This window comes from Drosophila ananassae, chromosome 3R, assembly GCF_017639315.1.
Source record: "Drosophila ananassae strain 14024-0371.13 chromosome 3R, ASM1763931v2, whole genome shotgun sequence".
Taxonomy (NCBI): domain Eukaryota; kingdom Metazoa; phylum Arthropoda; class Insecta; order Diptera; family Drosophilidae; genus Drosophila; species Drosophila ananassae.
Genome location: NC_057930.1, coordinates 27,292,786 through 27,362,209, shown reverse-complemented (window position 1 = coordinate 27,362,209; position 69,424 = coordinate 27,292,786). Strand labels below are relative to the sequence as shown.

Here is a 69,424-nt window from a genome sequence, read left to right as displayed (position 1 = left end):
CATTTAAAATATGTGAACAGCCGAGATGGCTAAGCCGAGCTACAAGATACTGTACACAGTGTACCTACCACAGGAATGTTGTGACACTCTAATTTGGGTGGGGCAGGGTTCAGGCTCATCGGGGGATCGCTCCATAACAACAGTCTCAAAGAGACTGAAATCGGAGTATTGCCGGCAATCTTCGGCCATAAATCCCATTTCCATAATATATAAAACTCTTTTATAGTTGCTTTCGCTTCATATACCCCGCGGGCGGATTATCTGACAAGGTACTTGGGTTTATGGTGTGATAAGAAACCGATTAAGAACAGACTTGAAAATAAACAGTCACTGGAGCGATATCTACTGCCGTTCATTAGGAAATTTACGGCGCTTTATGGCGCGATCATAAATTTAACGATCTAATTTCGTTAATAAGCGTCTATAAATATAAACTAAGGAACGGAGGGAACCATCTATGTATAATTATTGTTATGGCCTTTTGAGAGCACAATCAAACGGCATTTATCACTCACTCGCACTGGCCCCATCAATCGCCATCAGCCAGAAACACCTCCGAGCCCGCCGCACCACGGCCATAACTATTCATGGCGAATATCGTTTTGGAGACCGAGTGCCTGCGTACGAGCAAATTGAATGAAACTCAATGAATTCATTTAAATGCACGCGAGGCGGCAACTATGATAATGAATTGCAATCGCCGTTTAAACCGCAAAATAATAACCCGTTTTTTAGCTTACTTTTTTCATAGAGTAGAGCCGCGGCATTACAAATTATGGCCTGAGATAATCGATTTTGCGGCGGGGGGAGGCGGCGGACGGGTTATAAAACAGTCAAACTCAATAATCATAAAATGCCGCAACAAATTAACCCATAAATTCATATAGAAGCAATCAAATTAATGTTCCAGCTGATAACTGTCACTTGCAATATCATCATCGTCGTTAACAGCCTCCGCAGATGTGACACAAGCTCGGTTGAACAATTTAATACAAACGGGTTGGGCTTGTCCCAAAGTGGTTTTGTATAAGATAAATAAATGGCAGCCTAAAAAGTAAAGATTATAATAAATAACAAGAAAGTTTTAAGACTATATTATACCCGTTACTCATTCTTGCACTCCAGATTCGAAATAAAATATGTTGTTGCATACTTATGAGTGCTTCTGAAGCAATCCCTATAGGAAGCTGCATAAAAAGCCTATAACTTCTCTTAAAATCTACCAATTTGGATGAATCCATAGATTGGATAGATTGGAGTACGAGTACCGGGTATAATTATGATTGTTTAATTAGCAATGAATTGTGAAAAATATGGTACAAGTGGCACCTTGGTCACATTGGCCACACCTCGTGATAAAGGAATTACTCCGAAGTTTGATTTTGTGAAATTGGTTTTAAAGCCAGGGCGGGAAAGACCCGCTCTAATGCCGCCTGCGGCCAAAGCACATGCTTGACCATTTCCGCGGCCTTCTAAGCAGCAAGTAATCCAGCAAACATTAAATGGGCTTCCAATGGAATCAATCACTAAGTTGGTTGCTCCACAACAAGGGGCGTATGAGTGATTGCCACCAAATCGAATATAAATATTAATCAGGGGCCGACCAGAGCCGCCCATAGCCCCACATAATGACTCACAAATGAGATCATTGGGCATATGGGGCTTTCGGGGCTCACAAAGCATTTGACACTAAATGCCCACAAATTGCTTTTGAAGCCCAGCCAGAAAGTTAAAAGAAGCCACAAAGCCGCACACAGGAACCCATATAGAGGTCTTTCCAAAGGTAGGTGGCCAAAAGATAGGAACACTGGCCAAGACCTGCACAGAGGAGGAAACGAAAAGAAACCCAAACTGAAATGTAATATTGATAAGCTCCGCAGCGGTCAAATCGGCGCCATTTTTGGGGCTGGGGCGGGCGCGACAGTTCCAATCAAATCAGACTACTGGACGAGGGAAAAACAAATAAACAATCAATCTCAATCACATCAATTATGCGTTGATACAGCTCGGGACCCATCGAGGCACTTATCATCGGGTATTCCGTTGATTTTAGGTGGGCTCTTAAGGGGACACTTTTTCGGCTGGGTTTTTTATTATTCTATCGCGATGTTAATCATTTTAATTGGCGCCACTTGAACGGGTTTCTGTCGGTGTGTGCGAGTGTCTGATTGGTGTCCATTCATTTTGGGGCAGTCGTTTGAAAGCGTTTCAAATTACTTTTCGTGGCAAGCCAGCATCGAGAGTGAAAGTGGCGGCCAGAGCACTTTCAACTGATTGCGATAAAGAAATAATGGTCAGTCGTGGCCCCAAAAAAGCCGAAAAACACTGAAATTGATCATAAATTATCAGAAAACATCCATCCATCGGTTTATGGACGTGCGGCCATTCGTACTCAGAAGCTTACGGTTAGATGTCCCATTTATTTGAAATATTTTTAAAATGCCAATTGAACCAACAAACCGAAGCAGAGAAATTAAACCTACACACAGCTCTTTCTTTGTTTACTGTGTTTCGAGGTCTATCCAAAAGCTGGCGGAAAAAGTTCATTTAAATAGAAACTGACATGTGTCAAAGTGACACTTTTTGATTGCTATTCGGTTACAAATTCTGGCTCTGCGCCGTCTTGGCTGTCCTCCGACGGGCGTTGACACTTTCCGAGCCCTCCGGGCAAATGGCAAGGTTGAAGTCTTCGGAACAGAGTGCAGAGGAAGATGTACGAAATAAATTAAAGACTCTGTCAGAGTTTTTACTTTTCAGTGACACGGATGTCATGTCAGACGCCAGCTTGGAATAGCACTCGTTGTGACTAGCGCTGGGGAAAGCTGCTGACAGAACCGTTCCATCAGAAGTACCAAAATACTCAATTGTTTTGCAATATGGCTGGTGGGGTTACCTCTTCTTTGGAGATACAGGAAGTGCAGCAAGCTGAGGAACAATGCGCTGCACATCTCACGCCTTTTGCAACTCTCCCACACCCGCCGGGTGCGTTATCACGTGTCAAGCATCTCGAGGGGAACAAAGGCCTTCCACACTCTCCGGGTGGGTAGCATCTCCATGGGAAGGGGCTGCCCATTCAAATTAGCCGGCGAGTGTTGCGAGCAAGACTAACCTACTGCAATTCATTTATTCAGCTGTCACTGCTGTCTTTTCGGCTTGTCGCGCTGTCATTTCGGCGTATTTTTGCAAATACACCGACAGAAAAAGGTACAACAAAATGCACCGCCTTTTTCTGTGTCTTTGGCTTATCGTGGCGAAAAAATCTAACTAGGGAGCTGCCCGCCGCCACTCCCTTCCGCAGTCATGTGCTGTTGGTTGCATTGCTCGCGTTATTTGGCTCTATTTGCATATTTTCGCATTTTATTATGCAGACAGGCGGCGGGCTGGGAGACCAGGGAAGAGGCGTCAGCACGTCATTCAGGCGGTGCCTCAGCTCTCCTCCCCATCCCATCCATCGCCCTCCTCCTCCGCCCCGGCGAATCCCATTTTTCGGTTTGGTTGTGTTTTTTGCGGAATAGACAGGCCAAGTGCATTTTTTATTCGCGAATTGTATCTGTTGGTCAGGAGCGGCATGGGGCAGAAGCGAGTGTGGCGGGGAACTAAACTAACAGCTGTGCAACACAAAACTGTCAGTTCGCCAGAGCCGACACGAAGTGCTAAAATAGTGGAGATCCCGCTCTCCATCGCCCTCGCCGTCAGAGCTGACTGGCAGCGGAAGTGCAACAACAATTTGTTTTCCTTTTCCCAGTTTTCAGTTTTCAGTTTGTCGCTTTCGAACCGCTGTCTGTTGGAGAGGCACAGTGAATAGTGGTAAGGTTCGAAATTAGCCTGTTTTGTACAAAAATATTATAATATTACCTTTAAAACAAAAACAAATACTAAGATTTCTCTGATTTAAGGAGAATTTATGGCAATTACCTGACAAGGAAGGCCTGAAAAATGAAATATGTTTCAGAAAACACACGAATACCCAAAGGGTGGCGGGAAGGGATGCTGACAACACTTGTCAACGCAAGTGTAGAGCGGCATAATTATAAATAACACGTAATTAACGCGATGCCAAATGCGAGTGACACCTCCGCGAGCGAGCTGTGGGCCGGGCTGGTCGGCCTATATCCTCTCCGACCGCCGCTCATCGGCAGTTTCGCATTTTGACAGGCGAGCCAAGGCAGCCAGTTGACAGCCGACAGTGCCGGCCAGACACCGCTGCAAGCGGAGTGCAGCGGGCCAAAATAATAATAAAGTGTCGTAGTTGGATTCATTATGCGATCGGAGGCAGTGCATCGGGGCAGGAGATGCTTGGGGGGTAGAGGGGCGATTTCATTAACGCTGACAACTTGAAATGCTAATTATTGTCAAATTAATTTAGTCGGCTGTCAGCTTAAAGATTCTTCTTAATAAAAATAAAATCGCGAAAAGATGAGCGACAAACACGGCCTCCGCTCTGGCAGAGAGCGGGAATTAATGAATGCCGCATGTGGGCACAGGCATTCAATTCACTTGACAGCAATGACAGACACCTTTGCCTGGCTTTATGCTAATTTGCCAAGAAAACAGCTGCCGGAGCACTCGCACACAGCCTTAGACGAGAGCTCTGCTAAATGGGGGAATAAAGTATCAAAATTATTGTTCTCGACGAACAACAAAGATTTGTGGTGAAATAATCGGATGGCTGTGGATGTGGGTATTTTATAAAATATATTTAAATGCGGTGAACCCCTTGCGATCCAGTTTGAGGTGCTAAACTGTATGCATTCTATTAACATTTTTTATTACTCGAATGGGATGACAGCTAGCCTGGTTCTGAGAAACAAAACAGATTATTTTTGGAATAATACTCGAGTATTAAAACAGAGATGAAATGCTTGATTTGTGATTCATATTATTCATATTTTAAATAGCAGGTCTAGTGTCAAAAGTCAGAGATAGCAGAGGAAGGAAGTCAGTGCCCAAAAATGCGCAAAACAAATATTAATATTTGAGGTAATAACACTGAGCCTTAATTTATTTACGCCGCTACTTATTTATTTACTTACGCATACGTATTAATGTGCTTTGTACACCTTATATGGACACCGACTGGGTCGGGGAGGAAGCACAGCCCGTCATGAAGCAACGCCCACGTTGACGCATTCCATCACAGCGCTGGACAGAGGCTGGCAGGTGACAGGCGCACGTTGCGTATGATTGATAAACACGTTGTCCAAATTATGGACACGGCGGAGGAATGGCGAGAATCGAAAAACAAACAGCCCGGCGATGGGGCAGCTGCGCTAATCTAAGAGCAACCTTGAGGGGCTTTTTTGTGTTTTTTGTCATCAGTGAGTGATGAGCGGAATAATGGAATATGCCAATTGCCGTAGACACCAATGACAAGAAAGCCAACACGAGCTAGAAAACAAATATGAAGTCCCCCATTCTTTGGCAATTAATTTTCCCAGAGGTCCATGGGTTAATTGCATTGCGTATACGCACCGTTGCCCATAGACATTGATGGAGTACACTTACAGATCTCTTAGGGTTGATCAAAAATAATGTACTCTTTCAGTTTAATTATAATTAGGACATTGCCATAATTATTTTGTAATTCCTTTGCCCACTGAATCATCCATCCGGGAGACAGCTCATAAAAGGCACCCTAATAAACCTGATCCGACAGGGGAAAATATTCGCCAGGCAAATAGAAAAGCCAGCAACTCCGTAATTTGCACAGCAACACCAAGAAACAACAAAGACAAGTCAACAAAAAGCGGTGGTGGAAAAAAGTGAGGAATGCGGCGACCGAAAAACAAATGTTTGCATACACAGCTCTGGAAAAAACGTAAAAATACAAAAAATCAGCAACTATAGAAACTGCAAAAACAGGCAAAAAAAAAACTAAAAACAGAAACAACAGCAACCGGGCCAGCTAAGCTATAACAACTGCCAACTGACAACTAAATAGACACGTAATGTTGACAAAAGTCTGACATGAAATCTAACAGGGAAACAAGACACGACCCCAGCCAAGTTATCCGAAAGTCCCCAAGCCCCGCTGAACGGAGGCGGGCGCAGGGTAGACCCGTGGGGCTCAGGGGGTTAAGGCTTCAAATGAAAGAAAGAGTGACACATGAAAATGGCATTAATGTGTCACTCAAAGTGCACACAGAGCACAGAGCACAGTGCACAGCAAATGCTGCAACAGCAACAAGCAACTGTGACAATTGCAATGATATGGCTGACAGTTGGGGACTCATGCAACGTCTAAAATTGCAACATTGTCTAACGCCAAGTGCACTTCAACTGCCTCTGTATATCCCTGTGTGTGTGTGTGTGTGTGTGTTGTGTCAAATTAAGTGGCAACTCTATGCCAGGCATTGCCACATGCCATGCAGTCGAGTGCCAGGGATGGCCTCGTCGGGTCTCGTCTCAGTTTTATTTGTTGTTTGTTCACCGCCACCGCCACCGCCACCGCCACCACCGCCATTGCTTTGTCCTCCTCTCGGTTTCGCTCTCTTGGCCCGGGTTTGACAGTCAAATGACGCTGTCACTTGTCAATATGACAAGTGTCAGTTCTGCAGTAGTTGACAGTTAATGTGACAGCGTTTTGTGTTTCTCTTATTGCCGTGCCGGCTGAAAATAAACCAACAGGCATATTGAATTGCGTTGCGGTCGGTCTTTGGGTCTTTCGGAGGGTGAACAGAGTAGTATTCCCTGCACCGAGTGGTGCAAGTTACCCATGAGGTTACCCTCTGACGTTCACCCAATTCTAATATCCCTCCGAATGAATCATTTAATCAATCCCGTGTGCTCAGCTCTTAATATTTTTACAGCCATTTATGCAAATTCTTCATTTTCATTTATACTTGCTCCTCCTCCTGGCCAGGCAAGCGCAAATTTATTATCGCCCCGAGAAAAAATAAAGAAACCGAATACGTATACGAGTGTACAAAAAGGTGTTAACAGGCGGAATGATATAATATACATGCATAATATGTATAACGACCGAGGACGAGGACCCGCACCCTGAAGTCTGGCCCGGCCCGGACGGGAAGGAAATGCGGAGCCAAAATAAGAAGGAGATGAAAATACAAAGTCTGCATAAAGTTTTATACCATTTTTATCGCTTATTTTATAATTCCCAACAAAACTGCAAAGGCGTCTTAAAAAACTGAGTCAGTGGACTGGAGCTGGGTGGGACTCTGCTTTATTTTTTTGGCAAAGGGGGGATTGGGCCAGGGTCTGTGTGAAGACGTTGCCGCTGGCTTATGCAAAACGTCGTCGACGACGGCGGCGGCACACAATTTCCGCTTTTTATGCTTATCCTGTAATTCATATTTATAGCAGCTATTTCTGTATCGTAATGTGTGCGAGTGTGGGGAGGGGAAAGGAATTTCCTGAGCCGCAGAATCTTTGAAAATTGCATTTTACAAAATATTGCCGGCAGAGTGCGATACGAAAAAGGAAGGGATGCGGTGAGATAGATTTTAAAATCCATTATAGATAAACTTTTATTGCGCTCACTCGAAAATAAATCAAATGCCAGAAAGAAACTTTTAACTCCTGGGTTTTATGAAGAGCGGCTCGAGTACTCTCCATCTTTAAGTTTTTTTCCGTCTTACAAGCAAATCAAATATTTATTGATTCGGCAGCTTCAAAGCCACGAAACAGCGTCAAGCTATCAAAAGTTTCAATTTGAGAGTCAGTTAACCAAACAATGGATCTTTTTTTGGATTGGTGGTCGCTACACAACAAGAAAATGTTAGTTTCCTCTACCAGATTGAATTATTATTCGATAAAATGGGTAAAAAGTTAAGTTTTTGAAATCCAAACTCGACTTTTGTTGCATTTATTTAAACTTTTTGAGCAACCTCCCAGTTTTGATGTGGACTGCTGTCTCTGTTTCGAAAAACACGAAACAACAACAGAGGTTTTCGAACATTTTGTTTGTCATATTAACATAAAGTATGATTTTTGGAGGGCCCTTCGAGTGCCCGTGGAGTGTAATGAGCTCTCACCCTTCATCCACAAAGTTTCGCGTGCCGCTTTTATTTGTTTATAATTTACTTTGCTCTTATTTGCCTTTCTTGCCAGATCTTTTATTGTTTCAAGTCCACACACGGTGATGGCCAAAGTATGCCGATGTGTCATACACGTCTCAAAAAGTCGAGTGCTCATGAGAGGGCGAGGGAAGTAGCTGGGCTGTATAAAATACGCGCTTTGACACATTTAGCTTTTCATGTTAATGGTACACACTTGAGGAACTTACTTGTGTGAAATGCTGGGCAAACACTCGTATAACTTGATGATGGATGGTTGTTAAAGCCGCGATCTTGGCGGATCATTTGACAGCAGTGATAATTGGTGGCTTATAGAAGATCCACACAGGAGTTAGATGCGCGCTGTTAATGTGCCTTTGAAGGAATGCTTTAAAACTATTTGCGAAAATGATTAAGAGCTCTAGTAATGACTTGCTCTTTGGGCGTTCTAGTTTGACATAAATCACTACTACTACCCGACCTGACTCGACACTCCTCTAAAACCCAATTAGCATAAAAAGTAAATGCATGAAAACGATAATAAAATTAAATCAAACCATGACAGCCGAGTGTGTTTAGTCTCGAGTGTCTAATTAAATTATACGCATTTAACAAGCGGCTGTGACTCGATTGTGCAAAGGCATAACTAAATGCACTTCAGAGAGGTTTCATTTTCAGCTTGTCCAGCCATGACTACACTCGTTGTTTGCTCGCCTTGTTAGTGCCAATGCCTTCTGTACACATTTTTCACAAGGTGTAACATTTTAATTAACACAATATTCATAATTCAAACATAATATGCTCCATCCTCGTCTTAGATTTTCCATTCGGCTTCAGGTGCTAATTGGGTGTTAAAAACGCAAATATATTTTAGCGTTTTCATTAAAAACTGTTTAAGACCACACAGTAAACAGTATGCTTTGCTGCACAATGGCAGTTGCTTTGTATAATTACCCCTTGACTTGACCTCAATTACAACTCGAACCAGACACAGCGCTATAGTCCGCACAAGTTGACGTTCCGATATAAATACTCGCTTTATGGAGCTATTGGCCAATCGTAAATTAACAAACCCCATATGGCCGTTCTGTCTCTGGGCATAAACCAAATCACACACAAAACACAGAATGTGCGACACGAATATGCGTAATACCCAAAATCAATACGGAAACTTTATCAACATGATAATAAATTATGACTAATTGTGCTAAAAACGAGACAAAGTGAGGGATTGGGAGGGTGAGGCCGAAGCCCCTCCGCCCCCAACCCCACTGTTTGCGCCAATAATTAATAAAGTGTTGATGGGGAGTGGGTGTGCTGCGCCCGGGTATACTCGCACAATCGCCAAGCAAATAAATAGAGATTATTTAGACAATTGGTTGGGAACCCCTGGCTGTTCTATTTGGAAAAAAAATAACATACTTTACTGCCGGCAGTCGAGTCGAAAATACCCGCACTGTAGGGCATCCAAAGTGCTCTTAAGTACCGATAAGAAATTTTGCCATTTTTACAATAGTATCATAATAATTTATGGCGGCCCATTGAGTGTTATAAAAGCTTCAATATTTTGTAGTTTATGACTTGCGCCAGTTGGGTATGAGCGTAATTACGCACCCATACATACACCCGTACCCGTACACCCCGTCCGCCCAGCTCACATTAAGTATACGTCATTATTCTCGTAGAGTGTGTGCGAGTGTTGTGCGATGAGTTATGGACGTCCAGCTCCCGCCTCAGTTTCGGGTTTTCCCTTTTCGCCGTCTTTTCCAGCCATTTGGCTCGGTGTGGCTTCTTCTCCTTCCTTGAAGCCATGCCATAATTTATGGCATGCGGCGAAATGGATTTTATTGCAAAAAACCGTGTTCCGTGTTTATGGCTCAAACTGTGAGTGGGCCATATTCATTTCGTTTATGTACACAAGCCCATGGGCTTAACTACGACTGCACTTCAGGCAGTGTCGGCATTCGCCGCTCCTCCTTTGTACTACTCAATCGCTAATTTTCACTCCCCGGACCCTAAATGCTGATATATACGATCGATTGTATAAGCGACTCTATATTTGGATTGCCCCAAGTTGGATTGCCCCAGTTCCCGCAGTATTTGGTCCTTAATTGATAAGCAATAAGCATAAAGCCATTAACATTATGAAGCAGCGTCGTAGTTGGAGAATTTTTGTTACCCTTCGATGACTGATATAATTCGATCACCCCTTGCCCCTTACCCCACACCCCTGACATGCCCATTGCCATAGCACTTGTTTATTGCGCCGTATATCACAAGCGGCTAATAATTTCATTAGCCTAATTGCTCATCTAGAAATGGTCGTAAAATCCGATGAACGCTGATTAAATACTATTAGCATGAGTTCTGGTTACGATTATAGAAATTGGAAACGGAGTGTTAGCCAAGAGGGGGGCCATACTCTGCAGTCCGATAGCACTATCCGATTTTCGTGGATCTTGGCAGGGTTTTTAATTGGGCCAATAGCACTTGAGACTTTCCATAATTACTCCCCTCTTGGGGGTGAATATGAAACCACCCCCCAGAGCGCAGTTCAGCCTCGCCAGTATCCCCCTAGGCTTTTTGGCAAACACTTTAATGACCTCGTGGGTTGCGGATATTTATGGCTGCGGGGTGCGCTATTTATGTCGCTTAAAGACCCTTTTGGCAGGACATGGAACTGGGAACTGCGAACTGGGCAAGAGTATTTCATGATCGCACCAGTTTGTTGCGAAAGATTGGGATCTGGACACACACACAATGCTGGGGCGGGGCGAAGTGTTCACCGAACAAAGTAGAGTAGAAGACAATGAGGCCGAGATCTTATCGGCGAGCCAAACGCACGATATCGAAGACAAACGCTGTGAACCCAAATACTTATTGTCCCTTCTCTTTTCCTTTCTTCCGCCCCACAGCTGGACAACAAAAGCAGCCCGTTGGCGCTATTGGCCCAAACATGCAGCGCCATCGGGGCGGACACCACAAACCCCAAGCTGCTGGCGGCGAACATCGAAAAGTCGACGAAGCAGCTCCAGCACCAGGCCAACAAGGCGGCCGGAGGATTCGGCCTCGGCCAGTTATCCTCAGATGGTGGCGGCGCACGCGATAAATCCTCACCGGTTAGCAGTCATTCATCCAGCGTCAGCACCGGCTCCGTGGAGCAGCAGCAGCCCCTGCCCCCCGCCCACAGCAGCAAGCCGATTCCGACTACCTTCAAGCCCTACGAGCCCAACAACAACATCAGCACAGCTGTCGACTGCGGCGCCACAAATCTCACCAGCAGCAGCAGCAGCAACAGCAACAGCAGCACCAACATCAACAACAACAGCAGTGGACAAAGGGTCAAAACCCCCAAAACGGCGACAAATGGAGGCCAGCGTTGCGACTCGAACCAGAGTGCCAGCTCGCAGCGCGAATCGCCTGCAGCTGCCGGCTCTCTAAGACGCACCCCAACCTCCGGAGGGTCCACAACCGCCGCCCAACAGCTCAACGGCAGCCCCGGCCTGCCCTCCTCCGCCCCCGGCCGCAGTAATTCCAAAGAGTCCGCCTCGATGCACAGCCCCAGTGCAGCGGCAGCTGCTGCAGCTGCAGTGGCCGCAGCCAGCTCAAATCGCCTCCAGGAGGCGGCTCTGGCCGCTGCCAAGGAGGCCAGCTACGTAAAGGCTCTGCATGCGGCGAGTCAGCAAGGATCCGCCTCGGCGGCGGTGGCAGCTGCATCCTATTATCCGCCAGGTGAGTGTAAGAACCAACCAAATACCACTATAGGAGAAGAAGGGAAGAAGCTTTTCAGAGAGGGAAGCTGCCAAGGCTTATGCTTGAATAGGTTCCATAGATGTTGTTTCACATTCGTGCAAGAGCCTTACTGGGAAGAGAAAGGGCAGAATAATAATCCATATTTGTGGACTTGTTGTTTAGTAGACTCCTCTTTTATGTTTTCGACCAAGAATTCCTTATTTTTCTAAAAAAAAGTGTTGGTTCAAAATTTTCACAGGGCGTATACGTAATATTACTCATACGTATTAGGAAGAATGAATTATTATATTTAAAATTTTTATAACAAATAATCAAATAAATTTTTCATTCATTTCAGGCTATGGCAGTCCTTATTCCATGGACTTGATGGCCGCCAGCTCGTTGATGTCGCCCCATCACCCCATGTTCAAGGCCTCGGCCATGAATCCCTACTTGAACTACGCCCGGATGAAGGGCCTCACGGAACAGTCTATGATGGCAGCCACGCCGAACGTGTGCCGAGATCCCTACTGCACCGGATGCCCGGCCAGTCCCCACTACATCAACAAGGCGGCCGGCCAGCCCTGCCCGGCTGGATGCCCCCAGTGTGAAGTGGCCGCCGGTGGCGTTGGGCCAGGAGGGAGCGGGAAGTCAGGTGGATCCCAGGGCGGCTCTGGAGCGTCCAGTGCGGCAGCGGCGGCGGCTGCAGCGGCCTCCTCCTACCACGCCCAGCTGGCCGCCCTTGCCGCCGCCTCCCAGATGCCCTACGTCTGCTCCTGGATCGGCAGCGACGCCGCCTACTGCGGCAAGCGGTTCGGCACCTCTGACGACCTGTTCCAGCACCTGCGCACTCACACGGCCTCCGTGCCGGATGCGGTGCTGAGCGCGGCGGCCGCCGGCGGTATTCCGCCCAACCACCCGTTGTTCCAGCGCACGTACCCCACCCCACCGCTGAGCCCCCTGTCGGCCGCCCGCTACCACCCGTACGGCAAGCCGTCGATGCTGCCGCCGTCCCTGGCGCCCCCGGGGATGCCCGGCCTGCCGCCGCACCCGGCTCTGGCCCAGTACTTTGCGCCGTACTCGTTATACGGGCCCCGGATGGGCTCGTCGCACCCGTAGTTCGATGAGCCGAGGCGATCGGCGTTCAGTCAAACCAATCATTTCTCTTGAGGAGTCCCCCTGGCCGCGGCCCGCGGTGGCAATGACTCACTCGTGAAACGAAAAGCTAGTGATCTAATGTACTGTAGTTACATACAAATGTGTTTACAATTAGTCTAAGAGTTTAGCGTCTAGCTATTAAATGTCGAACAGTCTGTAGTCGATGTGGTACAGTGCAGCACATCAATATATATCAACATCGCTCGTCCCCGTGTGTGTATGTTTTATTATGCGGTTGCTACTAAATGCATATGGTAATTTTAACAAGATTATTTATTATATTCAAGTGAAGCGATTAAGAATTAACGAAATGAAAAGATTGTCCAAAAACTTAAAGTTGTAAAATTCTTGTAAAGTATATATAATAACTGCTTATTATTAAATCTATACATATACCTAAATGTGTAATTATGAACAGCATTTTAATGTTCACTTAAGTCACTACAAAAGAATCAATAAATCAAAGGAAATTAAATACCAAACAAGGTGTTATTTTTGTCACACTAACAGGGGTATTTAAATTGAAAGTTACAGAACCTAACTTTAAGTTGAGAATAGAAGGAATAAGGACTCTAAGGACTTCAAATAAGTGCTTAGTTTGTTGGCCTTTTATTGTGCAACCTAAACTGCCATAAATAGTTGCCTACCAAACAAGACCAGATGTCGAAAAACCATATCTAAAAAGCTTTAAGTCATGGCCAAAGGCAAACAGGGCCGGCGAAAAATCTATGTGTACGTATCCATTGGCTCACAAATCATAACATTTCGGTTACGTTTGCCGCTAAATTATACCGGGCGAGCTACTGGCACAGCTACTGCACACACATACCCACGGAATGGCAGTAAATCAAATTTTATATTTCCCCAAAAAGAAGTTGCACGAGCAGAGGTGGGCTGTGGGCGGTGGGTAGTGGGTGGCAAGGAGCGGCTGGCGGTGGGCAAAGTGGGGCAACTTGAGGGGCAGACACACACAGTTGACTGGCAATAGTTCCTCTGCTCACTGCCCACATATGGCGTCGATAAATTAAAATTTTCGTTTTTGCCATAGATGGTGGCAGGAGGGAGGCACCAGGAGAGTTATGCCCTTGCATTTTGACAGCTAGCCGCCCCACCTGACAATTTATTGTATTATACGACTCGAGGCCAGAGGGACAGGACGAACACTGGGGGAGCCGAACACACTCTGACCTGGCCTGGTCTATGGTTCAGACTCCGACTTTCTGGTCACCATCTCTGGCCCTCCATGGGAGTCATAAAAAATATGCCATAAACCTCCTACACTCACACACATATTGGCGTTGGCATCAATAATTCTTTCATAAATGTCCATTTCGCCACATATAGCCGAGAATCGTTCTGGGCCAAAAAGGAGCAGCGACGTGGGCAGCAGGGCGGGACAGGGGGAACTGAAAATGGAAATTGGCAAGGATATGGGCATGGGCATGGGAATGGGAAAGGGTATATGGAGCTTATATATAAGTGATGTTCACGTTCAGTGCTTTTGACAAGCCGAGGATGAAGATCTCGTTGGCCCCACTCGCTTTGTGCAATACCTTTTCCAATTTTTGTTTTATTTTGTTTCATACCACATCGCAGGTGAAAGCCACCGCCATTGCGCAGGCCATTATAGTTCCCTCTAGCCGCGACCATTTATCATTGGAGGCAGTGACCCCCACGTATCCCCCACCACCGGGGGGAGCCGCAAACCCAACCACCCACCTACCGAACCCATTCCACCAAGCTGGACTTGTCACCCACCCTAGATGGAGAGAAAAGCAGGGAGGGGGCGGATAAAATTTATTGGTTGGGGATTTCATGAAAATATTTCTTCTACCGCTTGCAAATTTATTTTTCCTGCAAAATAATGGAGATGAAAAATCGCCAAAAGATACAAAAATATTACAATGCGAGCCAGCAATAAAAGCATAAAAACCGAAAACGAAAACGCAGAGTAGCCTCCAATAAAATATGACTGTCTCTTTGGGTAGTTTGGGGGTCAGCATGTAAATTGTTAAGGTAGCCAATTGGAAAAGAAAGCCCCGCTCAAGAGATATATGTTCTTTTCGATACACGAGTGTTCGGGGAACTCCCGTAGCGGTCGGGTGATATCCTGCTGCTAAGTCACCGCCACCATCTTGGTGGCCATTAAAATCGCCGACTGCTGTTGTAGCCCGTTTGTGATAAGTGTTGACTGCATATTTAAAATGCAGACATGCAGGCACTATGCGAAAGCAGGTAAAATCGTAATTCATTGAAATTTACGATTGCAGCAGCAACACCAGCAGCAGTAAAGCAAATCAAGAAAAGAAAATGCTAAGCACTTGCACGAAAAGTGAGGAAGGCGAGCTACAAACACAGTTTTTCAAGTCGCACTTGCCAAGTCCTTAGCAGTATGAATATAAAATCAGGGTAAGAGAAGTGGTAGTACATCAATAAGCAATAAGATATACTAGCTTTTCATATAATATTTCATGTAATTCCTACTGTAGTCATCGCAGTAGAGCAACTCCTTCAAAGAGTATGAACAAAAGACACCCAAACCCAAAGTGGAGGCCACAACAATAATTTTCAAAACCGAATGACAGCCGACAAAACCATATATCATTGTGCATGGAGGCAACGCCACCGTCTTGTCTGACTTTGCCACCCACGAGCTGAACTTTTGTCACTTCAGAGGCGTCGCTGGCTGTCTTAACCAATGTCTGTCGTCACCGCTCCCTTCCAGCTCAGAAATTTTAATTTCTTCTCGAAAAAAGGAGAGAAAAGAGTTGCAAGTTTAATAAATTACCATGCAAGTGCTGCCTGAAATTGTCGCATGTGTTGACGCATTGCAAGCAAATTGTGCGCACTAAGTGTACTTCTCCCTCCTTCGACGGAGACCCCACAAGGAACTCCGGGTATCAGCCGTCTGATGACATTTCCATAATTAGTCGAGCGTGTCTCAGTTTTTAGTGATTCGTGTCCCAGCTCATGTGGCATGTTTGGACGCTTGTCTTGATTTGATTTGATGCCCCAAGTGAGCTGCACTTTGGAATTGGAGTTTTGAACCCAGTGTGGAAGTGATGGGTGGGTCGCCGACGAAGGCCTTTCATATTTATTTATTATGCACACAATTTTGCAGACATCGTTGTGCATGTCCCTGTCAACATCGCCTCCTTCAGCCGTCTCCCATGTGCGAATTGACGCCGCATTTATGGTGTTGAAATATTAATGCCGAGACTTGGTCATGTCATTTTGATTTATGAGTCTCTTGAACACTATCAGACACACTCTCGTATAGGTCGTACAGAGGGAGATGCCGGTCTTGGAGTGAGAGTTTTCAACATTGAGATGTTGAAAGTACGAGTCGTAATGCTTTGCATCCGAAAAAGAACCCTCTGACAGACAGCTGAGTGACATACGAGGCATAGGTTTGTTAATCCGATTTCGGTCCATCTTTGCATATATGAAAATAGAGATTTTAATTGGTTTTAGGATAATTTTGAAAAAAAGTAACTATGATAGATCTGATATAAACATCCATCATAGACATCCAGCCCTTAGTCTGTTTGGCAGATCCTTTAAAACTTATCCTCCTTCCCAGTTATTAGGCTTATCAAGCTTAGCAGCGATTTCTTTGTAGCCAATTTGCTGCGAATAAACAGTAAGTACCACCGTTAACCAAACAAGCCAAGTAACACCAAATCAGAACCTGAAATCGATGTTGGCTCCCTGGCTGATGGCTGACAACCGCTATACGAGGAGAACAAGGCGAAAACAGCTTACCAGAAGAACCAGAAGCTCAAATGCAGATACAACACAAGCAGAAGCTGCAGCTACTTGTTTGCTAAGCCAAAGGAGAGACCGGAGCTGAGGTCGCAGTGGCAAAGTCAATGGCAACTGCATTTTATCTTTCATTCTTCTGGTCTCCAGACACTCCGGCGAACAAGTCGAAAATGCGTGGACATTAAATATGCATGAGAGGAACATTACATATAATAAAAAATTCAGCAAACAGTTTTGTATGCCATGCGCTTGCAAATGCATTTATCGATGATGATAGTAATGATGATGCCCCTTTCGAAGGTGTTGAAGTTGCAGCCACGATGCTCACGCAATGTCTGGGTTTGGGATCCCAAATGGGCCTTGGACTTGTGCGCGGGGACCGCCACGAACCGATGCATTTGACAGGCCCTCGGTCGGGACTACACTGAGAAAAAGTATGACTTGACATACCGCTATGCCCTTAAGAATCCACGCAAATTAAATTTAAATTTAATTTAATTTTAAATTTAATTTAAATTTAAAATAAAAGCCTATAACCCATTTTTCCACAGTGTGTCACGAAATACTTTAGAACCGGAGGAGGTCTGGATGTCGATGGCGGTGGCGGTCAACATCGCTGGCCATTTTAAATATGAGCACAATGCTGTTGTGCAATCTTGTCGGGAATTTTCTCTGGCAGCTTGACACTCCACGTACTTTGTCGCTGATTCAACTCCATCCACGCCACACCACTACCCAGTACAGTGAGACCCAGACTCCTGTCAACGGTTGCTGTCGTGTTGCATGTTAATTTCTGTCCGAGTTTACCGCGAATATGTATGCCACGATTTTATGGCCTCCGCTCAGCACGCGCGATTGTCGAAAGAAATTGGATTTTAAATAATATTTCCCGATCGTGCAGTATTGAAATTGTCATTCAATCAAGTTTAATGATTTTCTAATTACATATTTGTTGTTCGGAAATAAGAATATAGGCTACGTAACAGCAGATACTGGAGGCAGTTAGGACTAGGTCAAATCCAGCCCAAGGCCATTAGCCAGGCTGTTAGTTTTTGCATGCACTATAATTACTGATAAATAGTTACAAACTTGGTCGCACTTGCCAACCATCGTATGTCATCCCGCTACATGGAAACGTATATACGAGACATGTTATACGACAGACTCTCAACCTTTTAATAATGTGTCGCCACATATTCATATGTAGATAATTTCCTCACTGTCCGATACTCGGTTGCTGCGGGCTATAAATTATGGGCTATGGCAACCTGACTGCTGTTGATTTTTATCAACGTCATCAGCTTAATTGCCTCAGTCTCAGTGCAGCAAACGTCCAGCCGAGTTCCGAGCCGAGTTCACTTGACTTGGCCGTGTTGCACTTGCAAATTTATCTTTAAAATACAGCTCGGCTCGACTCGGCTCGGCTGGGCACGGCACGCTGGTGATTGAGCGAAAGAGTGAGAGTGTGTTGTAGCAGCAATTATTAATGAAATATGGCTGTCAGTAATTATTTGTTATAAATTTGCATAGAAATTGCAATTTGTGCACTTCACCCCACGTATCTCGACCTGAGAGCGCCGTTAACGATTCACAATTCTCTCGCCCAAGTTGGCGGCGTTATTAATGACAATGTAAGTCCATGATAAATATCGTTGACACAGTCATTGTGAGCCATATACTTATGCACTTGTTTATATGGCCTGACATCGCGTCTAACTAAGTACTAGTTGAATGTTAATTCCCCCATTCCGCCCAATGCGCCAGTCATAAATGTCATGGCAATGGCATGGGATTGCCTGCTTAAACAAATGGCTCTCAGCTGCACTGGATGTTGATGTTGGCTACTTAAAAACTGGCTAAAACAGTTTTGTTAATGAAGTCATTACCATAAACTAAGCTCAACAATGTTTAACGACCCTCGACTTTCTCTGGCCGAGTTTCAAAATTGTAACATCCAATAAAATGACAACTGGAAATTGCTATTTCGATGTAAAAAATGATACAGGCTAAGGGTTTTTAACTTTGTATCCTTTCTTAACATTTATTTTATCCATATTTTACATCATCAAAAGATAAACAGCAAAGTAATAATGTTTCGAGCTTAACCTAAACAACAGTTGAACAAAACGTAATTAAAATCGTCGTTATGTTGTTACACAAGTGCACATGAAAACCTATTCTCGTTTATGGGAAAACAAGCAGATGCGTTTAAATATTACGCTTTTAATTACGATAATCATGGACAAAAATCTATCGCAACAATTTACATTAAACGTGGACAATTTGTAAACAATTTGCGGTGGCTGTGCTTTTTCAGCAGCTTGGGAATAGAGTTGCTCACTAAATTATACATTTAATTAGTTTCATGGTTATTTTGGATTTTTGCCTGCCAGAGAACTTTATGGATAAATATGCAAGGGGCTCCCTCGGGGTGGAATAACATAAATGTCTTGTTTGGACTATTTTCATAATTGAAATTTTGTTTAATCGAGCCAGAGCTCCTAATATATATGATTAGCATTTGGAAATACATACTGTGAGGAGCAAATATATGCACAATATGTATCAACATAGTTCCTGAACATACTTCAAAGTCGATGCTGCCTGCAACTTGTAATTTTGGCAACTGACATTGGCTAAGATTTTGGCTCACACGCACAATGCAACTGCAATCTCTTGACCATTTAGCCCTGGGTTGGCTAATCGTCTGAAGTAATTCCACAACAAAAACTTCAACTCAACATGCATAATTTACGTTACAAATGATAACTCGAAGAAATGTGAAGCCATGCATAAATTTACCCAGCTTACAAGTGCCACAGACTGCAACTGGAACTGCGTACACAAACACGGACAGGTAGACATCAAGCAGACAGGCTCCTGGCCTGGCCAAGACAGAGGATTGCTGGCGAAACTGCTTTTGATTTATTACAGAAAACGGACCGAAGGTGCAGGAGCAGCCTTTCCTCCGGCCAACTCATCAGCAGCTGCAGTCAGCTTTGTCTCTGCCTCATAATTTATAAACAAATGCGAATGGTCCGAGTCCGGGGAGGTGGCAATGAGGAGGATGGTGTTGCTTGGAGGGAAGTAGCATCCGTCTTTGTAGGGAGAGGATTCGGGGTCCAGGGAGGTGCTTGGTTATAAATGTACGTAGTTATGCGCCTGATGGCGAGCTGACCGAATTGATGAGATCATAACGTTCCTTATGATGCCATATATAATATCATACAAATCTAATTCAAATCTTTAAAAAATCAATAATTGTTAATTATAAATATATTTCCATATAAGTGGATTCAACCAACTAAAATAAGTGGATATTTAATAGTAGGTTTACTCTTCTCTGAACCACTTTTTTGAATATAACTCTTATTTCCCCTAAAAGAATGGAGCTGATATTGTATTCTTACTAATTGATTCAAAATTTATTATCTAAAATTTTAATATTTTTAAATTAAGTATGTAACTGAAACGAGATAAATTTTTATTGAATCAACATCACTTCGAAGTAAAAAATTACTGTCGCAAATTTGACTAAACTTTCCCAGTTTCGATTACAATATTCCGGTTTATTCAATTTTATTTTTTGTAAATATTTAATGAATATCCCTGCCGAAAAAATCCATTTGAAAATACAAAATATTTCAACAGCTTTGCAGTGGGCCTTCAAAAGCACCATAGCCCACCCAGCCATACATTAAGCGTCAATTATTCAAATAGAATTTCTGAAATGTGTAGACTGTCGTGACGTTTTGGAGCTCTCGCCAATTTAATTACAGTTCCATCAACTGCACACTCTCAAGCCAAAAGCAAAAAATATTTACAAATGCAGACAGGCAATTGACTTTTTGTGTCGTTTTGGGGCTGTCACTGAGCTGGGAGAGTTAGTGAGTTTTGGCCATATGTGTGGAGCACATTAAAATATGAATAATTCAGGGCGAGCAGCTCAAGAGAGCATAGGTGGCCTTTTTCGGAATTTATGGATAGCAGAAAAGTTATCACATTGAAAGAGATACAAATGTGTATATGTGTTTGTGTAACTAGATTTCAGTATTTAACAAATCAATATACAATAAAATAATAATAAATATAAATACACTCGAGCAAATGTCCCACTTTTTAATTTACGTAACCCGCAGTTCATTACGTCGCTTAGTAATTTGTGTACAATCTGGGTTCGTGATTCTATAAGTACCGCTCATTAAGTCCATTTATCAATTCAGTTAAGGGCATGTTAAGCCCACTGCTTACCCATAATAATTATCTCTATAAGCCTAATGACTAATAACCATATTTGAGCAAGACAAAAACAGAACTTGACGCCCCAATGTGAATACAATTTGCACGCAAAAACGGCCAGCGTTACATTCGAATGTATGTAATCCACTGTAGGCGTTGCCTGACCACTACACTACTTATCTACATGATAATTTAGTGTCGTTTTAAAAGGCCTTTAGCCAATTGATCAGAGGCTGAAATCTGGTTAAACGGTGGGCACTTTTTCGCCGCGATGCTGTTCCTTGTCGGCTGCTCGCAAAACAAACAATAAAATTAAATAATTACAAGTCGTGAGTGAATTTCACGCGAATCCAAATGCTGATGCACACACACTGATAATGCAAAAAAGGAGGAAAGGAAAACACAACCCCAGTCCAAATCCCACAGGCCTCCAGCGAGTGGCAAGAGTTGGCTGAATATTCGAAAAATGCGCTACGGATGCCTCTTGACCAGGGGACACAACAAAAAGGCCGTTTTATATCGATGACAATGTCCCCAAATAAGTGCCAACAACTGAGCCAGATTCAACCACTGGCCAGCGGAAGGGGGCCAACTGCATCGCCACGCAGACAAAATCAAACCACGCACGAATTCAGGCTCTCAATGGCAGTCGCCAGTTCTGCAAGTCCAGCCAGTCCAGCATATAAGGCGATCCAGTGAGTATGCCACTAAATTCCAGGAACATGTTTAAACGATGTCGGGCATTCGACAAAAAGAGTAATGTACACTGGCATCCGGACCATGGGTGACAATCTTTTTAGCATAACATCAAAGTAAATAGTCGTGTGCGATGACGCTTCCAAAATCGGCAAAGATGATTTCGATAAACTGTCCTACTTCACAACATCAAAAGAATTCGTTTATACTCATGGGATAAAAATCCATGCTTGTAGTTTTAGCTACAGTTAAAAGGTTTTTTTTATGGTTTTTGATTATATTTATGAGTATTTCATTATTGTCAAAAATAAAGTCTCCGCTGGGGGCCTTATTGAAACACCAATAAACTTTTCTTAATTTACTAAAGTCTAAAAAAAAATCTAAAAAATATTTTGTTCCAATGTTTTGATGCAGTTTGATAGGGAATCGATCTCCAAATCGTTTAAGGTATTCCGCTTAAGAGTCGGATGGTTATTGGCAAAGATATAGCCATCGCTGGGGGCCATATTGTGCCTCCCATACGTTTTTCATCATTTCAATGGGGATGCTCCACAAAATTTGACAAAAAATCTAAAAAATATTTCGTTCCAATGTTTTGATGCAGTTTGAAAGGGAATCGATCTACAAATCGTTTAAGGTATTCCGCTTATGAATCGGATGGTTATTGGCAAAGATATAGCCATCGCTGGGGGCCATATTGTGCCTCCCATACGTTTTTCATCATTTCAATGGGGATGCTCCACAAAATTTGACAAAAAATCTAAACAATATTTCGTTCCAATGTTTTGATGCAGTTTGAAAGGGAATCGATCTACAAATCGTTTAAGGTATTCCGCTTATGAATCGGATGGTTATTAGCAAAGATATAGCCATCGCTGGGGGCCATATTGTGCCTCCCATACGTTTTTCATCATTTCAATGGGGATGCTCCACAAAATTTGACAAAAAATCTAAAAAATATTTTGTTCCAATGTTTTGATGCAGTTTGAAAGGGAATCGATCTACAAATCGTTTAAGGTATTCCGCTCAAGAATCGGATGGTTATTGGCAAAGATATAGCCATCGCTGGGGGCCATATTGTGCCTCCCATACGTTTTTCATCATTTCGAAGGGGGTGCTTCACAGAATTTGACAAAAAATCTAAAAAATATTTTGTTCCAATGTTTTGATGCAGTTTGAAAGGGAATCAATCTACAAATCGTTTAAGGTATTCCGCTTATGAATCGGATGGTTATTAGCAAAGATATAGCCATCGCTGGGGGCCATATTGTGCCTCCCATACGTTTTTCATCATTTCAATGGGGATGCTCCACAAAATTTGAAAAAAAAACTAAAAAATATTTTGTTCCAATGTTTTGATGCAGTTTGAAAGGGAATCGATCTACAAATCGTTTAAGGTATTCCGCTCAAGAATCAGATGTTTATTGGCAAAGATATAGCCATCGCTGGGGGCCATATTGTGCCTCCCATACGTTTTTCATCATTTCAATGGGGATGCTCCACAAAATTTGACAAAAAATCTAAAAAATATTTTGTTCCAATGTTTTGATGCAGTTTGATAGGGAATCGATCTACAAATCGTTTAAGGTATTCTGCTTATGAATCGGATGGTTATTAGCAAAGATATAGCCATCGCTGGGGGCCATATTGTACCTCCCATACGTTTTTCATCATTTCGAAGGGGATTTGAATGTTTTAATGCAGTTTGAAGTTTGATGATATTGATATGATATGATACAATTTGATATGTTCGTAAAAATTATAACTTTTTTGTAGTTATTGTTACTGTTTTAAATATAACTGATAGAAATCTTATAAGTAGGCGACTATAAAGTTAAAATAAATAAACCACAATCGAATATGGCTAAAAAACAAAAAAGACAAGTAGGCTGTGATAACGTTGACTGGTTGGGTGGTAGAATAGAATCCACAAATCCCCATTCTAGTTTTAGCAGCAACAGTAAACGGTCAATATTTAAAAGTGAAAATTATTTATTAGAAACAAATAAGTAAAAATTTAATAAATGCGGAAAAAATAATATGAAAAATAACTCAAGCTAAATTATACAAATAAAATAATTCAAGATTGGAAAGGCATATAATAGCTACGACCATGGAATTGTTTTTTTTATTCTTCCTGAAACGGAAGGCTTTTGCTGACAAAACGAAGCCGAGCTTCCGAGTTCTGATGGGTATCTTCAGTTCAATGGTAAGAGTGAAAAAATAAATAAAGCTGTTTAGTCCTTTTTCCTTATATCTGGTAATTTTTCAGATCAGAAATGTACATAAGTGAATTGATTATATTTCTAATGTACTTTAGTATTTAAATGAAAATAGTAATATTTTTATTATGTTGATGAACAAATAATTATAACATTTGGTAAAAAAAAAAATAATACAAGATTGGAAAGGCATATAATAGGATGGCTACGACCACAGGATATTTTTTTGTCACACCGGTACCGCTCACATTCTTCCACAAACTGGACGCTTTTGCTGAAAAAACGAAGCCGAGCTTCCGAGTTCTGATGGGTATCTTCAGTTTATTGGTAAGAGTAAAAAATAGTTTTTTATTCCTTGTATATATCTTCTATTTTTTCAGATCAACAATTTATACGAGCTGCTAATTTCAATGATATTATTTATATTATATTGATTTTATATGTTCCACACATATGATAACAAATATTGCGAATACTTTGGTGTCCTTACGTCTTCCAGAAGCATGACAGACATCCCTTGTTCGAATACAAGGTATGCAATATTGTTGATAGTCTATTAAAAGGCAGTTTCAATATTACCCTGCATTTTTTCAGAACCAAAATTCATATATCGATGTCCTTACGTCTTGTAGTAGTAAGACAGACATCCCTTTAGTCCGTTTAATCTGATTAAAATGAGTATAGGAAACTTCTGCCAAGCGCCATTGGATATAAATATAGAATTGCAGCAAGGGCTTTTGCATTTGCAGAAGTTGAATCCCGTTTTTCAATCCAGTTCAAGTTGATTTATTTTCAAACATCTAGGCTGAAATATGGATATGGATAAATATAAATGATCTCAGAAGGATAAAACGTTTTCGTTCTTCATTTTTAAGAATTGCAAAAGTTTTGACACAATTATTTTCCAACAAAAATAAAGATTTTAATGTTTAACCAATACAATCTTAATCTTGATTATCTGTTTATTTGTTCATCATGGCACCTTTTAAGACAATATTTTAAGTTTAAAGTTACCACACGGACTCGCTTTATGGTTGCATGATGCAAATAAGGCATTGGAGCCAAAACAAGGGCCATATGATATGCGGGGTTGTAATTAAGCTTAAGTAGATGAATGGTTGCGGGTGCGTGCGAGTGGAACTCCCAGAGCAGAGGAGACCCAGTGGAACTAGCCAACGCGCCCAGTTTTCAGGTGTGTTTATTTGGAGCTCGAGTATAAAAGGACACTCTGCATGGCTGGCGCAGCTTAGTCAGTCCTGGACAATGGCCGAGATACGAGAGGATGACGAGAAGCCGGGCATCAGTGTTCTGCCCGGGCCGGAGCTTTTGACCCTGCCGGGATTCGATACCCGGGCCAGTATTGCCTCTGCCGCCCTGAGCGATGTGCCCAGCGATGTGATCATCAAGTCCAGGATTCGATACGGAAGCACTCTGTCGGCCTGTAAGGGTCTTCTTCTGGAGTACGCGAAAAGCACCACCATCCATGGCATCCGCTACATCTTTGAGGTCCACAGACCCATCTACGAAAAGTCGGTAAGGCTCTGCGCCAATACTTCTCTATACTAACTGGCATAACTTTCAGGCTCTATTGGTTGTTCTTCACCTGTATTTCGGTATACTTTGCCGTTTCTCTCATTTGGGACACCTACTTGAAGTGGCAAGAGTCTCCGGTTATTCTTGGCTTTGATGAGACTCTGGTGCCTGTGCACAAAATACCATTTCCAACCATTACCATCTGTCCAGAAATTAAAATGGAACGTAATCTGTTCGACTATACGAATGTTTCCCGAAAGTTTTGGGAGGAATACAAGACAAACGGCAATATCAGCAACCTCAGTGATGAAGAGTTGAGTACCTCACCTTTTTCTTTTTCCAACTTTTCAATACCAAAGCTTTTTATTCTAATAGCTTGGCCTATATGGCAGCCGCAATGCACATCTGCGATTCGGAGGTCGTTCAGCGATTTAGTCCTTTGCTCTCAGAACTAAACCCTCCGAACGTGGACGTAACCCAGACCTTGATCGATCTAAGTATATCGAAAAATGTCACTGGACCGTTCTGCAAATGGAACGGACGATTCTATTTCTGCGACAAGATATTCGACTTTGTGGCTACGGATGAGGGGATTTGTTACCAGTTTAACGGAATGCACCCCAGGGATATTTATCGGGACGAGAAGTACATCAGCTACATTGACCCAGATATAGTGGACTTCAATAACTACTTCGACAAGGAGCTGCCGGCCTGGAACGACATTTCTGGATCGTGGTCACTGGACACCGGCTATCTGGATCAGGGCCAAAATGCGTATCCCCAGCGGACGGTGTTCTCATCGGTGAAGAATGGGTTCTTTGCCTTCCTGCAGGGCTTGCAGCATAATTTCGACTACGATTGCCGCAGTTTTAAGCAGGGCTACAAGGTGTGTACCATTAGGGAAATAGGGTGTGAATTCAGTGCCCACCTAATGTGTAATTGTCCAGGTCTTTCTCAACTCCCCGGAGAGCGTCCCCCTCACGTCGGGTAATTATATTCTGGTGCCCCATGGCGACGAGGTCCTGGTCAGTGTACTACCCGCTTATGTCGTGTCAACGGAAAATTTGCACGAAATTACTCCTGATAAGTAAGTTGTGTGATATCAAGTGGCACTAATTACCAACAAAACTCTTTCCCAGGCGTCAATGCCTATTCGATGATGAGCGCCAATTGCGATTCTTCCGATCCTACTCCCAAAGCAATTGCCAAACCGAATGCCTGGCTAATTTCACGGTCTCCAAGTGCGGGTGCGCCAAGTTCTGGATGCCAAGTGAGTGGGCCGGGCCTCTTGAATCGAATTTGTCACTTTTTATTGTTCCCAGAACCCGAGGGTACTCCCGTCTGTGGCCTGAATGACATCACCTGCTACACGGCTGCCCAGGACGAGCTGTACGCCCTCCTCCAGAACCAAACCATGGCCAAGAGCGTTGACGACAACGTAGAAATCATGTGCAACTGCCTGCCAGCCTGCACATCGCTCGAGTACAACTTTGAGATATCGCGAGCCAAGTACGATGTGGCAAAGACAATTAGAGCGTTCCGAGAGGAGTATGAGCATACGGAGTAAGTAGCTATTCAAGTTCAAATAAAATAAGCCTCAGTGTTAATCCTTTAATATATTTCAGTGCCATTGGGTCTAGGCTTTCGGTTTACTTCAAGGAACATCAGTTTACTGCCATTAAACGCACTATTCTGTTCGGGGTGTCGACCTTGATTTCCAATTGCGGTGGTATCTGCGGCCTCTTCATGGGAATCTCTTGTCTCAGCTTCCTGGAGCTGATCTACTTCTTTTGCATGCGAATCTGCGGAAGCTGCCGCGATCGCCGGAAGCACAAGATACACCAGATGAGTCCCGAAGATGAGCAGGAAGAAAAACTGGAATAAGCCTTCAAAAATTTAACTGATCTCAAAGATCTGGAATAATCTTTGCAAATACTAATTGTTGTGAAACTCAAATATATAAAAAGCATCAATAATTCTTTTAAGACACTCTATTCTTGAGATACTTCACAAAGCAGGCTCCCCCTCAGGTGGCAACAGAGTTGTCTTACTTAAAGATATTTCACACTCTCAATGGCACATTCCGAAAGTATAAAAAGGCCAACAAATAAATACAATTTATTTTAGAGCTTACGTCAGGCAACAAGTCACTGGCCAGTATCGCTGGCACTTTAATTGATTACAAATTAAAAATGCATTCGATTAGCACTCACTTGAAGCAATTGATTTGCTCTAATTAAATGATAGAAACGCTTAGCAAAACGCTGTGGCTAATTAAATGGCGCACTCGAAGGCACACACATAAATACTGTTAGGCATTCAACCTGTTCTTGGCTGGTTATTCTACTTTGGGCCATATTTTACAAATTCACGCACAAAAGACAGCGTCGAGGGAGCCAAGAAAAATATACTCAAAACTTAATCTGTTCGCACCAAATGTCAGATCTAATGGCTTTTGTCACTGGCAACAAATCATAAAAAATATTTAAAATTCAGCATTTTTAGCATTATTAATAAGGCACGACAATAAAAAATATGTTCGCCCATTCGCTTTGATCTTTCGCTAGGTCGTGTGGCTGTCATAAAAAATGAAGGGGAGACGATGAGGATTTATGGCAGACAAATATTTTGCCTTCGAAAAGTCACTCTGGCATCTGCATTATGCGTATGGGTTAAGTCGCAGACTCTCATTTTTGTCACTATTGGGTGACTTTTTAGAATTATGAAAGTCCTATTTCCTGATACTTTATGATGATTGTAAAAAGAGTCCACACAATATTAATTTTTAGAGCACATATACGTTTATAGGCGGTTGACAAATTGTTGGCACAGCTGCTTGTGTTTTAAATAAGCAGTCGGATTTTAGTTAATGACCTCAAACCAATTCGCTTAAGTTGTTTATGGCTTATGGTCTGCGATGAAAATAAATTCCACTCGGAGGTGGCCAAGGAAATATAGCCATCAGTGTCTATAGAAATATTATGTTCGCATAAATCAAATGCAATCGCGCATAATAAATTGTGATACTTTACTTAGCATCCGAACAACTGTCGGCCTGGAATATTTCACAAGACACAAAACTGTTTCTTATAAATAAATTCATTATGAATAATAACAAATGTTCTCTTTCTCAGATCGCAGTATAAACAACTTTGTTTTGTAATTTAAAAAATTATTAAAATTTTGGCAAGTTTTTCGCCAACAGACTAAATTCCACTTGAGGAATTCGAGTGCTTAAAAATGACAAATACACGGGCATTAGGCAAATAAATCCTCACAAGAGCCATAAATCAAGTCAGATAAACACATTGTGTTTCATCAAGTTGTTCATAAGCAAACATATCTTGGGGGCCCTAAAATAAAAAACTTATACACTGCGAAACAATAACAGAATACAATTCGAAATTCGAATAGCTCATAAATAAATCGCAGAAACTACAACGTACTCAGGACCCAGCAAAATGAATGTGAAACGAAAAATACAAATTAGAAAAACAAATAAATAAAAATCTTAAGCTATGCGAGCCAGCTATCCAAGTCGAAGGCATTTTAAAAAGTATTTTCAAATTAATTTTTATTAGCAGGCGGCTAATAAACAAAAATAAAACCAACTCGAGTCCCCCACACACTTGGCGTCTTAAGAGAAAATATAAATCTCCCCTAGAGAGCGAAGAAAAAGCAAATATTTTTATTAGCATGTCGCGACATATTTCAAGGCACATGCTTAGAATAATGCAGCCAGTCGTCGGTATTTAACAATTTCATTTGGAAAATTTGTATTTCTCGCTTTCTCACACTTTGTGTGTCTTTCAATTTAATTTATTAATCGTGCGTGTTCACCCGCACTACATTTGTGGGCGGGTAATGGCCATGCCAACGTCTTGGCTCATTTCAGATCTTTCGTCCTGAGCCACGAAATTAGTTAGAAATTCTTTTTCCCCTTTTTTTTTGGATTGCTCAATACTCACAGAAATTGACGTGCGAATTCATTAGTCACTACTAGACTGTTTTCACTAACAAATACGATTAGTAGATTAATTTCCCTACGTTTTCAATCAAATGAGTTTTCATTGAAACGCAATCTTGTAAATTTAATCATCTATAAATAAAACAGGATTAAAATTCAAATGTATTGCTCAGCCTTCAATTTGAAGTTATTTATGAACACAATCAGTTGCTAACCAAATCAGGTGCTAATAAAAAAGCCTGAATATAAAATGTCATGAAATTATTAAACAATTTTCATTAATCGATACCAGTAATGTAATTACGATTAACAAAAACCCACATCCAAATGCAAGCAATAATAAAAAACTGAAAATTAATTGCGACACAATTTTTTATGGCATTGCGTGTTGACAGATTTATGCCTATTTGTAAAAAAATATTTATAAGTTTTTTTTTTTTCAATTCGATTAAAAATTGATTTTTATAGCAGATACTTCGAGATATGTGTAATGAACTAAATGCTCAAATTACGTCACATTATTATTCATATTTTGTATCCAGTGTCAAGTTATTAACGCCTACCGGTATATAATTGGAATGACAGTCATCTAACAAGTGAACACATAGGAATTGAGACTGTAACTCTACTTTGGGACTTCCTTTTTAGCAAATATTTTAAAAAGATCTTTATATTAGATAACAAATCATTTGCATTGTAAAAACAAACAAAAAATGGTAAAACGAAATAAATTACACATTTTAATAATTTAATGCGCATTTATTTTACACCAGCGGCCATTAATATATGTCAAGCTTGTGCATAAATCAGTTTGACAACTAAACGCTGCCGTTGGGAGGCGGAGAAGCTGAAAGGAAGTCAGGTTAAAAGCAATGTAGAGGGTTACCTACAAATAACTACTATATAGTTGACAAAACACCCTAGAATACAAATATTTATCAGTTCAAATGTAATTTAAAGTGGCGAGTGTCTCAACTTACTTAAACAGTAATCACTCTTCAAACCCTAACCTTATTTAGTGAATCCTCTAGCTCCTAGAACCCCTAAAAAATATCTTAATTCTTAACAAATTTGTAGAGTATCAAAGGTTTTAAATATTTCCCTACATCATTACCTACTTTGCACACAAAGTCTATACAACGTCTGTCATTCATACTCTCGGCTGTCTCGGCACTCGAGACTGTCTGTCAAATGCTGCGATTGATTGATTTATGCATGCATTTAACTTGGTTTTGTTGCTTTTTGTTTTGCTTTCAACAAACTACCAATAAATGTACATATGAAGTTCAAAAAGAATGTCAAAAAATAATTTAGAGACAATATGGCAGTCTAAGCCAAATTTGCATAAGGCTTCCGGCCCCAAAAGTTTTGGCAGATGGCAGAAAAAACCATAAATCCATTATGACTGTCTGAGCTGGAAATCAGTTAATTATTGACTATTGTTTCTATAAAATAATTATTTTCAAAGCTAATGGATGTTTTTTTATTGAAATTGAATATACCTAATAAATAACTATTTTTTTGAATTTGTAATTAATGTGTTTTTATTAACATGATTATCTTACATCATTAATCCTACAACCACTAATCAGGCTATATTAAACTTATACTTAGCTAACATATTTTGTGGTGCTTAAAAATGTATTCAAAATTTATAGCACAGATCTTATGAAATGTTCAGATTTGGCTGCGGGGCTTGGCACTTAATCATAATCAACTGTCGCAAAGTTCCAAGCCTACCAATTTCGCGACCTACCCACCAACCCACATTAGTGCTGTGCGATTCTAACAGTTATTTCCAGCGGGCCAGCTTGCTGTGCCACTCGGCCGAACTCCCATGAGCCAAAAAAGATGGAAACAAAAAACCAGATACAAAAAAATGGAGAGCTGTGCACATAAATCAAAACGTTGACGCTATGATTATGGCAGCATGGCGAGCGATAGGTTTTCAGAGGCCTCTGAGAGAGCAGCCCCAAAGAAGATCGTGCGCAGAGGTGTTACGGCTCTGACAGTTATTCTATAAATTATGACAACTGACAGCTACATTTATAAGCCACAACTCTTGCATTTGTGCATAAATAAAATCGTCGACACATGGCCACAACTGAGGCACTGAGCCGCAGCCACAGTAATAGAAACAAATTTCTGCTGATTGGGGTCCCAGCTAATTAATTTGACCGCATTAAAAATGTATGCAAAGCAATTAACTTAAATATGGCGATGGTCAGCAGAGATAAATTCAGAGCAGAGGGCGGAGAAGTTCTCAGGCAGCAGTCTTGCAAGAAAACGAATTAATTCTTCACAGGGACAGGTTAGTTTAAACTGTTGTCGGTTTCGCCTTATCGAAACCATCTGGCCAATTAGCATAATGTCATTTCCAGCTGGGGGTCGGAGGAGACGAGGATCAGGTTAATGGTGCACTTTTATTGGCAAACGAACTTACATCGATAACTGGGCAATCCAGGTTAAGTGGATTTTCACTCGAGATGAGTGATACAAAGTAATTAGGTGGATATATTTTAAACTTGGTAGTAGTAACTTAAAAACAAAGGTGTCAAATAATTAAGGACCGAAAGCTAAGCGCGAAACCGACAATTTTAAGCCCACAGGCCCACAATAGGCATTAGCTATTCTAATGATTTAATTTGTCTGCTCCATCAGTGACAAATAGTAAGCCCCCAGCAAAATTTACAAATTCACTTCGCTAGAAACCCGACAACAAAAACCTCAAATAGCAAAACAAACATTGAGGTGACATTTACATACGAGTATCTATGAATTAAAGAGGTGACAATCTATTTTGTGGAAACACAAAGCAATTTATAAAAGCTTTTATTATCATAGCCCCATAGAAATGCTTGACATAATAAATCGAAGTAAGCTCTTACCGTCCCATAAATTATATCATAAAATCTTTTAAACTTCCTTATTGATTTGCATAGCATTGGCGAATGAATCGTCGGCACTTTTGCGTCTCATTCGGTGGAAACTAAACTTAATATTCTAAAGCCATAAAATATAGACTTAACTGCGAATTACATCGCCGAAAGGCATGACGATCCACAAAAGGTCCAAGCCCCAATAACACCAAAATAATATAATACACATAATATTATTGTATTCCTTTGTGCGGATCTATCGCAACCGACAACGACTTTTTGTATTTCGTAAGCAATCATCATAAATTATAAAGCGACAAAAAACTTACTTATATTAAAAGCCACAATTAAGTCGCGATCATTTTCCACGGATATAAATGGCTATTGACAACTTGAACTTCGACATTAACATAGATAAAATATAATGTAGCCATAGTTCACGTTTAAAGTCTGATTTTTTAGTCCAATTCCGCTGCTTAAGTGGATAGGCTGTTGCATAACTCCTTATAAATTATGTATGACATTTCATATTAATACATTTCAATTTGTCCGAAAACAATTCAGACAAAAATGCCGCCGCCGGAAAGTGTTTCGTTCAACCATAAATTATCACCAAAATGCTGAAACTAAACAAAACTATAATTAAAGCAAATATAAAGAAACGAAAAAGGTCAATCCACACAATTTCACATAAAAATATTTTTGTGAATTTTACGATGCGTACACTTTCCGTTGACATTAAATATTGTGTTAATTTAATATTCAAATTTTGTTCAACGAAACGACAAAAACGTCAATAAAATAGCAACGCCTGAATATTAAAAGCTTAAGACCTAATTAATACCCTTTTAAAAAGTTTCATACCAATATTTGCCAATATACCAATATATATTCATAGGAGGTATCTTTTATAATCTTATATCTTTCTTATTTTTTGTTACTCTGCTTCAATTCAAATTTCAAACTCGGCGCTTTTGGGCGGGAGAATTTTTCATCTTTGTTCGTCCTTTGTTATCTTTCTACGACTTAAGTGACCTTACCGTCTTAACTTACATTAAATAGAGAAATGAAATATAAAGATAGTAAAGATAATAGTCTCAAAGGCTAAATGTCTAATGTGACAGTTTTAGTGTTTTTTTAAATTTCTGGAAGCCCTGTGCCAATCATGTGAATCCCTGAAAATATAATTTTTTGAGAATTATTCAACACTAAAAAAAAATTATAAAACTCGGTCTCTGGTCGGTTCATAGTTCAGTCGGGCTCTAGGCCTCGACCAGACTTCTTTCCTTATTTCGTTTTTATTTAGAAAGTTTATTTATATTTTCTTATTATTGATTCTCATTGGACCTCTAGTAGTCGTTGTCGTCGTCGCCGCTAAATTTATGTTTTTGATTAACTGTATGTTGTTGACCTCTTGAAGCATTGCGGCCCTAATACTGAATTGATAATTTATTGAAAAGCATTACATTTTTTCAAATATGAAGCTCTTATTTATTTTAATTTTTTTATATTTATTCTTAAACCAATTAACCCTTGGTATGTTAGAGTAAAAAATATGGTAATCTCATCGTTTTTGATTAATTGTATGTTGTTGCTCTGAACAACTTATTTGTGGCCTGATTTTTATTTTATTTCAACTCTAATTTGAAGTTCTTATTCATTTTCAATTAATATATAAACCCTTGGTATATTGGAGTAAAAAATATGGAAATCTCATTGTTCTTTATGAATTGTACATTGCTTATCCCCTAAAGCACTGCGGCCATTATACTGAGTCAATACTTTGTTGAAAAAGATTCGATTTCTTCAGTTGGTAAAGTGTAGCAACACTATTTGTTTGTGGTCTGCTTTTCTCTTATGTCAAATAAAATATGATGTTCTTATTCATTTAAATTAAATATATTTATTCTTAAACCAATTAACCATTGGTATATTTGAGTAAAAAATATGGTAATCTCATCGTTTTTGATTAATTGTATGTTGTTGCTCTGAACAATCTATTTGTGGCCTGATTTTTATTTTATTTAAACTCAAATTTGGTGTTCTTATTCATTTAAATTAAATATAATTTACTTATTAAACCATTAACCCGTGGTATATTGGAGTAAAAAATATGGAAATCTCATAGTTTTTGATTAAATGTATGTTGTTTAACACAATATATTCGTGTGCTGATTTTTATAATATTTTAACTCAAATATGTATGTTTATTTATAAAACCTTTTTTTTAACCGAAAAAGTATTACGTCGGCTGTAATAATAAATTTTCCCGTGGCCACCCAAATTGTCTTAAACCAATTAATCCTTGGCCAAAACAGCACATCATAAACGGGGCCGGAAAAGGCTCCAAGAAAGCGTTATAAACGGCTGTCAAACAAATTGATAAAGCAAATAAACTAATCGCCATTACGGACACCGCCGAAGGCACTTTAATCCGATGATTAAAAAGACCAGCACGCACAGCACAAACTAGATCCGACTCGGACTCCCAGGCTCCAACCATAACTATCTTTATATGCCGATCCACTCCGCCACCTCTCAACCCAATCGACATCCCTGCCAAATAACGAGTGCCGAGGATTGGAAAACGTTGACAACCTTGTCGTTGCCATGGCGGTGTGTCCTAGACCATTTTATTAACATTTTGCAAATGCCAAAAGTGGACAAAGCGGTCGGACATGGAGATGACAGTGGAGCATGATTGCCCAGCTAATTGGCCAGTGGGCAAGGCGAAATCAAGAGTTGGCTGCACAAACCTGCCTGACGAATGTGGTTCGTGCCGGAACTTCACTCTTCGAAATTGGGATTAATTAAAATCTTCAAAATGTATTTAATTAAAAACCAAATCGTCGAAATATCTCATATTTTAGATTATGATTTAACCGAATTTATTCAGCTATTTTTTAAATGCTTATGAGGTGGAGCTATATACTTTTTAAAATAATTTTTTAAAGGAGCTGTGTTATCAATTGTAAAACATACATTAAACTATATATAAAAATCCGTAATAAAATATTTATCTTTTATTGTTTATATTTTCCATCATTTTACATCCAGCCATCAGCCAGATTATCACTTTTCTAATTACCAATGCCTTGGAAGAAATTTCTTCGTCCTTATATGCAGTGTTGGGTCTATTAAATTCGATGAGCTGAACAACGGCGTGTCCAGGCCCATCAACAACCTTATGAATTTGACTAAATGCACTTAAATTAATATTTACGAAATACAAATATTTAATTTTTTATTTAAAGAATCTTTTAAAGAATGCCAAACTCAAAATTTGAAGGTAGCATTGCGAAGGATCCACTAAAAAGTAAAATAGATACTTTTTGTAGTTTCCAGTGCAATTGTGGTGTCGGACGCCTGGGTGTTAGCCACTTTATTTCCTAGTATCCAGATTTCGTTGGAGCATATGATGACCATGGCTGGTGTATGGGATCGGGCTCCGGCTCCGGCTCAGCTTACCTCCATGCCGCCACATGCTTTTCTCTGCCACTCTCTTGGACCTGGCTCTTGGCTCATATTGTTGGTTTGTAACGTTTTTATGATGCCTGGCGGCATGTTAAAATTGAAAAACGCATTTGCGTGATAAATTGCAATATTTAACACACACACACATACACACAGTCGCACAGGAGGCAGCTATAGCATGTGGTGTCCAGTTGTAATTGCAACAACTGCTGGCCAGGTCTCAGCCGGCTACTCGAGCCGGGATTGGGGAGTGTGGATTGTGGATTGGGGCAGCGGGGGGTTTTGGCCTATTGGGGCGGCCGAGGGGTGGGGTGGCAGGTGGCAGGCGGCAGGGGCAACCGGCATGAGTTATGGCCACCCGTCATTCTGTAGCTCGTTGTTGAATGTGGCGAAATACGAGCGTATAATGCAAACGCCATTGCACGAGCACACACACACTGCCACAAAGGAAAGCAGTTAACATGTTTCTCCTTTGGCTTTTTCTTGTTTTAAGCCGCCACCAGGCGGGCAGGCTGGCAGGCCGGCAGGCAGTCGGCCTGACGATATGAGTTACATGCCGTGCTTAATGGCATAATTTAAAGCTGCAAATTTTGTCATAAATTTTAAAATTGATTACCACGAGAAGGCAGTTTGGTAGTTTCCATGTTGCAGTTGTTTTTGCTCGTTAGTCGAGCATTGCATGCCGCCTGATGGCTACATTGGCGGCGGGCAGTGTTAAATTTGTGTTAGCCCCACTCGAGTGTTGGTAAATAAAAATTGCACACGTCTCGTATTCGTATTCCTATTTTTTTCACATTTTTTCACTTCTCCGGTGATTTTTCTTCCGAGCTAATCATTTACCATAATTGGGGGGTGAGATTGGGGGTCTGGGCGGCAACACGGCAAGATGGCAAGTGAAAAAAAGTTTCATTAAAAATTTTCCATGCAAAATATCTTTATAAGGTACGGTCATGGTATACGATTAATAGATTAAAAGCCTCATAAGGGTTTCGAAGCTGATGCCGATTATTAAGATGGATGTAGATTTGTTAAGATATTAATTCGGGAAATAGATTTTTTTATTTACTACTGAAAGTTATAGTTAAGCTTGAACACTTGTAAGCCCAATTTACATTTTTTCAATAAAAATAACTTAATTTTATGGCCTATTAAAATGTTTTCCTGCTCCGACTTCCCGACTAATTTCTATAATTATTTAATTTCTTGGCATGGACAAGTAAACAGTAATTACATAACGTAATGCTTACCCTTATTCACGATTTCGCTTCTTGAGCTCCGTGGCATAAATTGAAAACAAGTACCGGGAGGGAGGTACTACTGAGAGCCAAGTGAAAGAGTGGAGTTTCTGGTCCAGCCCATCGATTATTTTACATGCTATAGGCGGCCCGAGTGCGAGTATCTTGCGAGTGATATAAATGGCTTCATAAAATTTAGTAACCATAATTTTGGAGAGCAATCCATTGGAGCCATGCACGACAGAAACCAGATGAGTGGAGTAAATTGTTTTATCAGTGGATTAAAATGGCAGTGGCCGTGTCCGGGGCCGGGGCCGGGACCGGGGCCGTCCTCCCTTCCTGAATGGCCGACAATCAAGAAAGTACGGGGCACTGTGCCGGCAGCAAAGTGTGGCCCATTAAGCGCTACATTATAATTAAGGGGAACCAGGCGCGTCGACTACCAGCAGCTGCCAACGGAAATTGTAGATAAGATTGTAAGACAACTAAGTATAAGTGTGCATCGTATGCGAACACAACATGATAACATCATCAATAGCCCGGCTATTCACAGCGCCCGTGCAATTATTTAAATTATATGCACTGCATCGTTTCTGTTCGTTTAAAATGAAATTAGTGTTATGTAGTTTCTCTCCCCAGTTACACCTTAAAGTCTATAATCAGTCCCGTGGATGCAGCCAACCAAGCCAGCCAAGCCCGACCGTCTTAATAATTTGTAATGCTTCCCCCATTCGGGCCAACGCCATCACGGCCATCGCTTTCGGCGGCTCTGCTAATCATTTTTTGATATGGCCGGTAATAATAGATTTTGAAGCCTGCAGTTTGTGGGGCATCCATCCATCTGCCGCTTTATTGGCTGAAAGATAAGATTTTAATGATTTTCCCTTTTCACTGCCAGTTATGGCCATAATTGATTGGTCGTGCCGCAAAAGAAATGAAGGGCCAGGCCGAGGCGACTGGCAAGGTGTGAGAGTGGATAAATGGGAAATAAACACGATACCTGGCTGAAAGTGCCGTGGGGTTCAAGTGCTAATACCTCCGCACTTGTACCTACCTAATACCTCTGCTTAGGATTTTTAATAACTTGCATGTAATTCATGTAAATATTCTGATGATGGTACCTCAAACGCAATCATAATCCGAATATATGCACATAATCACTTGGCCTCCGACCACGGAGCGTCCATCGTCAACCTACGTTCCATCATTAAGTCGAACAGACAATTTGTCAAGTGAAACAAGAAAATTTGCATAAAAAACCAACAAACAACTAGCATTAGACACACCAAAAATTTGCATGTCTGGCCGACTGAAGTTGGCCAACGAGTCGGCAACAACAGCAACCATTTTGCAAGTCGGGCTTCTACCAACAAATAACAATTTTCCAAACACAAACTGGCCGCTACTTGAACAATCCAGGGCAGTTGAATAGAAAATGTAGGATGCCCTTCGGAAAATTGTTATATCTTAGACAATAAACTGATTAAAAAGTGATTAAAAATTGTATCTATCTTTAAGTATCTTATCTATCTTACAGCTTAAATATCTGGAGCCAAAGCCTACTATTCTAGAGCTAATTAGCCACCTTTCTCCTGTAGGTTGGACCCACTTCCTTGTCCATTGCTGTGGCCAAGAGTGTTGGTAGCACAGAAGCAGCAGCGAAGTGCAATTACCAAAAGCGCGCCACAGAGCCAAGCAGATATCAAAGGAGATCGGCGAAAGAGGCAGGCAGCCACTCCGTGATGTTGGAGCCGTTGTTGCTGCTATCCTTGTTGTTGCTGTGGCCAAACAACATGTGCGTTTGTGTCCGCAACGATTAAGTAAAAACAATTTACACGCCTGCCTGCCACAAATCGGGAGGGCGGGGACCAAAGAGGCAGGAGCGTGAAAATAAACCCATAGGGATGAGCTCCATTGAGATGTGTTTCACAAACCCCAACTAAAAACAGATTAAATGTTTAAAAATGTTAGAGAAATGGAAGAAAAGTAAGATATATAAATATTATTACCTCATTTATTTAAGCCTAGTTCGAAAGTGCCATCTCTAAGCCAGCTTTGGTCGTTGTCACTAAGCCATGGCGTTAATATGCGTCGCACTGGCTTAGCTTGTTGCCCACATTACGACGTTTCACCTTGTTGTTGCTGCTGCTGCCGATGCTGCCGCTGTTGCTGTTGCTGTTGCCGTCCGCATGTTAGTGCTTCCTTTTTGGCATCGGCAACATGTCAATTATATCGTATCAAATTAATAATTGTACGCGTCGCGCCGCATCGCTCGTCTTCGCCCCATACAGCCAAATGAAGTTGGCTCAAAGGAGTTGGAGTTGGAGCTGGAGCTCGGAGCCGGAGCTGGGTGCCGGATGGGAGCCTGGCTCGATGGCTCGCTGGCTGGCTGCTTGCCACTAATCGTGCCAGACAGGCATGCTGAACTGGCCGCAAATGCAATATATTTAAAGTTGCCTGTCAATTTTGAACGCTGTTAAGCGTTGCTAACACGCCATGTTTGTTGAGTATGCGATATCAAATTGAATGTGGGCACAGCCACGGGCAGAAGAGTATGCATATATCAGGTAGGGACAAATAACCTTCAGATAGGTATTCTTCAGGAAGCCCACAATGTGCCGCTCCTTTAGTATTCTGCCAGTTAATTGGGCTCATTGTCTAGCAAGCACTTAAGTCACAAAACGACTGTTTACTTGAACGCCAATAATCCAATTATCTTTTTGAGAATTTAAGACGAATTTTGATTTCTTAATGCAAATTTATTTGTTTTATATCAGGTCCCGAAACAAGGTAATGCCAGTAATCAACCATTTTAGCAGCATTACTGAATCGCGCCAAACAAGACAGCAGCGACAAACTGGTTTAAGCCTTTCCGAGCCTTGTCGCTGTGGCTGCCATTTAGTTGTCCGAACGTACAAAAGGTAAGAAAAATCAAAGCCGAAACGGTAATTATCTTTTGACAGCACTTAAGTTGAATTTGGTAATGACAGTCGAGCCAACGAGCCAAAGATCGGGCCAACGGGACGATAAAAGCGGCGCTTTAGCCCAAATGACAGCCGAGGTTAAAGCCCGGCCGATTAAATTGACAGTTTGTCAGGCCAGTATTTTGTATTTCGCGCTGTGTTAAAAAGCGTGTTCAATGTGACTTGGCATAGAGCCGAAAAAGCAGTGCTATTTGTAACACAAATCTGCGTGTTTCCATATCATGTGACTCTTTTCCAACTAGATAGAGACATACATTTGAAACCATTAGCCTTCTATATCCTTTTTAATATAATAATAAAAATATTTTCAAAACCTAAATGATTTTTGACATTTTCATATATTTGTTGAACGTTTACAAAAAAAATTCTCTTCGAGTTAAAAGCTCTTCGTATACATATTTCTTTTACAAAAAGGTTACCAAAGTAGAAACATGTGTTTTAAGTTTATGAGATTCTTAAAGCTAAAAATTATAATTATTAGAATAGGGAATATCGTGCCTCTCGAGAGTAATACTGGCTGATCATTATAAATACCTCTGCCTCTCTTCTAAGCCTCACTGGTGGCCAGCACGGATTTAAAGTAATCGCTGTCCAGTTTCTTGATGTCCTTCGTAAACTTTGTCACCAGCTGGGTCAGGTCCTCCACATTGATATCCGTGTTGTTGCCAGCCGTGGAAAGCTGTTCAATGGCAACTTGAATCTTCTCCAGCAAGGCCTTGTCCTCCTCCTTCTGCTTCCCGGCATGCTCATCCTCGAACTCGTTGTACACCTCCTGGGCATTCTGGACGACGTGCTCGGGAAAACTCGCCAGTCGAGCCACTTGAATGCCAAAGCTCTTCTCCATCACCCCTGGACGCACTTGGTAAAGCAGCGTAAAGTTATCGGCGTCCGCAACGGCGGCCATGTGACAGTTCTTCACGGTTGCCAAACTCTCGGCCAGCTTGGTAATCTCGTGGAAGTGGGTGGCGAACAAAGTGAAGCACTTGGTCTCCTTGGCCAGGTGCTCTGCTATTGACCAGGCAATGCCGCAGCCCTCGTAGGTGGAGGTGCCACGGCCAAGTTCGTCAATGATCACCAAAGATTTTTCGGTGGCAGTCTGAGTATTTGTTGTATGGAATATTACCCTTCATGGAATTTAGGAAACAATTATCACACTTACCCTGATTATTCCCGACGTTTCTATCATTTCAACCATGAAAGTGCTAAGGCCCTTGATGATATTATCACTGGCTCCAACGCGTCCCAGGATGGAGTCGACCATAGTGATGGTGGCCGAACTGCAAGGAACAAAGGCACCCACGTGCGCCATCAGCACAGCAGTGCCTACGGAGCGAATGTAGGTGCTCTTTCCACCCATGTTTGGACCAGTTATGATGAACATGTTACATTTGTCTGAAACAAAATACAATCAATAATCGCAATGGTAACAACCTAATCTACACTGACCCTTCTTGAACTCCACACTGTTGGCAATAAAGCTGACATGTTCCTGCAGCTCCAAGCAGGGATGGCGAACATCCTCAAGAACAAGCTGGCCCGCGCCTTCTTCCAGCATTTTGGGACGTACATAGGGGATGGGAGCACTTCGGGCAGCAATGGCGAAGCTGACCAGACAGTCGAGCTGGGCCAGTTCGTTGTTAAGGGATGTGAGAGGAGCAGCGTAGCCCACGGCCACCTGGATGATCTCTTCTACGATAGAGAGCTGCTGTTCTTCGTAGCGAGTGCGGCAGCTTCCAAACTCTTCAGCATAGCTCTCCAACTTGTCAGAGGTGAAGCGGACGCCGCCCTTGATCACGTCCACAATGCGGTAGTTTTTATTCTTCCTCAGCACAGAGTCATCCTTGAGGGTAATGCGAAAATGATGCCCCAGCTTGGCCACATTCTCCAGCTTCACCTGCTGCTTGCCATCCAGATTCAGCTCCTCACTGCACTTTGTCTGCAGTCGCTCCATTTTTGAATACAACTCGGTCATGGTCTGTTGCAACTCCATCAAGCGACTGTCGAAGGAAGCCTTTACCAGGTACTCACCCCTTTCGATGGCCTCGAAGTCAACCACCTGCTCGACCATTTGCTTAAGACCTGTTAGGTCCTCCAGGAAGCTTTTGAAGGGTGCACAAATCATGCTCTCCACCGTGGAGTTCTCCAGCTCAAACAGTACCTTTAGGATCTTCGGGGTGCGCAGGATAACTTGGTAGATGCGGAACAAGTCCTGCAACGTGGCCTTGCGTCGCATTAGCTTTTTGGTCAGCATTAGGATATCTGGTATACGCTTTAGATAATCTAAGCTCAGGGTTTCCAGCGTATCCGGTGCCTCCAACAAGCACTCCACCACGTTGTGTCGGTCGGTGAGAATTTCGCGGCGCCGTAGTGGCTGCTTCACCCATTGACCCATAAGACGATGACCTTGCGGTGTGCGGCAGTGGTCCAGCACCCCCAGGATGCTCTGCCAACGGTACGAAGGCATAGAGGGATGTGTTCCCGGCTTGGGCATGATGTTCAATGCCGCCACGGCAGCAGAGTCCAAATGAACAAAGCTGAAATAAGAATAAATTTAATATTTATTACAATACTCCTACTATTTACGTCATACCGCTTCAGATCTAGTTGTTTTAATTCGTAATGACCCAAGTTTCCGGGATCGTTGACCAAATCCAAGTACTTAATAGCCACCTTCAGAGCGTCAGAGGCCAACTGCAGCTGCAACTCCTTGAGACCTGTGGCGTCTTCCTGCTGCCCCTTGGCAAACCGAAGCAAACGATTCAAATCCTGAATCAGATCGTTGGCACTGCTCTTTTTGGGAACCGTGATCATAACCCCGTTGCGTTCCAATAAAGTTTTCACGGCCGCGTATTCGCCATCCAGGCTGGGCAGCAGGCACTCTTTTGGGCCCAACAACACCACAGTCGCCTCCAATTCCGTAAAGAAATCGTCGTCCAAAAACTCCAGCAACTGGAACTGGCAGTCGTTTTGCTCCACGCTGGCCACGCCCACACGACGCTGCGCCCCGCCCTCCAACTTGACCAACAGCGATATAATGCTGTTACCCACCAACACCTCCTTATTGGCAAAAAGAATGTCCTCGAACTGCAACAGGTTTCCCGGCGAACCGCGATACTCCAGTTTCCAATCTGTGGCTTGCTTCACAAAGACCTCCACCCGGAGATTGCGCACCAGGAGCAGCTCACGCACGGCCAGCTCAAAATTGTTCTTGGACAAGGAAACAAACTGAAGCGTCTCCTTTTTGTCATCCGGAATGAGGGCTCCGACGTAGGCCGTGGATTTGTAGACAACTTTGGCCACCAGCTCGCAGTCATCGCTTCCATGGACGGTATAGCAGTCCGAGTGGTCGAAGAATCGCACTGTGCTGCTGGGTTTCTGTCAAATAGGTAAATATTAATTCAAAATCAACCAAAATCTTCCTTATTCCTCACCTCGCCCAGCTTCGCGTGGGCTTTGATGAAATTGCGACGCGCATTTGTATCTAAACAGAATGATTGTCAATAGGCTTTTGGTCTTCAGGTTCAGTAACTCGGCAATTACTCACCCATATGCAGCGTCGGCTCCTGCCTGCTTTCGGTTGCTTTGGCCTGCATGGTGGGGTTTTAAAATCGTTTAAATAAACTACAGAATTTGGCGCCTGTTTGCCAAAAAGAATGCGAATAGCCGGTGTGGAGTGACCGCCTTAAAGTTACTTAAAAATACCACGCATAACGGTCACTCTCAAGAGCGAGCTCAAGAAACACACTGTTCTCACTGGGCCCTGAACGCACTGAAAAAAATATTAGTAGAAAGAATCATATAGATATAGAAACAAATACATTTTGTTAAGCATTTATAAAACCCGTGTTTTTATTTAATTTTATGGAAAAATACTGACTATCTAAACATAATACACTTTGCACCTAACCAGTTATCAGTCTAATATTGCAATACGATTGTTGTCCATTCCGCTCACAGCGCATTTTCCGCTTTGTTTGAATTTGCCGCCTCCGTGTTCTTTAGCTGCACAATGTCCCAGGCTCCGCCGCCACCTCCGCCCGTTTTGGAGCAGAGGTCCAGGCTGATGATGGCCCCGGAAGCCGGAGCAGCTGCTCGGAGGCAGGTACCCAGAGCCATGTTGTAGACGGGGCTGTTTGCGTTGCGGGTGTGGCGCCACTGCTGGTCCCCGAGCATCTCGTGGCACTTGTTTACTGTCACCTGGGCGTCTCCCGACGCCTCCATGCAGAGCAGCTTGTCCAGAACTATCTCGGCCTTGTCCGTTTCGTACCACAGCTGACTGGGGATCCGCTTGCAGGGTTGCAGATGAAGCTGGCTGCCCTTCTTCCAGAAGCCCTTCACTTTCGGCCCTGCTACGGCGGCACAGAGGTCGGTTTCCGCCAGACGCAACTGGTATGTGTCGACATAGCTACGTTTTCGCGAGTGCCAAGGCTGGAAGATGGGCGCTGGAGCGGGTTTCTTGGACTCTTCGCCGGGAACCCGCAGCTCCGGATAGACGTTCTTGAGGTACCAAGAGAAGTCGTGGCACTGGAGGCGCTCCCTTAGTTTCACTCTATCGCTGATGTCTCCGTAGTCGAAGTCCTTGGGCACCTTCTCATGCTTGATGTAGTAATCCTTGTATTGATCCATCCAGACGTGAGCCAATCGCAGCGAGTTCTTCAGCATGGTGTTGGCTCCATCCGGGGAGGAATAGGGACGCCGCTTGCGGAATATGTGTCCAACGCGGGCGCAGGGGACGATCTTTATGGCACCACCACACTGCCAGGCCCTGAACGAGATCTCTATGTTCTCGCCACCCCAGATGTCCATGGCCATGTCGTATTCGCCGAGGTGCTGGAAGTACTTCCGGTTCACTGCGAACAATCCGCCTGCCATGGTGGGCGAGCGAAAAGGACCCCGGAAATCCTCGGGCACCTTGAGCGTGCCCTCTGGAAGATTCTCCCATCGGAAGTGGAGGCCCCAGTTAAACCCTCCACGCACCAAGGGACTGGGTGTGTACTCGAAGGTGTCGGCGTTAATCAGATCTATGACTGGAACTGCCAGAGTAGAGTTTTCCGCCTTAATGAGCCGCAGGAGGGGTTCCAGCCACTGCTGATTCACTTCGATGTGAGAGTCCAGAAATACCAGGACATCGCCGACGGCTTCGCGGGCTCCTATCACTCTAGAGCGGATTAGGCCTTCTCGCTCCTCGTTTTTGATGTAGCGCAGGTTGGGATACTTCAGCCGGGCCCGCAGATCGGCATGTAAGTGAAACTCCAGTTCGGGCAGGTCACTGTTGTCGTCCACGAGGATGATTTCCCTCAAAAGGTAACTAGGCGTGCGTTCCAGCACCGTTTTAATTGACCGCATCAGAGTCATTTTGTGCTCGTTGTAGAAGCACATAACAATGGAGGCATGCGGGAGATTCTCTGCCTCAAAGGTCTCGCTGCGGTCGCAGACTTTGTGCCGGGTGTCGGGTATGTCCCTGAAGAGTCCAATGTTGTTCGACACCAGGGCATTGAAGGCATGGTGCTTATAGCCAATGTCGCGAATGTACTTGTCCTGCTTGTTGCGCACCACTCCCAGGAGTTCAAGTTTCTCGCCAGGGGAGTCCTTATTCTCCGCTAGAGAGTCTTTGGTAGCATTTCCGCCTTGGCTGGGGGTGCATCCGGTTGTGACCCTGGCTTGGAAACTCAGCTCCGCCCTTGGGGTGGCGTTCGCGTCGATCCTCCAGCCCGCCGATCGAATGGAGCTTCCCAGACTGTGAGAGTAGAAAAGCAGTGCCAGCAACCAGACGACGCCCACAATCAGGGTGCCCAGGCTGCAGGACTTGCACAGGAGACGCTTTATTTGCATCATGGGTCCGAGATTCGCTTACGTTGCCCCTTCGGATCGCTATTTCGTCACTGCATGGTGGTCGAATAAATTAATTTTAATTTGCATACTGGTAGTCAGTGTTGGATGATCTCAGGATGAACATGTTTTCCAGCACGGGTTGAGACGCATTAGTCAACACTTGTGGCGGGAAATTCAAATGTTATCGATTTTCGACATGCGGCTCTCTTTTAAAGACTTGTTTTACAAATTATCCTAGCCTTGTAGCTGATCTTTTCGGTCCACACTTGCGAAGGCTTAATCTCCAATATAAAATTTGACTTTATTTTCTTAAGAATAAACGTACACCAAAAGAAACTTACTGGACCCCTCCAAGACACTCCTTCGGTTTAAGTAAAAGAAACAATTTTTTAATTGGTAGGGCTTTATAAATACCGTTTTCTTTATTTCCTATTGCATTATGCCATTAATACATCGTTAATATTCATATAACACTGATCGTATTTCTCTTCGCACGCGTCTACAACAAATACTCAACAAAAAATGATTCATAAAGGGAGATACAAAATTCATATATATACAGAGATAGACAGCCAACAGAATAAGAGTTCTGCACAGAACGCACCGACTTAAGGTATTGGACCAAACGAACGAGTGACTTTAGTAAAGAGCGATAAACTTTATAAATTTGATAATCAAAACTTTGGTTTCTCTAACGATGCTTGAAAATAACTCTCTCTAACCAACAATCCTTTTAATTTACTAATTAGAACGCTTACTCGACATTACAAACGTTTGAAGTGGCTTTGTCGTATTATTGGGGAGGGTTCTTATATATTTTGGTTTGCCTTGTTGCTGTCGCTGCAAATCGCTCACACATTATGCTTAATCGAATCATTCAACTACATACATTGGTTTTAGCTTGGGCTTCGGTAGATTACGAGTCGGCTAAAAATAAAAGTAGATTTGTATATCTAGGAGTGTGTAAATATAAGGTGCATTCATTTAGCACGAGCACTGATCCTTGGCGCCCGTGGCTTCACTGCTCAGCGATGTCCTCGACGGCTGCGAGGGTCGGTGCTGCACTCCGGACTCTGAGGCGTTCAGGTCAAGGCGGCCCTCCTGGATGTTCTGGTAGATCTTGCGAGCGGTTTCGAGGAAAGCCTCCTCCACATTCTGGCCTCTGTAAGTGGAGGTCATTAAATTAGTATACAGCAGAACATTGAGAAGAATGACTCCTTCCTATAGTAGCTCCTATACTCACGTCATTGCACTCGCTTCGAGAAACATGAGTCCGTTCTCGTCGGCAAACTCCTTGGCCTCCTCGTAGGTCACCTCGCGAGTGCTCTCCAGATCGGACTTGTTGCCAATGAGAAAGATCACAGTACTGGGGTTTGTGAGATTACGCGTGTCGGTGAGCCAGCTGCTCAGGTGATTATAAGTGGAGCTGAAAAGTAAAACAGGATTTAGCAAAAAATCAAGTGGAATAAAATGGACCTCATCGCTCACCGCCTGGTTATGTCATAGACCATCAGCGCTCCTGCAGCTCCTCTGTAGTAGGACCGAGTCACGGCCCGGAATCGCTCCTGGCCCGCCGTGTCCCAGATCTGAAGCTTTATCTTCTTGTCGTCCACTTCAATGATGCGTGTTCCGAACTCCACGCCAATCGTGTGCGGACAATTGGCCATGACTAGCCAACAGAGGAAGAGTTAGTGCCTGTAGCTCTGTTTTGGGAGGGATTACTCACATTTCTTCTCGGTGAACTGGTGCAGCAGGCAGGACTTGCCCACGCCCATGTCCCCGATGATGATGTACTTGAAAATGTAGTTGTAGTTGTAAGGCGCTGCAGTCATGTTGGGACCTACGAGGGAGAAGACAATTAGTCTGTGCAGAGGGAACTGGGAGTGTGGAGCCCACATTTCTCTATAAGATAGTCGATGCGCTCGTGCAGCCTGTTAACCACACTGCGCACTTTACTCATCTTGACATGAACGCACTCCAGCCCAGGCAAAACTATACTCCGCAACTATATCAGGTGCTCATTTGAATGTCCACGACACGGCCTTATCAACAAACTGTGGCACTGCATTAATTGGTTCTGCGGCGGCAACTCAACATTTTGCTCCCTTTTCTTTTTCTGTTTCCAAACTGCCCCCAATATACTTTTTTACTTTTTTAAGGCATGCTCGTGTTTGAACAGCCGACCGGGTTTGTTTATTTGCGAAGCCGAACTCACAAAAGTAAGACCCAATCGAGAGCCCGCCGAAGTTTAAAGAGTGGTAGTGGTGGGTAAAAACCCTCCGGGGGGAATATCCATACCACTTGACTTTTGTCGGTTGTCGGAGTGCCAGTAGACTTGAAGGCCTTTCATTTGGGCCGCTCTCGAGGAGCTGCAGCCAAGCCCCTCGCTCCGGCTGGAAGGGATTAGGCTCAAGGCCGAGGTGTCAACGTGGGAAGTCCACCCGAGTGTTCCCAGTTCCCATGGGCTTCAAGCCATTAAGGTAATACTTTAATCATTCAATGTTTATTGTCACGACCTCCCTTGATTATAAATATTAATATAGCGTGAGGTTCTAAACTGAATCTATTAGAAATAATGAGAGTTTATTATAAAAGTTGAATGGAAGCTCCAACAAAGGATCTGGAAAGTGGTCCCAAGGCCAATCCCAATCTATTGCATTGTTTTATTGCATTTCAAACTACTCACTGCTATCAGTAGTTGCAAGACTCAGTGGCACCCGACTGGCCATGTCAGATTAGGCTTATCAGTCAAAGACCATGGGCCTTTGGCCACTGGGGCAGCTAATCGCAAGGAGACGGAGACGGAGCCAGAGCCTGAACCCTTGCGCACTCCCATGGCGAGAACTGCGCTGGAGGAATTCGAGTCATCCACCCTCCCCCTATTACGAAAATCCAGCACAAAGACACCCAAAACAGGCAAAAAGTAATAATGGGGGTCGCATATACATATAACCAGATTGGAGTGCAACAACAACAGAGCAGGAAAAGGTTATTTCTATTCAGTTGGGAGTTGTATACTCTTTCTCTCGTAAATATTTTTATGGATTTTAAGGGCGGGAAGAGTTCCATTTAGAAATATTTCATGTTTTTAGATACGATTATAGTCTTTTAGACATGGGAGGTAAGAAGAGTAATGGACAGACTTGGGTGGCATGTATTGGACGACCTAGTTGATGAGCCCCATCCGTAGAGTATTGATGTTTTGGTAACATTTCGATTAGTCCCAAATTAAGAACGAGTTTTGGGAAACTTTTTTTCCATTTCCAATTTATTTGTTCCAAGTACCTTTTGAGTTCTAAAAACCTAACAAATGATTCATTTTATATCAAAACTGTATACCCAAATAGCTTTCCTCCCTCGCAAGAAACCAGGGATACCCCTTGGAAGGGTATAATGGGGGTGTATACAAAACGCAACAAAGGAGGGGAAAGTTGGTGGGTGAGCAGTGGCACCACTCAGAAGGTTTGATTTGTTTTGGCCCTTACACCACAGCCCCAGGTGCATAACTAGTTTTCTTTTCTGAATAATCGCAGAGCCAAGAACGCTTAATTGGCTTAGCGAATATTACTCACCGTTTTTGGATCGACTCTGACGACGAAGGGTGCGGGGGAATGTGCAAGTCGCTTTTGGTTGTTATTGTTGTTAGAAGGGCGGAATAGTTGGCCAGTAACGTCTCAATGGTAGTCAAGCGCGGCTCAGTCCTGTGCAATCACACACAGGCTTTGGGGCTACGAAAACTTTGTTATTGCAATTATTTTCAATTGGCGAGTCGCGATGGAAATCAGTAGACACTTTTCTTTTTGCGTCTTCTTCCTTGACTTTGGCTGGCTTGGTCTCACTACAAACAGCCTGGGAGCAGCAAATACCATTTTTCGGCAGGATGGCAATGCTGTCGTAACGCCCCTGGGTATCGATAGCTTCTAACGGAAATTCAAATCATTGTTATTGTAAAATGTTCTATTCAAGCTTATTACTTACAAAAGAATTAATTGGACTTGAATTAAATGCACTTATATAGTAAAACTAGCTGGCAGAGCAAACGCCACTTGTGTATTCCTTTTAGACAATGATCGAAAAAAAATACCAGTATCTCCACCCAAACCACCTGGCCACATTGTAACAGAAGTCGCACGTGTTGCGGGCTCTTCGTTTGTTTATGTTGCAATATTTTTAATATATTGCAGCCATCATGTTTGTCAACGAAGTAAACGATGTGAAGATCTACAATCTAAGCGCCGGCAAGTCGGTGCCAGATGTAAGTAATGTGAAAATCTATCTGAGCATCGGGTTAATTGTCTTCTTCTTCGCAGTGGCTCACCGACAGGCGCAAGCGGTCTCAGCTGATGAAGAAGGTCGACTCCCGGCGTCAAATAGAGCTCATCCAGGACTTTGACATGCCGGGTGTATGCACCAGCATACGAATGAGTCCTGACCAGCAATACATACTTGCCACAGGCACCTACAAGCCCCGCGTCAAGTGCTTCGAGGTCTCCAACCTGTCCATTAAGTTCGAGCGCTGCTTCGACTCCGAAGTGACCACATTTGAGGTCATAAGCGACGACTACAGCAAGATGGTCTTCCTGCAGTGCGACCGCTACGTGGAGATCCATGCCGCCCATGGCCGCCATTACAGGCTGAGGATTCCACGTTTCGGGCGGGATATGAAGTTTCACAAGCCCAGCTGCGACATGTTTATCGTGGGAGTGGGCAGGGTAAAATCACATGACTTCAGAGAAGAACTTGTTTCTTGACTCCATCTATCTGTTCACAGGACATTTACCGGCTTAACCTAGAGAGAGGACAGTTTCTACAACCGTTCGAAACAGAGGCAAGTTGCTTGAACGCTTGCGAAGTAAATCCAGAGCACCATCTGCTAGTAGCAGGAACCAAAGAAGGAACGGTGGAGGCTTGGGATCCGCGAACGAAACAGCGTTGCTCTACTTTGGATGTGGCTATACGGCTGCCGGGCGTCAAGGAGTTTCCCTCGGTCACTGCGCTCAAATTCCGCAACGGCCTGCACATGGGAGTGGGCACAGCTTCGGGCCATGTTCTCATCTACGATATTCGAGCCAAGCAACCCCTTCTGGTGAAAAATCACCTTAACAAGCTGCCAATTAAACGTCTGGCTTTCAATCCAGCCCAGAATGCGGTTTACAGCTTGGACGAGGCCACTCTCAAACTTTGGGACGAACAGACGGGGAAACAAATTGCCTACGTGGAGTCCACTACATCGTTCAACGACTTCTGCACCATTCCCGACACGGGTATGTTCTTCCTGGCGCAGGAGGACGTCAAAATGTTGACCTACTACGTGCCAGCCATGGGCCCAGCGCCGCGGTGGTGCTCTTTCCTGGACAACCTTACTGAGGAGATCGAGTCCGAAGTTGTCGAGAACGTCTTCGATGACTACCAATTTGTCACGGCCAAGGAACTGGCGGAACTGGGTATGGAACATCTCGTGGGCACAAATCTCCTCAAGGGTTACATGCACGGGTAAGAATCAGTAATTTTTTTCTCTTAATTCCTTTTCTAAACGGAATTTTGTGGAATTCTTGCAGCTATTTCATGGATGCGCGTTTGTACAACAAAGCCAAGGCTGTGGTGGAACCCTTCGCCTTTGATCGCTTCCGTAAGGATAAAATCCGGCAAGAGATCGAGAGCGAGCGCAAGTCACGTCTGCAGATCGAGTCCAAACTTCCGAAAGTCAACAAGGAGTTGGCCCTCAAGATCATGGACGAGCAAGCCAACCCTTCGAACAGTGCCAAGCAGCGAAATGTTCCCAATCTGTTGGAGGATTCTCGATTCAAGGCTATGTTCGAGAACACTGACTTTGCCGTTAACAAGGAGGCTGAGGAGTACCGCCTGTTGGCTCCAGTTTTGAATCGCCTGGACAAGTCGAAGGCCAAGGAGCTGAAGAAGCGTGTGGAGGTGGCTCGGGTAGCGGAGTTGCACGAAGAAGAAGCTCAGCAGCGAGAGGACAGTGACGGCGATGATGATCTATTTGGTTTCGAGAAGAGCGATGGCGAGAAGGACGACAGCGGAGATGAAGCTTCTTCGGATGATGACGACCGCAAGGAATACGTCAAGGAAATGAAGCAGGCCTATAAGCAGGTGAAGCGACAACGGGACGAAGAAGAAGAGGAGGAGGAGGACGACGATGAACAGGATGCTCCTGAAACCATAGCCGCACCCCAAGCAAATGGAAAGGCAGCTCGACCCGCCGCAAATGGATCTGGCAATCGCTTCACCATGACCGCTCTAGATCCGCATAAGGGAAGCAGTGCGCTGCAGCAGCGCATCAAACAGGCCACTCTGCAGGATCGCGTGCGCGTTATGACCCAACTGGAGGGCCAGGTGACAAACGTGGGTCGCTCCCTCGGCAATCGGCAGATGACTTTCGAGGTGAACAAACAAAAGAAGTCGCAGTACCATGCGAAAAAGCGCGAGGCGGAACTAAAAAAGCATCGCGAGGAGCGAAGGAGCATTGTCAGACCCATCAAATCCCTTAGGCTGAAAAAGGTTAACTTTAAGTAGACATTTTAAACGAATTGCAATTAGTTGTGTACATAAATCCTTGTTTTATTAAACGCCTGCTTATTCAACTGGGCCGAAATGGGGCAGACGATCAGCGATAATATCAACCGAGTCAGGCGGGGAAATGTCATATTCATCCATGGAATCGAACTCGGCTATCTGAATGGGCTCTATGTCCACGTCGTCGTAGTACCCTCCTGTAGTGGCTGTGGAGTCGGAGCTAAATCCACTTTCGTTGTCACTGTATTCCATCCTTTCCACTTCGCCGTGGTGCGCAGCTACTTCTGTTCTCGGATTGGGATATCATTCAATTTGTAAACTGAAATTGGGACTAACCGTTAAGGATCGCCCTGTCCTTGGGTAGATTCTTCACCAAATGCAAAAGGGCTTCGGTCACTGAACCGGTTACAGGCTCTCGCATCTTGTCGAAATACAGTCGGAAAAACAATTCAGAATTGATAAGCCTCAGGGGTTTTTCAGTCGCTCCCGTTTCCGTACAAGCCAACCGTGCCGACTGTTCTGCACCCATATTAAAAATTGCTCTACTATTAAAGCCCAAAACTGAGACAGCAGAATGACAGTTCCTGCTCGCCTACTTTGGTTTCCATTTTCAACCTTTATAATGTGCACATTTTAAAATAAATATTGGCAGAGATATGGCCGCCGTAGGGGGCTGTATTGTCCCCCCTATGTATTCCTTATAATTTCGAAGGAGATTAGTCTACAAAAGTTGACCAAAAATCTAAAAAATAATTTGATTGAATTTTTTGATTCAGTTTGAAAGAGGTTCGATATACAATTCGTTTAAGGTACTTCGCTCAAGAATCGAATGATTTTTGGCAAGGATATAGCCTTTGTTTTGGGCAATTTGTTTAGGGGGGACCTATGTATTCTTTATTATTTCGAGGATTCGATGCCTTCTCGAGGAAGGCATTTGTCCTAATTTTTTGAGATTATCGCAGGCCCCCTTAATACTTAATATTATATATAGATAATAGGTGCAAAGTCTAGATGAAAGTTTGACTTTCTCTTTATTCTCTTCTCTTTATTGAGTTTGCGTTCAATAATAATGCGATTCAGATGACAGCCCAGGGAGAATAAAGGAGCATCCAGCGGCTGCCAAAAAACTAAAGAAAAGTTTTTTCAACCGGAAATTAATTTCCCTGACCGCAATTTCCAATGTCCTTAAAGACCAGTCATCAAACTTCAAAGCAGAACAAGGCCGGCAACTCAAACAAAGGACCCTAAGAAAAATGGCAAAAGAGCAAGCAAAAGTACAAGGGTAATATGTTTGGGCGCCTGACTTGGGCGAAACTTGGTGGACGGTGGAAAAAGCCCAAGGATTTTGACAAACAGCAGCAGTTTAGCTACCAAGGACCTCTGGTTCGTGGTCCTTTGCATATCCCTATCTAGCTCTTTACCCTTTTTTGTTATCGAAAGCGACTTTGTCGGAGGAAATAGAAAGTGATGTCAGGCGCATAAACTTTAAAATGCATAAAAGCAGGAGATAAACTGATCAAGATATTCATTGTCCAGGCATGTCGTGAAGTGGTTCGCGCGGTTCAAGATGAAGCTCTTCTTTCACGTCTCAAAAAGAAAATATAATTCAAATTAGTCTCTTTTAAACGCCTCTAGAACTTTGTCCCTTGCGTGTCTTAGAAACTTTGTTTTGATAATAATAACCCGGATCAGGTTGGAACTAGAAATTGGAATGCACTTGAAGGGTTAATGAGATGCACAGCGGTCTTCTACCTTTCAACGGTTTGCTGACAAATACTCATAAATCCGATAAGGCAAGGAACTTAATGGGTTAGACCATGGGACCTCTGCCAACGCGAATAAGTACAGAGGACGAAAATTCTTTGGTTCACTCTGTCACACGGTTAAAGTGTAGTTTTGGTTGTTTAAAATCCGGGAGAGTGCGCATCCGTACTTGGCAAGGGATAAGGGAGGCACACAAAACTCCATTAGAGCCATAAAAGTTAAAAGCATTTTTCTTTCTCGGCGACTGTTGGAAACCATCAACCGCAGACGGGACTTCCAACGGCCGCCTCTTGCATCTCGACTCCATACCGGAGAACCCCTCCAGACTTCCGACTACTTGTCGATTGTCAAAATACTGCCTCGTTCGATTGTTGCTGTTCGTTGATTGCAAATGGAACGGAGCAGGGACTCTGGCCTGGGTACCAGGAGCAGGGTCGGGTAATGGAAAATAGAAGCGAAATGTAATAAGTAGGATTCAGGATTCCCAGATTTACAATTCCAGAGGATTATTAGAGGATGCTGGTAATTATGCCGACCTACCGGATTACACAACCATGGCTTTCTCACTGACTGGCGTTTTGCGACAGTGAGCAAAAAATTATGCTGGCGGCACAACCAAGTACAGGACTTCCTGCAACACACCAAATGGGAACTTTTTGTTAAACAAAATGTCCAGAGGATACGGATGCGTAACCGTCACTGGTCGAAGTGGCGAAAGACACGGTGTCTGTTAATGTTTTATGAAACCCGCCGAAAGCCCATGCGTCGCAGTACAAGGGCAGGTGATAAAAGGAGGTGGTGTGCGCCTGGGGGAGCTGTCTTGGATCCCGTTCGATCCGTGGCGGGACATCACGTTTTGGTTATAAATTTGGTTTATATGTTTTTGTCCAGGAGAGAAACCCTTGAAACCTTTTCTCTCCGATTTCCATGGAAGGCTTTATTGCTATTCGTGTGTGCCCGAGGGGCCTTTTTGGGGGGAGGGCCCATTCAGGGTGGTAGGAGTCCTACTGGATAGCTCTAATGGGAGCGTGCTTTTAATCAAAGTTCTTGTTGCATCGACCCGATGCCTGAAAGTGTACTTTTCTACGCGCGGCTCTCCAAAAGTGAATAGTCCTGGGGGCCTACATCGAAAGGCAATCCTTTCATGCGCAGTAAGTGGGGGGCTAGAACACTTAAACAGCAATTATGTAACTTTAAGTAAACTTGCTACTGAAAGATGACAGTCTCCGCTATACCTATTTAATTTTCAGTATATATTTGATATATTAAATCGCCACATTTTAATTTCAATCCACTACAACCGACAATAGCGTAAACAATCAAATAATGTGTAGCCAACATGTAATTGATTGCAGAATTCTTGGGCAGGGGCTCCTGCACTTCCTTTTGCTCCGCCACCCATAGTGCCTCTGCCCAGCCTGCCATATGTATGCCAACACACCTTACACATCCTCCCACCCATCTGCAATTCCTACACTCTTAGACAACTTTCGCACATCGGGCTTTGTTTCTGCACTCGGGGCCGACACATCTTTTTGTTCCAAAGACAAAAAACTCGTGTAATGAATTTTTCCGCTTTCGGTGCACACAAAAGAAATGGACAACAGCAGCCAGCATGAAATTAGGGGAGACCTCCGACGCGGGGCTTGGGAGGGGGAAGGACAAAGCCCGGCTGTATTCACATTTATTTTTTTGTTCTGCGCTCTCGAGGAGGGGCTAATTAATATCATTGTTTTTAAAAGTACAGCGTCCGCTGCATTATGAAAAATGCATTTGCCAGAGGAGCTGGGAGTGGGCTGGGGCGGGATCTGGGTGGGGTAACCGTGTGTGGAAGGCACTTGTGCTTACAAGGCAAGCCCATTCGGGTGCGTGTCCTTTGCCTTTGGCCTTCTTTGTTTGAGAGCGGGGCATAGACTGAATGAAACATCAATTGCCTAGCCAAATAACCAGGACTTTTATGCACCCGAATAAAGGATGTTTGCACAACACTTGCTATTGATCTAAAGACATTAATAAGGATCAGCCAACCTTAGTCCTTGTAAGTCCTACTAAGGACAAAGGAGTACCTCTTTTTCTTTATCGAAGGCAAGGTGGAGCTTCTCTTCTTGGGTGGACGTTTGATGAGGGCTCGACACTCGGCGGTAAACAAGGCAGACATCACTTTCTATCCCGACCACAAACAAACTTGGCAGTAATAGCCAGTAATATCGTGTCAACTCCTAATGCGTGAGCCGAAGGAGAAACAAAATACCTCCAAAATCGTTCCCAGTTCCAGACGAGTTTTCACTGCTAGTACTTTCGCTAATTGAATTAGTTAAGTCGCCCCCGCTTTCTTTCCGATCCGTTGGCATTTCTTTGCATGGCCGTGCAACAAATTCATTTTGCAACTTGCGTCTTACCTCTCAGGCTCTCAGGCTCTCAGACTCCCGGAGCAGGACCCGGACCCGGACCCGGCGGTCTGCTGACTCGACGGCTGGTAATTATAATAAACAACAACTGTGTCCTGTTTACTTCATCATAATTAACATAATGGGACTTCAAGTACAAAGATGTTGACAGTAAACAAGAAAAATATGACAAGATTTTCATGTTGCCTTTGCCGCCGACTCCGTGGCTGGTGTGCGATGTGCCTTCTCATCCAGGACCAGTGGCGAGAAGCAACAGCCACCAGCCACCAGCTACCAGACGGAAAGGAAAAGTGCGAGGACGAAAGGCAACTCTTTTCCAGGACCGTCCTTATGCCGTTTGGCCATTTTCCCTGTTAGTCGATGTTTGTATTGTCGTAGCTTTCGCCGCCGCCAGAGACGTGTGTGAGGCTCTTAAGTGCACTGGGAGAAAAGGCGGTTCGAACGGTTTGCATAAATTTAACTTTCAAGACAGATAGTCAGAGTATTTTTTAGCAGTACAGGCTTAAATAGGAGTCGCTGCGAAAGAATTACTGTCGGAGTTTCTCCCTTAGTCCTTTGTCCTTCAACTCTGACGACTTTGTTGCGGTCCGACTGTGTCTTATCGTGCTCTCCTGGCTCGTCCTTTGCGCATTTAAATTAATGCGACTTTATTAACATTGTTTACCAGTAAATGTGTCGTGATCCCAAAGGCCAGAGCACAAGTTGCACCCCGTTCGTGCGGTTATTTCCGTCCCTAACTAGTATTCAAGTACATTCCCGATTAAGTACAGAAATAAATAAATCGATATGGCCTGGCCGAGTTGGTCTGTCTATATATAAACCGGTGAGAACATATCCAGGACTATAAAACATTAGGAAAGTAGTTATGAAGAGCATAGGCAACGGCAAGCCTTTAATGTAATCAACTTTAAAGTCCTCACTTCGGTTCAAGGCTTTAAACGTGTCCCACCGCCGACTCTTGTGTAATTTGGCCCAGCCCAGCCCAGCCCAGCCCGGCCCGACCCGGTTCACATCATCCGCTGTCATCCCATCCCTTCCGAACCCATCCTTGAGATGTCTGTCTCGTGGGAGTAATTTTGCGTTTTGTATTTAGTGGTTTTTGTGCACTCGGTTCATGTTCAGCTTAGCTCAGCTCCTTCCGCGGCGTCGTTTCTGGCCTGCTCCCCTTGTCGCCTTGTTTTTTATATCACATTTTCAAAAATTTGCTTACGTACGCACGCAAGGGTAAGTGCACTGAGCGAAAAGACACCAGGACTGGGCCGACCCCACCACTTATGAGTAGATGCTAGTGCAGACACTAATCAAATTTTGTGTGAAACAGTTTAAGCGGTGCCTTGTCTCGCCCATTGTAGTAGTACTCGCGGTACTGGGGTTGGGATTGTCTGGAGCGCCTCCCCTAAAAAATGGCAATGTAATCAAAATCATATGGAGCAGCTCCACGAGGAACGATGGATTTAATGTGAGTGTGTTCTGGGCACACACAGCTCCCGCCCTGCTCCCGCTCCATGTATTTGTTTTAGAAATATTCGTGCGTGGTTTGTTTTATGGCACCATAAACGCTTGTTTCATTTCAAAGTCGCACATTTATTTCCTTTTGGCGTTTTGCGGTTACAGCTAGCAGCAGGCTCCTACTCCCTGATCCTGCCTCTACCCACACATGCGCACTTTAAGGTGCTGGAGCACTATTGCAGCTTTAATCGCCTTGTCTGCCAAGGATGAGGGTTACCGGGTTGTTCATTGCCGGCAGAAATAGTCGGCCCTGAGGTTCTGTACTGAGGGGAAAACAGTGTGTCTGAGTATTTGTAAAATAATTAAATATTTTACCTTGTTTTTTAAAGTAAGCAGAAATAATAGATGAACAGAGGCCTACAGCTCACAGGCTAAACATTTTCTGGCGACGCAAAGGATCGGGATGCCGAACCACACAGATTGCGGAGTGTAGCCGTTGGGTGTTGGGTGGCAATCAACTAATAATAAGTTGACTAGGCGCAGCTCAAGCCCAGAGACATTACGGAAACCAGGCTGCACGGGCTCAGCGCGCCACGATTGCGACGCGAGCTGCCTGCTGATGTCTGGCATGGTTTATGCATTAGCAAAAAAGTAACCCGCCCTCAGGTGGGGATGGCCGGGTGCGAGGTGCGAGGCCTGCCTCGATGCTATTAACGTCTTCAACTTCCTGTTAGTGAATATTTTAATTATTAATAACGTCGCAGCTTCTATGCCCAGAGTTCTGCTGAGGAGCCCCGTAAGACGGCTCATCGTCGACCTGTTCCAGCTTCGCGTTCGTCCCTCGTCCTTTGCCACCCATCGCCTTAAGTTTTCATCTTAGCAGCACCTTCGATGAAAAGTTCTAGCATTAAACAAGGCGTTGCCATTTCCTATCCTTCTTCTCAGTCGCCACTTTCCCAGTACGTGCTTTAATGGAACTTTCAACATTTTTTTAAAAGAGAAAAGGCAAATATCGTGCCTCGGCAATTGTTGCAGTTCATAGGAGGAGACTACATAAGGAGGACATAACATAAATGGCTACACTTCGGCTAGAGAACTGGAGCAAAGAAAGCACTTTTCCAATGATCTATCCCCCGTGCGTCTCCGTGGAGTAGTTCCGGAGATTGATGTCCTATTTTCGGAAGCCGCCGTTGATGGCAGACCACGTGCTCGGCATTTTTTATTCAGTCGGCTCCAAGGCTCAGCTCAGCTCAGCTCCGCTCAGCTCAGCAGTCTTGAGTCCGGTCATTGATAAGCCCCCGTAATTATTATTATTGCCGCAGCCCTCGCTCACGGACTTCATTACGGCAAACAGGGAACAGCGAATTCATTTGCATGGTTCCTCAGGTTAATTTTGACAAATGGCTTCGATCTCCCTAATGTATTGGAGTAATTTAGCAAAATTAATGCCTCAATTAATCAGACAGCTTCCGCATCTGCTCAGCTCCTCCTATCCACGCCCTCTCCGATTCGTTGTACCTTCTGCTCCGCACTTTGTTACCGTATCCGCCGCCTCCGTATCCTGCTCCGCTAAATACAATCTGTCCGATATCGGTGTGTATTTGCTGTCTGTCTATTTAGCAATCAGTTGCGCTGCTTGTCTCTGCCTTGCCGGTCCTGATGGCGATGGCGAGGGTGGAGCCCAAGATGGGCCGAGAGTGGGGGCGTGTAATAGGGCTTATTTCGCAGCTAACTGGGAGCACGAAGGCTTCCCGGGACTCCCACGTGCGGCCACAAGGCACAATACACCAATCAGTGCGGCAAATAAACTGATGAGGTGTGTAGGCCCAATTGCCAGAAACTCTTCCTTCTATATTGAAACCCGAAAAACTCTTCGATATTGAAACCTGCGTAAGTTCAGCTACTAATTATCAAAACTTTTTTGAGAGATTTTTAATAATGACAGAAAGAAATATCAATTCGTGCAACAGATGTTTATAAATTTCCAACAGCTTTAACGGATGCACGTTGATAAACTCTCTTGTATTTAATTCGAAAGAAAATAAAGAGATTTTTTAAATATCCACTTTTGCCTTTGAGCCTTGGGATGTTAAGGGCGAGAGGTCTGTTCCCACATCTTCAATAGGACCCACACATATATAGATGTTTTCGTCTTTGGCAACACGTTTTGGCGGAAACACGAAGACCTATCAGTATCCTTGATCTAAATTGTGCACAACCGCAAGGATGAATGGGACCTAGGCAGCGGGCGAGGAGGATTATGCGAAGGTGGGCGAAGGCGACAAGCTTACCCTTCTGGGCTCAACTAAGATTCAATAAAGAATGTTTATCTTTTCTGTACAAATTTAGCAAATTAACAAGTTTGAAACTCACAAGTCAATAGGCTTTCACAGGAAAGCTGAAATTAATAGCATATTTTTGGGCTCAGGCGCTGGACTGGCTTTAAGGACAGAAATAGCTGCGTGACCACGCCCCATCATCCAACTGATGACAGCCGGCTCAGTGCAATGGTCCTGCAATCCAAAGGACATCGATATAGATTGCAGGAGCTGCAAGGAACAAAGATGACCTCAACACGTCGAGGTCTCAGGTGGTGACCTCCGTCACCTCAAATTCGCGTCACCGCGGAGGTGTAGGAATTTGTCTAGCTCTGGGTTTGGGTAGTTTAGGAAAAGCGGCACCTGTGCTGGAGCGAAGAGGTCTTATTGCAGGCGGAAAAGCGAGGAAATATTTCATCTTTATGGCTTTAATATCCTGTCTGGCTGCAAGCAGCTGCCAATATCCTGTCTCACTTTGAAAAGATTTCCCGCTTCGCTCATAACATATTAACTTAATATTTCGATCCCTTGCCATCGCCCACAAAAGAAGCACCCCAATATGAGCTTGTTGTGTGAGGATGAAATGACATTTTAATGCCATGTTATATTTTCATTGTTGTTGCTGTTTGTCACTGTCGCTGCTTTCGTTGGTAACGCCATCAGCGCCCAGCCCATCCCAGCCATCCCATACCAGAACAGACCAGCCCAGCCCAGACGCCATTGGGACGACCTCAGTCATGAATTCTGACACCCAGCGAGTGAATGAGCATCGAACGCTTTATGGCAACATGTAAAATCCATTTATTTTGACATGAAACACATAAATCTATACCCGATCCATTTCTTTCTCTCGCCCCCCAGGAAACGCATACATTCGGGCACAAATAAGGTAAAAATTCATATTCATACGTTCTTGGATATGCATTTATGATTTTAATGTCAGATTGCGTTCATTGACTTATACGCTTTCTCTGTTGTATCCCTTTAAAGGATCAAGAATCCGGATGATTCTGCACTTCGACTTCAGATTCTATAATGGAGAATTGGTGGCAAACAGAATCGAGTTTGGCTTTATTTTTTGAAAATAAATCATTACCTAATGTTGAGGAGGCGACGATATATACTTCTCGGTAAGGCCAAGCGCTCGACAGATTTGTTTATGTTTTGAGTTTTAGCGACCTTCTTGATAATTACAAAATTTTAACGTAGATTAAAAAAAATAAAAAAATAGTTGCGCAGTTTCAGCCGAAAAAGAATGTTGAAAAAGAAGGCGGTGCTGCCCAGAATCCCCCGGAAGAGGGTGAAACCAGTTACGAGAGTGCCCAAGACCAATCCTAAGCAACAGCGCCACCTCAAGAGACGCTTTATGACGGCACCAAGACGCGGCCACAACAAAAACCTCGCAGCCCAGAGCCCGCTTCCTCCCAGCCAGCGGGTCTGGCGCAGGACTGCCGTCCGTACGAAGCCCAAGCCGAAGGTTAAGCTGCCGCGGCTGTTCCGCCTGGACCGCCTGACTGGACTGCCTGTGGACTACGAGAAGACCGTGGAGCGGGTGATGCACTATGTGAACCCGCACCTCGACCATCGCCCCAATCCCGAACAGATGCTGGAGGATATGCTGACCAACATGTTCGCCGAGGCTGTGCGACAAGGCTGCCGCAACCACCCCCAAGTCTTCAGCCACCTGGGTGCCCACCAGTTGCGAGCGCTGCTGAAGGATAGCAAGGGCTGCACTTGCCCGATGGGGAAGTATCTGAATAAGAGCGATATGAACGCCCAGTCCGAGAAGGACAGGCGCGAAACGAACGAGAGTTTGCAGCACTTTCATAGTGCCTGGTATGTTCTTATCCTATTACTATGGTCCTGTAGTAGTTATTTCAGTAACCATTTTTCCGTAGCAAACGGGGCCCGCGCTCGCCACACAGTACCCGTCCCACATACACCAGCAAGTTCAACTTTAACCAGCTGAGGATCAAGAGCACCTAGGATAAGACCCCATTACATTTTTGTCGGTCATTGCGCAATCCACTTTTCCACGGACTGTTTTTATTTTGCCAAGAATTCCGTATCTCCAATAAATTACATTTTTAATTTTTTAATTAATTCTTTTAATTGGAGTACAAACTGGGGAGCATTGTATTTTAGTTCATGGAACGTAAAGAAAGGACCCATCGTAATGTCTATACCACGACCAGTTTTTATCAGATCCTTAAGCCGAATACCTTTTGTAGATCGATTCTCCATCAGTCTGCATCAAAGCCCTAAAGCAAGAATATTTTAAAGAGTTTTCATTTTGTTTGAATCCTTTTATCCAATTCTGAAGCGATTAGTGTATCATTCTAATCCAGAGAATTGTGCCCGGAACCCCGTAGCTACGCCCCGCTCCTCGGACTTGGCTCGTTAACTCTGACTGCTCATCATTGGGTGCGACAGCTAAAAAGCCAGCTACGATGCATTTATGTCAATAATGGCGACAAGTGCACTTCGCTTCCGCATCCGAGTTCGCGTCCGCATTGTCCCGCTGCCAAGCGGGAATCGATCGAGTGGTACCAGGAGGAGGTGCTGCTGCTGGGTCCGTCCAGAGACTCGATTGGAGGAGGCTGAGACGCGGAGGATGAGCCACTTGAGCCAAGTTGACAGACAGTTCGAAACGAGCGCGCATTTTACATTGTCTGAACGAGTGCCATTGTCGAGCACTTTGCAAGCAGAGTGGAGCAGTCACAGTGCCAATATATTGCCACCTCCCGTCATTACTCTCTAGTGCGGGAAGTGCTAATGGTGATACTTGACCTGGTGAAGCCTGGCCTCGTATGTGCGGAAACGCGGTTAAGCGTCTGGTAAATACGCCAAGTATCGGCTAAACCCAGCGACCCACAAATTTAATCGGCCCAGATTTTCTTTATTGTGTAAAAACTAATAATCCCTGCCAGCCACCAGCAGTGGCTTCTGCGGCCATCCTCCGACTATCCTCCGGCTGCTGTTCCCGGCTAGATAAACAAAGACTAGCTGTCTCCGATGAGTCCAAAAGCGACCGGTCCTCCTTCGGCCACTTCGCTGGGAAACAACAGTATTGAGATATCGTCTCAAGTGTAAATTGTTATTGACACTGCGTGGTCCGGTTTGTGCTCCAAACCTTCGACCCCACGGTGACGAGAATTTTATCAATGCCAGTGTCAGAATCACACTCCGGTTATTGCTTCATTGCCGCTGCTCTTGTTTACCAGACTTGTTTATATTTGTGAGTTTGAAAAACGCCAGAGATGTGCTGGCAGTTGCTCCCGTCCAGGACATTTTTTAATTAAACGCTTGAATTTATTTTCCGCCTCTTCCTTCAGCGCCATGAAGTTAATTAAAGTTTGGCCCGAGGCCCCGGAGGTACATGACTTTCATAAAAAATGCCTTTTAAGCTGCCATCTGATATTAAAGTTTCTCAAAAGTGGGTCCTATTTTGCACAAGACCTTTTAAAATGTATAATTCGAAAACTATGATACCCTCCCCTATCAAGGGTATAGAAATGGGTCCCATATAAGGTATTACATGTCTCCCTACTGCGAACTCTCCTCCTTTGAACCCCGGAAAACCGCAACAATCTGCGTCTTTTGACCTGCCGGCTCCCCAGCGCTTACCCATCGAAGCGTGCAGTCCCGGCCGAAAACAAAATTCGGGTCCCAGACTCTCTGGATGCCATTCATTTGGTTCGTTGTGCTTCATTCATTAGCTTCCTTTCCGTTTCCGCTTCATTCAATTCATCCGATTCGCCTTTATTTTGCCATCGCTCTGCCCATTGACTGACTTAAAGTCATCGACGTCTACTCCGCCCCGGGCTAGGACTCGTAATCGTAGCCACAGCCGTGGTCGTTACCTTGTGTTAAATGCTTGGCTTCTTTCTCATCCTGCGACGGCGGTGGCAGGATGGCAATTTTCGACCGGCTCCCGTTCCCCCGAAAGCGCCGAAGCGCCCGCCCCGCACCGCTCTTCGCAATTCAATTTATCTTGCCTAATGCCGACATGCTTTTAGGAAAAGCCTTGCCAGGATGTTTGCCTGCTCTGGGCCAGCTCCTGCTAACGGGCTCAACTGACTGACAGCCACAGCCACAACCACCTCGTTGGTTTACGTGTTCATGGTGTGCTCGCTGGCTGCCATTTTATTTCTTAGCTTGTCGACTCCTCGCATTATATCAGAATTAATAATTCAATTTCAAAAAGTTGAAAGAGCAGCGCCGGGGCAAGGGCCTGGCCAGATTTCGGTCCAGCGGGATTTCCCCTTTTCAACTTAACAATTTTATCGACCCGCCTCTGAGCGGATGTCACCTCTCCAATCCGATTGATTCGTTTGTGTATCGATGGTGCCATTGTCGCTGTGGATTATTTTTCTCATATTAAGTAGGAGTTATCCGGTTTCCGGCAATGCAGCTATGTAGCTCCCATCGTGTTGAACTATTTTAATAAATTTAAGAGCCAGCTGGCAGGGCCACGATTCTAAACCATGGCCAGGAACCGGCAGGAAATTCAGGAAAACTAAAAGCGAAAGCAAGTTAAAAGTCGCACATTTTTGTGGACATATTCGAAGAGCACTCTCCGGCTCCCTCTGGCTTCTGCAAACTCAATCAGTTTTAGTTTCTGCACTGCATTTTTTACGGAACCTCGTTTACACTGCCCCATTCCGTTCTCCCCTCAAAAGTGCTTGCATTTTTTTGGCAGCGGAAATGCATATTGCTTCCGGCCTTTTCTTTGCTCTCCTCACTTTTTTGCGCATGTTTACTTGCTGTGCTGCCACAATGAACTACTTCTTGAAAAGGGTCGTTTATAGGGCGGAAAGACGACCCGTCTAATGCGCTCAGGTTTGGAACTCCGTCCGGACATTCCTTGCAAACTTAATGCCCAGGCCCCACAAGCCAAATGTGACTTTGTCTTTCGCTAATGTCGACCTCTACCCTTTGTCACACCGACCCAAAAGAACACGGAGAATCGATGTCCGAGAAGGTTGGCTATCCTGTTCCAAAAAGGACTCTACTCAAATAGGTCCTTAAATACGACTCATCTGTTTCTAAAAGATTAAAGACTCTTTTATTTCTCCAGAGCTTTATCTGAAATATTATCCACTTTTAATATAGCTTTAACTTGACTTTAAAAGTCACACTTTGGCCGTGTTTATCCCTGTGTCGGAGAATCTAATCTCGTTCCGTGCACAAGTTCTACTCGATCCGAACTTGCCTCCCAGAGGCCCTCGCAGTAACACGTGTCTGCTAGTTTTCAAGTGCTTGCAGCTTGATTTGATGTAATTTAATGAAAATTTATACAAATTTTTGCTTGTCTTTGCACAATAGCCGTAGCCTCCGTGACCAGCCCTCCGGACGCCCAGCCTCACTCCTCCACCCCGCCTCTGTCCGAATGACCTTTCGACTACGTTTGAACTCGTTTGCTTTCCGGAATTGGGAAAAAAGGCGCACACTCTCTGGTTAGTCCTGCATGTGGGTCACGTAGCAATATGACTTATACAAAATGCAAATGAAATAGTATATTCGGAGGCAGTAACTCCTCTTCATACGGAGGAGCGAAGCCTTGGTCGTGGGTGCAAGTGGCAACTGCCCCCATTTGATGGCCCCATGTCCGTAGTGTTGTCTGGAATCTTGCCCATGTCCGTGGAAACTTTCTGTACCATGTCCTAAGAATTCCGAAACCACCCCAGCAGCTGTAAAATAATTAGTTTCGGGAGAGACTTTTTTTATGCAACTTTCATAAGCTCGGCATATGTTCAATATTTAGCAAAGTGAAAGTTTTTTTGATAAATGTAGGAAAGGAGGCAGCCAAAAGCCTAGATAGTGCCTTCAAAGAGGACTGAAAAGTATGACTATTTGTATTAGATACTGGGAATTAAAGTAGAGAATCCTCATCCGTACAAAAAGAGCATCCGAAGAGCCAACGCACATTGTTAAAAACTTGGAGAACGGCACTTTTATTGGCCTACGACAACTTCCCAGAATGGAATTAAAAGTTGGCACTTTGGATTATACCGCTTCTTCCACAATTTCCTTCTGCTCGTGTCTGCCGAGAGCGTCCTTGCCGGGTTTAGATTTTAGATGGCTTGTTTCGGGGCCGCAAACTGTCTTTTGTTGGAAGGAATTGTTGGCTTGGAAAGAAATTGCAAGGATTCCCCCAATGTTTGCTCTGCACGAGGCCAAAGTGACAAATGAAATCGGGTGGGGTGGGGGCTGTTGAGAGACAGAATCTGGAGCAATCGAAGCCGGGTTCGATTCGATTTAGGCATGCCAATGCAATCAGCACCTAGCCACATCCCCTTATGGCGCCTTTTCCCCATTTCTCTGTCGCCATGACATGAGTGTTTTGATAAATATGTTTTTGGGGCCACCCGGTTCGCATCACAATTTTTTAGCATCACCTGGGCTCCTCCTGTCCCACTGACAGGCGCTGACAGCTTTCGCTGTCTTTTCTCGTTCCTCATTTTGACAAAGGGGGTCTGGCAAAAAGGAGTGGCAAGTGGAACAATTCTCACCAAATCCTAAACAAAATGAATTGCTGGATTTTCCATGCTGCGTACTAGCATTTGCCTAGGCTTAGCTATAAATATTTCCATAAATGATTAAAATATAGTCCGCCAATTAAGACCTTTTGGCTTGTTTACACGACTAGGCCAGCTAAGGCAAAGGTCCACCAGAGGACAGGGGATTGGCGGCAAAGTGACCACAGTAAATCACGTAAGTGGATTAAAATCAACCACTCATTAAATTAGGAGTGCGTTGCCATTAGAAGGAGACAGGACCACCGCAGCCGCAAAAGGAATATATCTCCGAATTAATATATTCTTGTAAAATGGGTGAACTGGCGCGGAAAAGGATTGGTTGCAATGTCCCTTCTCCTTCTTTAATTTGCTCCACATTCATAAATAATGAACTTCCTTAAAACGAGATACTGGGGTTTTCTTATTCCCGTATAAAGTGATGAATGTGGAGTGGCAACACGAAGGACCTTGCATTAATTTTCAGATCCCTTAATTGCCTGTTTTCGCTGCGCAAAAATCCACAAATATGGCACGGGCTGTGGAAACACTATAAAATGAAAATACGGCAAAAGGAACTGGGTGCTGGGTACTGGGCAATGGGTGCTTGGTGGCCAGAACCTGGGGCTGCAAGCTGCGAGGTGCAGTTGGCGCTGCAGCAGAACTGACACGGTGACCTAAAGGCGACAACAGCTGTAACGAATAACGTAGAGCTGGTGTTCTTTGCAAGCTAATAACACGGCACGCATTAAATTCCGGCTCTAGCTCGTCAGCGAATGGAGTGGTGTTCTTCAGTAGTATTAGCCTACAGGTGCTCATAGTTATCTGGGATAAATCAGTTTTATTTGCGTGCAAAAACGAGCCAATTTCGGCCGGACAAGAGATAGCTTAACAAACGGACAGACAAGAACTAGGATAGTACTCTCACTTTGCGCACCCCGAGATGTAAAAGGGGTGTCTTCAGCCCACCCTACCATGGCCAGTGCGTTTTCCCAACGATCCTGCAACAGGCCCCTTTTATTTTATAACCCTACGACGGCTCTGTGATCGGCATGGAGTTACAACAGGGTTTTCTACTCTTTCATTATAATAGCGTATTTATTAAACATAAAGGTGTACATCTCGTTTTGTTTACTTTTGTTTTCTTGAGTTAAAGCCTAAAAGATTACTTCATTTCTTATTAACTACTGTTTTACAAAATTCTATTACTTAGAACCAATGATAATTAATTTGTATTCGCATTTAGGCATTAATAATTTGTATGTGCATTTAGGAAGGATTTCTTAATGTATTATTTATATATTTATATTTTTGCTAAGTGTAATATTTATTATTAAATGCAAATATTTTAAATCAAACGTATGTGATGCAATTTCAATATTTTCAAATATTTTCTTTTTAATTTTTAATTTTATCTTCTCTTTTTTTTTTCTTTAATAGTGCCTAACAAGTTAACTTTATTTTCAACGTTTTACTTTCATTTCATTTGATTTCCAATTTCGGTTCTGAATCGAAATGACATGCATATGTAGACGAAAAAGGTAAATATTGGGTAGACTTTGCTCACCTGATATACTCCACCGTTGAAAGCGCTTCCAAATCGGAGGTGTCGTAAGAAGTCTGTAAATAAATGCAAGTCCAAAGCGACTCGCGAAGACTAAAAGTTTCAGCACACACACCCACATCGAGACTTAACCGAATTTGTCTTATCGGCGTTTTTATTTAATTTCGCCCTCTTCTAATTCAACTTGTTACTCGTTTCTAATAATCATCTGTTCTAATTTACATCACACCCGTTTTTGATCTATTCCTTTTTTTTTTTATATTTTTCTTTCCTTTTTAATTTGTATATTTTTACACAATTTTAGCTTGTGGTTTTAACCTCATTTTTTTACCGATTTTAACTTTGTACCGATTTTAAATTTGCTAAACTAGGTTTTTAGATTATACTTTATATTTAGATTAACTAAAGACTTCAAGTGGTTTTGATGACACTTGGCATGGACGACACCTTCGCCATCATCGCGACGTTCCCTAATTTTGGGTATTTGTTTGGGAGCTAATCGAACGGGGTTCTTAGCTGTCTATCAGCAACGCGCAGACTAAACCAGACACGAGCTTTTTTCTGCTCTTTCTCTTGTATCTGACGATCACCCTACGAAAACATCACCGCAAACCAATTGATGCTGATATGGGCTGGGCTGGGATGATGGGCTGGGCGTAGATCAGGTTGACTGGCGGAGTTCTGGATCTGGTCGGTATGGGGAATTTAGCTGCCCTCTCGGGCAGGAATTAGCGTTCCTATGCTCGCCTCCTTCGGCTCCAAAGCTGGGGTTACTCGGCGATAGCTTCAACCAGAAATTTGTGGATGGATCTGGATCTGACGTACATCCGTGCCGGTCCAGAGTCTGATTCCAAAAGAAAGCACGAGATTCTCGATCTCAGTTTCTACAAGATGGCTTACTGCCAGGGCTAGACTTCTGCTACTCCTAAAACGCTAAAGCAAATGCAGTCCTGCCTAATCCCTACGTCTAATGTTGCCAATTTACCACCCGTACCGCCCGCTAGGTGGCACTAGTAAGCACAGGGTCTGCGGTTTTAAACCCCACTACAACACCCCCCCGCTAACATCAGACTTGGGGTAAACCCCACAAGGCTGATCCCGCCAGGACTATTGCCGCAGATCCTTTGCATGGTAGCGT

At 43.6% G+C, this 69,424-nt stretch overlaps 8 protein-coding genes and 1 long non-coding RNA gene across 10 annotated transcripts in view; 5 read left to right on the top strand and 4 right to left on the bottom strand.

Annotated features, from left to right (window-relative positions):
* LOC6497829 (zinc finger protein Elbow) overlaps positions 1-13,387 on the top strand; it is a 17,016-nt gene extending 3,629 nt beyond the window's left edge. Inside the window, exons 2-3 of the mRNA XM_001961496.4 lie at positions 10,931-11,747; positions 12,106-13,387. Of these exons, the coding sequence (XP_001961532.1) occupies positions 10,931-11,747; positions 12,106-12,866 (1,578 nt within the window). The 3' untranslated portion in view covers positions 12,867-13,387. The remainder of the gene's footprint in view (positions 1-10,930; positions 11,748-12,105) is intronic.
* A 10,093-nt stretch (positions 13,388-23,480) lies between these two features.
* On the top strand, positions 23,481-27,897 carry LOC6497830 (pickpocket protein 28). Its single transcript, XM_001961497.4, has 10 exons — positions 23,481-23,814; positions 23,878-24,154; positions 24,208-24,359; positions 24,422-25,356; positions 25,410-25,673; positions 25,736-26,246; positions 26,308-26,447; positions 26,500-26,630; positions 26,683-26,923; positions 26,986-27,897. Exons 4-10 carry the CDS (start codon positions 24,938-24,940, stop codon positions 27,242-27,244), a joined length of 1,965 nt encoding a protein of 654 aa, XP_001961533.2. The 5' UTR covers positions 23,481-23,814; positions 23,878-24,154; positions 24,208-24,359; positions 24,422-24,937; the 3' UTR covers positions 27,245-27,897.
* Positions 27,898-39,367: 11,470 nt separating this feature from the next.
* Positions 39,368-40,216, top strand: LOC116654902. Its single transcript, XR_004310053.2, has 2 exons — positions 39,368-39,482; positions 39,693-40,216. It is a non-coding gene; the product is annotated as an uncharacterized LOC116654902 (long non-coding RNA).
* Positions 40,217-40,218: 2 nt separating this feature from the next.
* Positions 40,219-43,593, bottom strand: LOC6497702 (DNA mismatch repair protein spellchecker 1). Its single transcript, XM_001961498.4, has 6 exons — positions 43,444-43,593; positions 43,331-43,380; positions 42,490-43,274; positions 41,346-42,433; positions 41,059-41,291; positions 40,219-40,995 (listed from the first exon to the last, which is right to left on the bottom strand). Exons 1-6 carry the CDS (start codon positions 43,490-43,492, stop codon positions 40,447-40,449), a joined length of 2,754 nt encoding a protein of 917 aa, XP_001961534.1. The 5' UTR covers positions 43,493-43,593; the 3' UTR covers positions 40,219-40,446.
* Positions 43,594-43,701: 108 nt separating this feature from the next.
* LOC6497701 (polypeptide N-acetylgalactosaminyltransferase 35A) lies at positions 43,702-45,860 on the bottom strand. Its single transcript, XM_001961499.4, has one exon. It carries the CDS (start codon positions 45,732-45,734, stop codon positions 43,851-43,853), a length of 1,884 nt encoding a protein of 627 aa, XP_001961535.1. The 5' UTR covers positions 45,735-45,860; the 3' UTR covers positions 43,702-43,850.
* A 644-nt stretch (positions 45,861-46,504) lies between these two features.
* LOC6497700 (ras-related protein Rab-14) lies at positions 46,505-49,598 on the bottom strand. 2 transcript variants are annotated; one of them, XM_014906307.3, is made up of 5 exons: positions 49,304-49,598; positions 47,458-47,571; positions 47,220-47,400; positions 46,975-47,157; positions 46,505-46,893 (listed from the first exon to the last, which is right to left on the bottom strand). In XM_014906307.3, the coding sequence occupies exons 2-5, from the start codon at positions 47,561-47,563 to the stop codon at positions 46,716-46,718; spliced, it is 648 nt and encodes a 215-aa protein (XP_014761793.1). In that variant the 5' UTR covers positions 47,564-47,571; positions 49,304-49,598; the 3' UTR covers positions 46,505-46,715. The 2 variants fall into 2 exon arrangements, with proteins under 2 accessions (XP_014761793.1, XP_001961536.1); XM_001961500.4 differs by lacking the exon at positions 49,304-49,598 and adding an exon at positions 47,628-47,920.
* Positions 47,996-52,318, top strand: LOC6497831 (nucleolar protein 10). The gene is made up of 5 exons (XM_001961501.4): positions 47,996-48,211; positions 49,916-49,986; positions 50,042-50,443; positions 50,503-51,224; positions 51,290-52,318. The coding sequence occupies exons 2-5, from the start codon at positions 49,921-49,923 to the stop codon at positions 52,263-52,265; spliced, it is 2,166 nt and encodes a 721-aa protein (XP_001961537.1). The 5' UTR covers positions 47,996-48,211; positions 49,916-49,920; the 3' UTR covers positions 52,266-52,318.
* On the bottom strand, positions 52,286-52,864 carry LOC26515017. The gene is made up of 2 exons (XM_014906911.3): positions 52,602-52,864; positions 52,286-52,549 (listed from the first exon to the last, which is right to left on the bottom strand). The coding sequence occupies exons 1-2, from the start codon at positions 52,792-52,794 to the stop codon at positions 52,326-52,328; spliced, it is 417 nt and encodes a 138-aa protein (XP_014762397.1). The 5' UTR covers positions 52,795-52,864; the 3' UTR covers positions 52,286-52,325.
* An 8,423-nt stretch (positions 52,865-61,287) lies between these two features.
* On the top strand, positions 61,288-62,303 carry LOC6497832. The gene is made up of 2 exons (XM_001961502.4): positions 61,288-62,040; positions 62,103-62,303. The coding sequence occupies exons 1-2, from the start codon at positions 61,460-61,462 to the stop codon at positions 62,188-62,190; spliced, it is 669 nt and encodes a 222-aa protein (XP_001961538.1). The 5' UTR covers positions 61,288-61,459; the 3' UTR covers positions 62,191-62,303.
* Positions 62,304-69,424: the final 7,121 nt, after the last annotated feature.

Bases quoted from the DNA above. Each gene is read 5' to 3' on its own strand.
- LOC6497702 (XM_001961498.4), bottom strand. From the start codon at position 43,492: ATGCAGGCCAAAGCAACCGAAAGCAGGCAGGAGCCGACGCTGCATATG. The intron at 43,275-43,330 runs GTGAGGAATAAG...CCTATTTGACAG, and splicing joins CCCACGCGAAGCTGGGCGAG to AAACCCAGCAGCACAGTGCG. The intron at 40,996-41,058 runs GTAAGTGTGATA...ACAAATACTCAG, and splicing joins AAACGTCGGGAATAATCAGG to ACTGCCACCGAAAAATCTTT.
- LOC6497701 (XM_001961499.4), bottom strand. From the start codon at position 45,734: ATGATGCAAATAAAGCGTCTCCTGTGCAAGTCCTGCAGCCTGGGCACC.
- LOC26515017 (XM_014906911.3), bottom strand. From the start codon at position 52,794: ATGGGTGCAGAACAGTCGGCACGGTTGGCTTGTACGGAAACGGGAGCG. The intron at 52,550-52,601 runs GTTAGTCCCAAT...ATCCGAGAACAG, and splicing joins GGACAGGGCGATCCTTAACG to AAGTAGCTGCGCACCACGGC.
- LOC6497832 (XM_001961502.4), top strand. From the start codon at position 61,460: ATGTTGAAAAAGAAGGCGGTGCTGCCCAGAATCCCCCGGAAGAGGGTG. The intron at 62,041-62,102 runs GTATGTTCTTAT...ATTTTTCCGTAG, and splicing joins CAGCACTTTCATAGTGCCTG to CAAACGGGGCCCGCGCTCGC.
- LOC6497700 (XM_001961500.4), bottom strand. From the start codon at position 47,691: ATGAGTAAAGTGCGCAGTGTGGTTAACAGGCTGCACGAGCGCATCGAC. The intron at 47,572-47,627 runs GTGGGCTCCACA...TCTCCCTCGTAG, and splicing joins CGACTATCTTATAGAGAAAT to GTCCCAACATGACTGCAGCG. The intron at 46,894-46,974 runs GTGAGTATAGGA...CTCCACTTACAG, and splicing joins CTCGAAGCGAGTGCAATGAC to AGGCCAGAATGTGGAGGAGG.
- LOC6497830 (XM_001961497.4), top strand. From the start codon at position 24,938: ATGAATGGTTGCGGGTGCGTGCGAGTGGAACTCCCAGAGCAGAGGAGA. The intron at 25,674-25,735 runs GTTGAGTACCTC...TTATTCTAATAG, and splicing joins AGCAACCTCAGTGATGAAGA to CTTGGCCTATATGGCAGCCG. The intron at 26,448-26,499 runs GTAAGTTGTGTG...ACTCTTTCCCAG, and splicing joins CACGAAATTACTCCTGATAA to GCGTCAATGCCTATTCGATG.
- LOC6497831 (XM_001961501.4), top strand. From the start codon at position 49,921: ATGTTTGTCAACGAAGTAAACGATGTGAAGATCTACAATCTAAGCGCC. The intron at 49,987-50,041 runs GTAAGTAATGTG...TCTTCTTCGCAG, and splicing joins CCGGCAAGTCGGTGCCAGAT to TGGCTCACCGACAGGCGCAA. The intron at 50,444-50,502 runs GTAAAATCACAT...ATCTGTTCACAG, and splicing joins TTATCGTGGGAGTGGGCAGG to GACATTTACCGGCTTAACCT.